General features: G+C 38.4%; 1 protein-coding gene across 1 annotated transcript; it reads right to left on the bottom strand.

Moving 5' to 3' along the window:
- Positions 1 to 27,138: 27,138 nt before the first annotated feature.
- LOC149212373 (uncharacterized) lies at positions 27,139 to 54,462 on the bottom strand. Its single transcript, XM_089388665.1, has 6 exons — positions 54,425 to 54,462; positions 54,040 to 54,172; positions 28,722 to 28,777; positions 28,370 to 28,505; positions 27,448 to 28,227; positions 27,139 to 27,349 (listed from the first exon to the last, which is right to left on the bottom strand). The coding sequence occupies exons 1-6, from the start codon at positions 54,460 to 54,462 to the stop codon at positions 27,140 to 27,142; spliced, it is 1,353 nt and encodes a 450-aa protein (XP_089244791.1). The 3' UTR covers position 27,139.
- Positions 54,463 to 72,089: the final 17,627 nt, after the last annotated feature.

Here is a 72,089-nt window from a genome sequence, read left to right as displayed (position 1 = left end):
GAACAGAAGGGATTTCAAGAGATCAAACCATAGTTTAGAGATTTCCAATATTTCATACCTCAGAGGAGAGATTTCAATGACCGATTACTAATGGTAGAACGCGCATTGACAGACTTAGAGGGAATTCCAGGAAAACCTTGGAATAAGCATCAGATTTATGGGGAAACTAACAAAAATAATTATGGATCCTTGTATTTCCCTACGATCGAATTCCTATATGATGTAGAGCTTGGCAGGGAACAAGACTCGCGTAGATGCCATAATGGTCGCCGATCAAAAATTATACACAGGTGCAGCGTTAAGCACAGCCTTCAGGTCCAGGCCCTAGTCCAACGTCAGAACCATCAGTCCTCTTGCATCAGGGATCTCATACGGCACGGATTTTATCGTGCGTGTTTGTCTGGGGAAGCACCAAAACGAGAAATCAAGATGAGTTTCGATACCACCAATGATGTGTCATGGTTATGGTGAAATTACAGAGGCAAATCCTCTTCTTTCAAGAAGCCAACCTGTGATTCCTGGGACAGTGAGCGGTCATATATCCAAGGACCCAAGCATCTAATACCTTATGCTTGCCATTCAATCTTAAAATTAGCAGACAAATATGCTTCTGCTATTATGTAACTAGTATCACACTCAACTATCCACCAATGCAGTCCCAACGCAAGTTATAAGCTCTCCAGGAACGGCGGATTCGCTTTGCGCTCAAGTGCTGGTAAATCCACTGATTCGGCCCTCTCCAAATGAATATTCTTAAGGAATCACCTTTACGCAGCTCTCATTCAATAGCAGTCAAAGCTATCAAAATTGCGCTTAAAAAACTTGTTTTCCCTCAAACTGAAACTAATTTGCCAATATCATTTTAGCAGACAGTATTATTGAAGGCGATCGATGCACAAATAGTTGTAATTTCCTGCCATTTCTCCCTCAACAGTGTGATGGTTCGCCTTCCACTTTCAACTCTGCTCTGATACCACATGATAAAAATGACATTAATTCAGAAAAATATATAAATCACACATAAAACCAGAGACACAATATGGCGGAAAAAGGCTGAAGCCTCATGCTTTTCTCTCATTACACATTACACAAATAATTGAATATAGTGTTACAAATAAATAGATGAGAGATATTGGTCTCAAGATAGTGTGTGCTATCTTGGACACTTTTTGTTGAGATAATTTCTCCTTTGGTGGAGATAATTTCTCACCAGACACACCAATATAGGAGTTACCTAAACTAACTCCTATCTTAGAGGAACAACCCAAGAGTTAGGCACAAATTCCTAACTTGGAATTTTTAATTAATTAATTTATTTTTGGATTTATTATTGTTTTATGAGAGAGGCTAACAGGTTAAAGGATAGGGATTTTGAACCACTGGTTCATACTACTTGGTTAAAATGATATTAGCATAGGGAGACTTTCTGGATGGATGTGTTGAGTTGTAAATTAATTGATCTAAAGAAGGTGGTTCAGACTTGGGAAAAAGAAAAAAATAGGAACAATATCCAACAATTAATTGACATTAACAATAAACTTTCAACGATTTTGGATTCAGTTTCCTTCTCCAATGTGCAAAAAAAATTGGCTATTAAGTAGTTGATATTGAAACAACAAGAGGATGAATGGCTTCTTAAAATCCATCCCATTTGGATCGCTTAGGGGGGTGTGGGGTAAAACACTAATTTTTTCATAATTTTGCTAAACAAAGGAAAAGAGAAAATACCATTTGGGATCTCAAGGATGTTGAGGGCTCTACATAAAGAGGCTATTTGTTATTTTGGAAGACTATATTGTGCTAGGGAGATGGTGGATATTGATAATCATGTTGAAAATTGTAACTGTAGTCAGCCTTCATAAGTATAAAGATATCATTGATATATTTATGAGATCCATTTATTTGTATTCTTAAAGCATGTTCCTCATTCTTAGAGTCAAAAGAGTCAAAAAGAATTTATTTTGAGTCAAAAGAATATTGATTTGAGTCATGTCCCATTTCGACATTTGCAAAAAAAATAAGTCAAATTTTATTTTTGTGTTGTAAGCCCACAAGATCTTCAAGTTGGCCCTCCTTGGACAAGTCGTCCAAGTGGAACCTATTTGACCCTCCTGGATAGCTATATATAAGAGTCAAGTTCGACCTCTTGGAGACATTCATTCATCATCAGATCATTTATCTATTTTGGCACCTAGACAAGAAGAAGATGGTCAAAGTCAAAGGAGAAAGAAGGAAGTTAAAGGACAGAGAGAAATCAAATTTTTCCTGCCTTAATTCAACTCTCACGTGCGAAAGTTATAAGGAACTTTCTGAGGTATTGTAGGGCTCAAATTCAACCTCTATTTCAAGGACAAAAATCGATGTTTTAACAAGATTTGGAGCTAGGTTGCCAATGTTTAATTTGACTATTGGATGGGACTTGGAGGAGAGTTTAACTTGGAATTCTTATGGAAAACTTGGTCTTGGTCTTGGATATCTCATTTGGATTTATTTCTATAAGAGATGGATTGTTAGGTTTCCCCCCTTTTGGGGTTTTTCCCTGGCTAGTAGCCTAAATTTTGGTGTCTCTTGTCTCTTTGTGATCTTTGTATATTTTACATTGGTATAATTGCTTGATGAAGAAGACACAATAAGTAATAAGAAGGCAACTGAAATTCACAAGTAATTATCAAGAAGAGGAATCAAGCATTGATCTCTACTACACTTGATTTCTCAACAAATCATGTCTTGTTATTTTCAACGAGGAAGACAATGCTATTATTGGTTAGTCGATTACATTAGATGAAATGGTTATTGTTCTTAATTCATTGGCCAGGGACAAGATCCCTGGTTCGGATGGGTGGCTCGTGGAACTATTTCTTCATTTCTTTGATATCATGGGGTTGAATCTACTACTTTTAGCGGAGTTAATTCGAGGACCTCATGTTCAATCTCTAGTGTGTTGAATTCGACCTTTATCACTTTGATTTCTAAAGAATCCATGCCTACAACATTTATGGATTACAAGTCTATTTCACTATGCAATATCATGTATAAAATGATTTCCAGGATTATTGCATCTCGGTTAAAAGATACACTGTCAAAATTTATTACTCCAAAAAAAATAGGGTTCTTAAAAATTATGTAGATATATGATGTAGTGGTTATTGCACAAGAATGTATGAATTCTATTAAGGTTAAAAAGAGGGATGTACTTATGTTAAAATTGGATTTGATCAAAGCATATGATTGTGTGGATAAGTATTATTTAAGGATGATTTTACATAAGATTAGTCTTTCAGTGAGGATATTTTATTGGATTATCACTTTTATCACCTCTGTAGATTTTATTTTTTTTAATTTATAGGGCACTTTCTTTTTTTTGAAGCCATCGAGGGGGTTAAGGTAGGGATATTCATTATCCCCTCCCTTATTGTTAATGGTAATTGACGAGATGAGAAGGATGATAATTACTAAGGTTCAATCCAGGGGGTCATTTTTAGGGTTTTGGGTCTCCAAAAATATTTTCATTACTCACCTTATTTTTGTGGATGATGTTATTTTTACTAGGAAGATCTCCATTGGAAAATGGATATAGTTGCATCAGATTATCTGATCTTTTGGTGATGCTTTGGGGCTATATATGAACAAAACTAAACCTCAACTAATTGCTATGGTACAAGAGAAGGACGTTGTTTTGAAAATTGCTAATATATTTGGTGTGGAAACAGTCTCGATGAATAGAGGTTTCAAATACCTCAAGTTCATCCTCACACCAAATAACTATGGGTTGAGATATTGGTGTTGGTTGATTGATAAATTTGAATGTAAACTGTCAACATGGGCACATAAATGGTTGACTATTGAAAGTAGGTTGGTCCTAGTGTAGTCTGTCTTGTAGAGTATTGTTGTTTATTGGATGCATCTTTATATGATTCCCAAAAAAATCATCAGGTGGATAAACTCTTTTATTTCCAATTTTATCTAGGTGGGTTCTAATGATGTTAAAAAGAATTCATCTTGTTCACTTGGAGGACATTTTCATGACTATTAAGAATGGAGGATGGGGTTTTAAAAATATTGATAAGTTTGAATGGGATTTGTTGGTAAAGTGATTATGTCATGTCATAAATGGAACTGGCATATGGAAGGGGATTATAAAGGTAAATACTTTAAACATCGGTATGGACTGGAGTGGATAAAGGATGGGGCCCGGGCTCCATACTCTATTCCATATATTTGGAACAACTTGATGAAAGTTAAACAAAGGTTGATCGTGAATCTAAGATGAGATTGGAACGGGTACTTTGATGGAGATTTGGATGGATCCCATTAATGGTTTTGATGCTAATCATCATATGCCTATCACACTTATCATGTACAATCATAATTTGGGTATTTATTTCTTAAATCAAATTCAGGTATCACATGATTCCACCTTCCTATATCCATCTTGGATATGCCCTTGGGACTTAGGTTTTTATGGTGATTTGGTACCAACTACAAAGCGCACATAGCGAAAGCGAGAATGCAAAAATGTGGAAATAAACAAAATCCATGACTGATACTTTAACCACAGAGAGGGAAGAGACTCCTCTACTGCACAATCTAGCATCACGAATCTGTTTTTGAATATATTTGAATACGAATTCCAACAAGAGTATTAGTTCATAATAAATACCAGGTCTGCTTAATCGCTCCAATATCTGAGAATTCTTCTGAACAATATCCTCGTGCCAAAACACGAACTCTGGCGCAAGGTTCTACTTCTGCGTCTTTGCGACTTCTTCAACCTTAACAAGGCTCATACAAGTTCGAGAATAGAATCCAAAACAATCTACAAAGGAGACATAGATTTACAGAAATTGAGAAATCTTTATTGATGAACTTCAAAACTCAAGTATTACAAAGTTGCTTCTCAAGCAATAATAAGTTACTTCTCCAGCAGAAAGGCTCTCTAAATTTCTCAAAACCCGAATGCCTCTCTTCCCTCGTCTTCATCTATTTATAGATCCTCCCAATTCTAGGTTTGGTGATAACTCCATATCGGATATGAGAGAATCTAACTTTACATCAAAATCAAATCCTTACATTAGATATGAGAGAATCCTGCTTTCGAGTAACCCGGAGGACATCCGCACAGTATCTTACTTTACATCAAAATCAAATCCTTACATCAGATATGAGAGAATCCTGCTTTCGGGTAACCCAGAGGACATCCGCACAGTAATTCAATCATAAAATATTTTATATTTATTCTTACATCAGATATGAGAGAATCCTGCTTTCGGGTAACCCAGAGGACATCCGCACCGTAATTCAATCATAAAATATTTTATATTTATTCTTACATCAGATATGAGAGAATCTTGCTTTCGGGTAACCCGGAGGACATCCGCACAATAATTCAATCATAAAATATTTTATATTTATTCTTATCCCTTTATTTAATTATATATGTCGGATTGATTACACTGTAAGAGATTCTTTTTCAGGGAACCTTACGAAAAACCTGTCTGCCACCAAAGTCGGACAGAAAGACATTACAAAATGAAAAAATGTTCTATTTGTTCATGAGAATAATGATGTTATCTGAACCTAGTCAAGAAGTCATTATTAAAATACTGTGAGTAAATTTCTTCCTCACATTCCCAAATTGGTACTTCAACATATTCTGGTACTTCGTCCTTAAAAAGTAGTGGGCCAAAAGGATTTAAATCTGGATCTGTCATGGCATGAAATGACTCATAGTCATCTGAAGAGCCATTCATATTTCCCCTGAATCTTCTGAAGAAAAGATTTCGTGTAATAAACCAATGAAAGGATCCATTGGCACAAAGTGTTGCAAGCATGTGATAATTGGTGATATTGTTGATCCTTTTGTATAAAATTCCTGATTGATGTGCCTGTGGTTCTGTAAATCCATGAAGTTGTAATAACCGGAGAGAGAATGGGTAAAAACATAGAGGACTGGTACCATAAATGTTCCATCATTCTTTAAACCATTCAGGTGTGGGGTCTTCTTCTTCGATTTTTGTAACTTGCATCCCATGATATCTAAAAGAAAACTGCACATTATAAAAAAACGAGTTAGTTTTATTTTCAAAACACATACCTATATACCAGGCTTTTTTCTTGGTGTTCATGATTTTCAGAGTTCTGAAGGTTGGGTGGCAATAGGAAGCAATCAATGTAGATTTCATAGCAGATTAGATTTTCATCTGCATCTCTATGTAATGTGAAATCAAGATTTCTCAAATCTTGAAGAAAGCTTAAAGATTCAAAAGCTTCATCATTTCTTTGCATTTGATCATCCCATGAGAAATAATGTTGTCCAGTTCCATGTCGATATTTGATTTCTTTCATTGGAAACCAATCTGCTTGATAATCGAGTAGAGGTTTCTACAGACTCAAAGTGTGCGAACCATCAGCACATTCAATGTGAATCTCATTTTCTAATCTTCTTATGACATTACATCTGAGATTATTTACATCATTTCTCTGTAAAAATTCCCAGCTGAGAAGATCTGCAAAGGAATTCTTAACTCCAGAAATGAACTCTACATCAAAACGATACTGGGCCAATGTCATTATCCATCTAACCATTGCTGCATCTTCAAAGTCACATTTATGGATAGCAAACTTAAGGGCTTGGCAATCTGTTTTGACTGTAAAATGTTTATAGATCACAAAATCTTTGAATTTGGCAATGCCAAGGCAGACAACTCTAAGTTCTTTCTTTAGGCTAGACCAATTTTTTTGTGTAGTTGACCAGATTCCAGAGGCATACTGGCAAATTTCATATTCCATTTTCTTTTTATTAGGATCATGTTGGCAGAAAATTGCACCCCATCCGATATCACTGGCATCTGTAATGATGGTTTTAGGCCATTCTTCATTGATTGTGCTTAAAGGAGAAATATTCCTAATTTTTCCTTTAATTCTTCTGACTGCCTCTGTTAAATCCTCTGTCCATGGAATTGGATCTTTTTGCAATCTTTTATTCAATAAGACTCTATCTTGGGCACAATGTCTGAAAAATTTGGAGATGTAATTCAAACTACCCAAGAATCTTTGTAGTTGAGTTTTATCAGTGATTTTGTCTGGAAATTTATCTATGAAATCAAGACTATGTTGCATAATGTAATATGATCCATATTGAATCACATATCCCAAGAAATCTATCATAGTCTGAAATAACTTCGTTTTTGAATCTGATAAAACTATACCTTTTTCTTTGACTCTCTTGTAGAATATATTAAGATGCTTTATATGGGAGGGAATATCTATAGAATGAATTAAAACATCATCAATATATTTCTTCAATAAATCATCCATACCTTCAAAAGTTTCATCCATAATCCTCTGGAAGACGGATGGAGCATTTACTAGTCCAAAGGGCATAAATTTCCATTCAAAATGTCCTTCTGGTACTGAAAAAGTTGTTTTCCACTTATCTTCTTCTTTTATCCCTACTTTCCAGAAACCAAACTTTAAATCAAACTTGGAAAAGATTTTTGACTGTGATATCTGAGACAAAAGCACTGAGGGCTTTGGCAAGGGATAAGCATCATAATCAAGAATATTATTCAGAGGCTTGTAGTTTACTACCAATCTTGGTTTTCCTCTGATAATCTCTGAATGTTTGTTGACATAAAATCCAAAACAAGCAATAGGGCTATGAGACTTCCTAATCAAACCTTTTTGCAGTAAGGATTTTATTTCTTCTTTACAATACCTGAGTTGTTTAGAATTCATCGGTATTGCCTTTGATCTTCTGAGCTTTCCAAGAAATTCCTTTTTCAAAGGCAATTCTACTTCATGTTTATGAATATGCCAAAAGGCATTTGGATCTTCAGAACAACAAGATTTTAGTTTCTAAGAGATCTCACTTATTTCTTTTTCAAATTTTCCTTTCAGAAGATTTTCATCAATCTTGAGCATTTCTTTCTTCTTCTCCATCTTTGCCAAGGTATTCTGTAACCTGTCAATTCTGCTCAATCTATTAGGAGAATTGGAATGAATAAAAGGATAGAAATAATCTATACCTTTGAAGAGAAGAAAATATCCCCATTTCTGTGATTTTTCATCATAAGTGCTTCCATGTATTCTGAAATTGCTCAAGAAAGGAGTTCCTAAGTACATAGCACAATCAAGCCCTATGACTAATGGAGCATGAACTTGAATTCCTTCATATTGAGAAACAAAGACATCTATTATAGCTTCTTTCGTTGTCTTGATTTCTCCACTTGCAGTGACAACTCCTGGACACTTTGTCTTTTGTCTTTGAGGATAGGGAATTACAGTGCCGCTTACTATGTTCAATATTGAACCTGTATCAATTAGAACCTTCCACCATTCTATGGAAGAACCAATTCTGATTTTCATTTTTACGTAGTACATTACATCTACATTCATTCCATTCATTGCTAATCCAAATCTAGGATCTTCAAATTATTCATCTGGAATTTCAAAGTCTTTAGATTTGAAAATCCCTTTCATTGGATCATGATATGGATCAGGCTATCTTTCTGGTTCTTTCTTTTCTGTCTGTGAATATTCTCATTTTGTGCGTTGTGCATGTAAAGAATGTATATTGTGCCCCTAATGTGCTTCAATGCATAGCCTTCTATTCTCCCTGACTTCTTTTCTGATATCTTTGATAGCTTGACTAATTGCAGGAAGTGTTTGAGGAAGATCATCTTCAATTGTTTGTTGTCTGAATTGTCTTGTTAGACCATCAACTGAAAATAACGTTGCAGAAGGAATATAGCTATGTTGATGATTTATCTGTGACTTTTGTTTTTCTTGATATTGTTGTGACTTGGACTGTTGAAGATGGGTCATCAACAATCCTTTATACATTTCTTTGAGTTTTGGATCATCAGCATTAACCATTTGTGTAAAATAATTTCTAGAAAGCTCATCAAGATCTAACCTTTCATTTGATAGTGGTCTGAACATCCTGACTGCATTGCGTTTGCAAATGTCAGGATCACTACATTCACAAAGTTCTTGAAAACATTCATTACAGTGTGGATCTTTGCAATATTCAACTTCAGAATCTTCTTCTTCATAAACAGCATGTATCTGGTCATTTAGATCATAATAATTTTCTGAATCTGTTAATTCTTCACAACTAGAAGGGAGATCAATAATATTTACCTTGCCAGATTTACTTTTATAGCTAAATTGTTTCTTCTTCCCAAATTGTTGTTTGTGTTTTTTCAGTTTTGGACAATTTAGAGCAATATGTCCTTTTTCATTGCAATGGAAGCAAAATATTTGCTTCTGTTTTGGCCTTTGATGAAGCTGGCATGTTTTTTTTGTATTCTCTGGGAGGCCTTCTATGAATGATTTTTTTTGTTTTTTGCGGATCTAAAAGTTTTCTCAGAGTAATCTTTCTTTTTAGAGCGATGACGATCATATCCCTCTAAACTTTTAGAGCCATGTAAATGCCATTGTTTACATAGTTGTTGATAGCCATGTGGTTTAGTGGAGCTGGTGGCAGCTCGAGAAACTTTCATCTGAGAGCAGAGTTCAACAATGACAGCTTTAATAGCTTGTCTTATAACACCAAATTTATAGGCACCAATCTTTCCAGGAAGCTTATTCAAAATGGTAGTGGTTACCCAATTTGGTAAAGAAGCAATGAAGATTTCTTTCCATTTGGGATCTAGAATCATGTCAGAAGAAAGAGTATGCAGATGATGGAGATATTCCATAAAATATTCATCAAAATGCTGCATATTAGTAAGCTTCATGGATGTAAGTGTGACTGCAGCAAGTTCATTATTGATCTGAGGATAACCACAAAAATTGACAAGAATGTCATGCATTAGGCAACCAATCATGTTATTCACAGGTAATGAAGTCTGTGGATCCATATATGTAGTACTATCTGGGTTCATTACCACAGATGTTTCCCAAGAAGGAATGAGGACAGGATCATAATGAATTTCTGCTTTAAGCCAAGAATCAAGGAGTCCTTCGAATCCACTAATGATTTCCCTGGTTGCATTTATTGGAGAAATGTCATCTGCTAAATATGTGCGGTAGCAAACCAACATGGAACTCAATGTAGACAGTATTTCTGCTTCAGAACAATTGTCAATATTCCATGAATATGTGGAAGAAGCAAACCAATCTTTATGATATTGTGATTTCATGACATCTCTTTTATCAGGAGTAGGTGACCAAGAATAATTCCAAGAACTTCTATCAGTGACTTTATGTATAGTTGTATCTTTGGGTTCTTCTTCATCAGAAAATGAAATCAAATCAGGAATTTCTTTCGCTATCTGAAAAGTTTCTTTATCAGGAGGAGAGAAATTATTCACAAGAAACTCTAAATCTTCTAGAGTAGGAGCAGAGGGCACTGCTTCAAATTTGTTGAGTATTGTATCAGAACTGGAAGGCTTATCAGGATCATCTCTTAATTTCGACCACTCAGAAACTGTCATTTTATGTCCAGGGCTTGAAGAGTTTAGACTGGAAAACATGCCAAGAATAGCCATAGGAGCATAGACAAAGGTAGTTTTTGGTTTAGGAAAAATGATATCACCAGGATTCTTCATTTTTTATTGAAGAGTAGTAGGAACAAACATGGAAAGGCAATTGATCTTGAGGATCTGAGAAATAAGTAGTAGCTTTAAAAGTAGGATCAGGAGTGTTTTTCTTTTTTAGACTTTCAACAGAAGTAGAGACAACCCAAACTTGCTTCTTTACTACTTCAAGTGACGTTTTTAAGCTTGTAATCATATCCTGATTCTTATCTGCTACTGAATGTACTTTGCCAATCCATTTGGAATTAATTAATCCATTTTTCTAAAACATCAATAGTTTTAGCAATATGCAAATCATTTGATCCAAGCGTTTTTATTCCATCTAGTAATTCATCTCTGGTAAAATCTACCTTTTGAAGAATTTTATCAATTATTTCTTGGAGAATTTTATTTTTTGTGGCTGCATATTGATGATTTCTTTCTAGATGTTTAATCAAACTATCTAGAGCAAGATTTGTCCAGTTTGTTGCTGCAACCAATTCCATATCTGAAAGATGAGACTAGTCAGACTGAAGTGGAAGTAACTTAAAAATCTTATCATCTTGTCTGATAACAAGATTTTTCCAAGGAGGAATTGTTGTCTCAGTGCTAAGAATAGTGCCATCTATTAATTCCCATTTGTGTTGTGGCACTTCTGTCTGTAAGGCTGACCCTTGCATCATATTCACTCTAAGGGTTTGACAGATGTGTTCTAACAAAAGTTTCCCTTTCATCTTAACAGACTATAAATGTTTCGAAACATTTGATTTTTGCAACATATTTTTATATTTATCATCTATGTGAGGGATGATAAGAGGTCCAGGAATTTCAACTGGATTTTCCTTAATCTTTGTTTTTATATCTTCACAAGATAGATTCTTGAACTTTTTGACCAAAGCCATTTCTACTTCATTTGTACTTGGATAATAAAATTCATAAAAAGAAATCCATTGGTTATTCTGTTCCATCCAAGCTTTCCAATTTTTATTGTTGACTTTGTTGATTGTTGACCTATCTTTCTTTGAATAGGTTTTCATTTCTTCATAGTATCTATACTCTTGCTGATGAGTATACAGATCCCAGTTAAACATTTTCTTATACCATTCATTTGAGGGATCATAAGGACTTATTCCTTTGTATATCTTAAGAAATTGAATGATTTCTTCATCAGAAGGAAGCTGTACTTTACTAGGAATCTTATTCCTAGGATCCAATCTATAGCTGGGGATTTCTTCTGGATATCCTAAGCCTTTTGTAGCAAATTTTCCTACTGATTGAAGCAAAATTTCTTCATGAGCTGAAAAATGAGTACACTTTGTATATTCCTGTGTTTGATTTCCAGAACTTGGAACAAAACGAATCATGTTTATTCTCCTTTTGTCTTTATCCTGTTCTTCTTTTTCATGGGGTTTTGGAAGACTAGGAGTTTGCTGACAAAAGCTAGGAGAACAATGAGGATGATTACATACAGATGGTTGTGGAAATTGTGGAATTTGGAATGCTGATTGCATATTAATTGTTCTAGGAGGAACAATATTTGAATGCGGAGACTGAAGAGTTTGTGCAATCATATTTGATAACATATGCATGAAGTTTGGATCAGAAGTAAGATTATATGAAGGACTTGGTGATCCTTCAGGAATAGATGCAATAGAGGACATTTGTGGTATTACTGCGACCTCAATTTTTACAGGGTTTTGTATAACAAGAGGAGGAGGAGGTCCACCATGCTCAGACTGTGCATACTCTGATTGGGGAAAGAAACGAGTTCGAACAAGGTCATTATCTTCTCGGACAGGGAGAAGTACGAATAGAAGCCCAATTTGTGACCCATTTTGTTGGTGGTTTAGGATCTCGATGAGATATCATTTGAGGAGCAACAAGATTTAATCCATAGTCATGAGTGATTAGAGTAGTGAACTCAGAGGTTTTAGAAACTTGTTGGACAACAAAAGGAGTGGTCTTCTTATAAAATTTGACGACACATCGCCAATGAATAGCAACATTATTGCTATTATCTTCAAAATCATCATATCCATGTGTTTGGATGCCGAGCATTAGAGCATTGATGGCATTAGGATCATCTAAGGAAATAGAAAAATCAGGAACACAGGACCAAGAAATTGGACCGTAGGCTAATGTTCCTTGACATCCTCCAATTAAAGCTTTATGAAAAGTTTTCCATCGGTGATCAAAAACACAAGAGAAGACAACGACGTCTTGACCTTTTCTATGTAGTGGCTGAATTCCAATTTGGATATGACCAAAATGAGCAAAATTGAGACCAGATTTTAGTGCAGCTGTAAACTCATATTGCTTATAAATTTTCATTGTTTGAAGCAGACGATTATTACTGGAGGTTTGTAGAATTTTTTCTTTACCTTATATCTCTAGTATTGTATAGTGTCTTGTTGGACACCTAATCCTAAATGGGTTAGTGTGGAAGCCGAATAGACCAAAGCAGTCCAAGAGACCTTGGGATCTGAAACCCAAGAGTCACATAATGTACTATAAATGTATATCTTTTGTTAATAAAAAAATGTATTGCATGTTTTATCTTTTATATCTCTTGTTGTCCATGTGAGTTTAACATGGTATCAGAGCCATGATGTGTGGCCTGTGTAGTTTTCTCACGGTTTAGCAACTGGTCTAAGCTGCTTTGAATAATGCTGGCCTAGTCTTCATTACCTGACCATTTATTTTAGTTGAGCGCATCAGATCTGCAACTAAGCATTGTATTCCTACCTGCGGCCTATCACAGTCTGCGCACTGGTATAACAGTGTTGTGATTTACCATGAGTGTTCTCCCTCATATTCGTATATGTCATCTCTGCACCTCATTATAACCTGTTCGTGAGCAGAGCAACGATTATTTCTTAGATTCTGAGTTGCATCACCTGAAATCTCCACTCGAATTGCGCATTCTTTTGTGAAGTACGTTGGAGGTCACAATCAAGGTTCGAATTTGATTCGTTGGGTCAGAGAGAGAGCATGTGTGCTGGTCCAGTAGCTATTTGACGTGTGAATCTGAGTCACAATAGCAGCTGTGATTGCCTCCATTGGAGCTTTTTTGGAATCTCCTCGCTGTTGGAGCTTGATTGTTAATTCTGACATTCCTGCTCCCCGTCAGAACTGTTTTCTCTGTTTAATCCCCTGAAATTCTTCTCTAAAAGGAATTCCTCTTGAAGAGCGATTTATCTAACGATTTGTGTGTTGGTCTCAGAAAACGCTTCTGCGCCACTGTGTAGTAACGCCTATTCTCTTCGGTTTTTTGATACCATTGTGTGCGTTATTCTTTGCTTTTCTCTGATCTCCCATGCGGTGGTAGACTGGTGTATTGTGTGATTATTGAATGTGTGGAGCGCTCCTTTTTGAACGCTGCCTACTCTGTCTGAAGGGTTTGAAGGCTAGTTTCGGCGTTTTGCTAGTCTGCGTTTTCGTAAGCTTTGAAGGCTAGTTTCGGCGATTTCTGGTCTGTGTTTGCGTTAAGCTTTCGAGGAGAAATCATGGCGGAAGCTGGTGAAGTTGAGACCTTTGCGTTCCAGGCTGAGATCAACGAATTGTTTGTCTTGTCTGGGATAATGTGAATAAACAGTTCTGGTTGTGCATCCAGCTTACTCTTGTCCGTGAGACTCTCAAACCGGATCTTGTCCAAAGCTTCTGATGGGTTGCAGTGCTTTTAAAAGAATGCGGAGACATTCAACTTCGATTTGGTATTAGTGAAGGCGTTTCTAAAGATGATGCTATTATTAATGCTGTTCCTCAGGACCACAATGAAACTGCAGTTGACAAAGTGATTTCTGATAGGCTTTTAACATTCAAGGATATTCATGGAATGGTGGAACAAAATTGTCAGCTTCGTAGCTTAGTGCGTACTCTTGCCCATCAGAATGAACAAAGAGAAGAAGAGATCAAGGAGGCATTTGACTTTGAGCTTAAGAAGCGTACCAATGAGGCAGCCTCCAAAGTTGTTGTCATTTTGAAAAAGTCTGAAGAGCAATCGAGTATGATCGAGTCACTCCAGGGCACTATGGGAATGTATAAGAGGCTTTATGAGGAAGAGATCAGAAATCGATCTTTCTTTCAGTATCCTACGGAAGGTGAGGGCAGGAATGATCTTCGGAAGCTTGTGGAAATTTCTCAGGAAACTACTCAGAAGATGCAGGATCAGTCTGCTGAAGAGATTAGGCGTCTAAAAGAAGATTTAAAAGCAGCCAAGCATGAAGCCAATGCCCTACACTCTGAACGTGACCGACTTCATTTGGAAGCAACCTATGCTCGTGAAAGGTTAAATTCATTTATGAAGGATTCAGAAAACCAGCGGAATGAGATGAATGCTATTCTAGCAAGGAATGTAGAGTTTTCCCAAATGATAACAGAGTATCAACGGAGATTGCGTGAAAGCTCTCAGAGTACTCAGGCAGCTGAGGAGCGTGCTCGGAGGTTTCAAATGGAGGTCTCTGTACTAGAACATGAAAAGGAAATTCTATCGAATGCAGAGAAAAGGGCATCAGAGGAAGTGATTCTATTGTCAGATAGAGTAAACCGATTACAGGCTACTGTGGATACAATTCAGAATGTAGGTGAAATTCGTGAGAGTTCAAGGCAAGCAGAAAGAAAAAAAGAGTTTGCACTGGTGGGCACTGACAAAGTACAACAGATGAAGAATGCAACACAATTGCAAAATATGCAAAGCTCTGGTGTCCTTGAGCAGAACTTGAATGGTCAGCAATATTTCCCTACAACTAGGGACAATTCTTTGAGAATTGGCAGTTCAAGTGACTCGACAATGAATGCGAGTCCCCTATCTAGCAAAGGTGTGGAGATGTCTAATAATTTAGGAGATATTGAAGGTGATTTTGACTGTATACCATGCACTGTAGCATCGAATTTGTCCGAATATGAGAATCATGAATCAGTTAGGGAGATATCCATCCACCAAAGTTCTATGGTTACAACTTCTTCGAGTCGTGTTCATCATGTTTTTGATAGTTATGCACAAAATGACATCTCCAACCTTGAGAATTGTAGCATAATGAGGGATAAACTCAAATTTGGTACAGGTCTTGGAGGCCCGCTTACATCAAAGCCATCCTCTAGTTGTGATACCTCTTTTTTGACACAAAAAGATTCAACAACTCGAGTCCCTGAGGACACAGTTATGTCGATAAACATGGAGGACAGAATAGAAGATGATGTTGGGTTTATAGAACGTCTGAGTGAGCATGCATCTTCAACATACCTGGAGGCAGAGAAGTTTTTGACTGCTGAAAGTGAAAAACCAAGCATATCACAAACTAAAATGACCAGACTTGATAATGCATTAGAGTTGTTAAATACTCTGATACATTCCATTGTTGATGAGATGGTTAAGATCAACAAAACCTCTCTATTCAATATTAAAGTATGTCTACAAAATGCACAGGAGAATATTGAGTTTTTGCAGCTTGAGACAAAGCTACAGCAAGAAGAATTACAGCAGTGGAGTCATCATTCTGAACCTATTTCTGTTCAGAAAATTGAAACAGACTCCCATAAACAGCAAGACATTAATGTTGCAAATTCATTGCCTAATACAACAACAGATTTGCATGCAGATGTAAAAATTCAGTCTGCACTTCCCAAGCCCATCATCAGACCTTGGGAATAGCTTGTCCACAACAAGCACAGAACTGGTCTTGGATATGACAAGGACTTGTCCTTTCATATTCCAGACTATGCCAAGCCCATTCAGTTTCAAATTGCTGGATTTATTCATGACATTTCACCTGCTCCTCATGACAATTCACCTCCAGCTGTTCCAGACTCTGCCCCTCTTCCACAGCAACAACAACAACAACAGATCGTGAAATTCCAACACTGTGACCGAGTTGGCCATCTGAAAGATCACTGTTTTGATCTTCATCCATGTGAGCACTGTCATAAAACCAGCCATTCTTCACACAGATGCTTCAGAAACAAACGTCCTGCAAGAACAAAGATTCATCTTGGATGGATCGCTTCTTGGCAATGGGCATCAACAGCCAAGAAGATATTCCAAACACATGTCAGAACTTGTTCTAGAGTATTGAACAGTCTTGCAGTTGAGTTTTCTCCATCATCTCACCTTGTATCTGATAGGGGGGGAAATGATGGTCATCTACAAGCTTCAAAGCCACATCAAGCGAGCCTGAGCCACAACCTGCCACACCAGTTTCAGAGTTGTATCCAGAGACAAAGATGCTCGTGAACATGCCTTCAGTTGGCAATCTGGGACACTTCCTCTAGCAGAAGACTTCAGCTTCTTGCCAGCTTTGGAAGCATTCCAGGAACAAAATTGAGGACACTTCCTCTAGCAGAAGACTCCAGCTTCTTGCCAGTTTTGGAAGAGTTCCAGGAATTGCATTAAGCATTCCAGAGTTGTTGGTCATCCTTAAACCATCACAGGTTGAGACTTCCCTTTTTCAGGCTGAAGTTTCACCTTTTATGCGGGGTGAGACCTCCCTTTCATGGTTGAAGGTTTCCCTCTTTAAAACAATAGGATCACTTCCTCTAGCAGAAGACTTCATCTTCTTGCCAGTTTTGGAAGAGTTCCAGGAACTACACTAAGCGTTCCAGTGTTGGTGGTCATCCTTAAACCACTGCCCTTTATACCAACATTTCATAGAGCACATTCAGCCTAGTGCTGCCATGCATTTTTTTGCACATTTTGTATTACAGCTCTCTTCTTGGACTCATACATAACCCTTCGGATTAAGGGGGGGAATGTTGGACACCTAATCCTAAATGGGTTAGTGTGGAAGCCGAATAGACCAAAGCAGTCCAAGAGACCTTGGGATCTGAAACCCAAGAGTCACATAATGTACTATAAATGTATATCTTCTGTTAATAAAAAAATGTATTGCATGTTTTATCTTTTATATCTCTTGCTGTCCATGTGAGTTTAACATGTCTAATAACCCCAATTTTGTATAGACATCTTTGGGGTCTATTTTTGGTAAAGACCAAGAATCAGATTTACTCTGTTCATTTAATAATTTAATAGATTTATCATGGACGATAGTGTGAAAACCAGATTGTATTTTTTCATTACATTCTCTTTCTTCTTCTTCTCTAAGAATTTCATCAAAACTTTTATCACTAAAATCATGAAGAGAACTTCGTGCTGGAGAAAAATTATCCATAACCAATGCTTTCTAACAACAGGAAGAAAGCGGAAATACTTTCAACCTCGCTCTGATACCAACTACAAAGCGCACACAGCGAAAGCGAGAATGCAGAAATGTCGAAATAAACAAAATCCATGACTGATACTTTAATCACAGAGAGGGAATACATGGGAAAGGTAAGTAAGTAACTTATATTTGGTTGGTATCACTTTGATGGAGAAGGAGGATATCTTTAAGTGGAATGGTAAATTTGTGATGGGTCAGATCATTGTTATAGAGGCTTACATGTATATCACTCATGGTCATCAAAATATTGGGGATAGACAGTGGTTTAGAAAAATTTGGGACTCGAATCCTCCCCTAAAGCGCAAATGATTTAGTTGTTGGCCTAGAAAAATAAAAGGGATAATTTGTGGCAGCAGGGTTTCATCGATCCAAACAGTTGTGCACTATGTAAGGAGGAGCTTGAGGATGTGGTGCACCTTTTTCTTAAGTGTCCTTTTGTGGTCTCCATTTGGTATGGTGTGTTTAACATCCTAACTATATTTGTTGATTGGAATACCACATCTTTGGGAGCTTGTTTATAGGACTAGATGATGGAATACAAGGAATATCGTGCTTTACCCCTTTACATATTTTGGGGAATCTGGAGATGCGGGAATGCAGATATATTTGAAAATACCCCGTTAACATAAAATGTATTTGCATATTTCAATGAACTTAGACCTGTGGTATATAAGGGACCTTCAAGATGCATACACTTAACAAACAGTGGTGTAGTTATCCAGTAGGTTTCTTTGATGGGGCGACTAGTATGAATATGTGTGGTAGTGGGGCTTTTATTGTGATAAAGTGTGGTCATTTCTATCATTTCTATTGGAACAGTGGCATGGGTTCCAATCCTGGGGTGGAAACTATTGTGCTATGGCAAGTCTTATATTGTACTCATTAATTATCCATAGAGTCATTAGATGTTTTCGGTAAATCAAAGGTGGTTATTGATTAGGCAAAGTAGCAATCTTCATTTGATTCTCCTATCCTCATAAATTGGATGAAGAGGATAAGGTTGTTGATTGGTATATTTTGTGGGGCGACATTTTCCCATATACATAAAGAACATAATGGTGTTGCGGATGCTCTTTCAAAGTTAGGACATAAATATCTACTTGGGGAAATTTATATTCTTCCTACTTCAATGACAATCTATAAAGGACTAGGAAAATCAAATATACATAAGTTTTATTTCAGGAATAGGATCTTCCTATTGTCATATTTCATTATATATGTTATAACTTTGTGGGATGTAGGGAACATAATATGTTTTTGTTAACATTAGACTCCTTCGGGGACAGATTTATATGTTGGAGATGTGATACTTTTAATGTGTTTACATCTTAATTGCTAGAATAGTGTTTGGATGAAAATTAGGATATATGTAAACAACCTTATATTAGTATAAAGAGTGTTGGTTTTTTTCTTTCTGATAAAAACATGTAGGATTAAGGGAAGACACCATAGATGAAGCACTAAATGATGAAAATTTCATTGATAAGATCAAGCAAATTCATTTGAAGTCCATGAGATATCAAGAAAGTCACAAGAAAAAAATAAGGCCTAACAAAGCCAATACAAAATTGAGAAGACATTTGAAGTAGGACATTGGGATTGGTTACATATGAATAAAAAAAGCTACAGGGTCCTTGTGAAATATTAAGGTTCTATGGTATGTTCATGTTTAAGTGTTGGAGAAGGTAGGTGATAATTCTTACACACTCTATGTACCTCCATATACTGTAATTATCCTTTGATTTTCTTTTGAGCTAGCTAGATTGAGGGAACAAAAGTGTATCTTGTTCTTACATATAACCCAATAAGGTCAAGACCTCAAATATAAGGGTAAGGTCCTCCCTCTCAATAATGTGGGAAAATTCTAAAACTCTATGAGTCTTCCCTGTTTGAATAGTAAACTAACAAATAAGTCTTACCTACAAAAGAGGATGTACAACTAAAAACTCAAGTATAGTTACCAATGGATACAACTTTGCAAAAGACATCATAGATAACCATATGGGTGTAACATGAACTCTGGTAGGTTCGGTTGAAAGAACAAGTTATAGGCAAGCACAAATGGTATTCTAGGGAGATGTAGAGGAAAATTTCCCCTAATGTTTTAGTAAAATATTTGGGGACCAAAAGATCTCCAAAATGAGGAGGTATGAACCCAAATGGATTACTATATAATTTATGATCATATTTTTTTATGAGAGATATTGGCTTATAAGACCCATTTTAGGGGTAGTTCATATTTTGGTGCTTTCGGGTCCAAAAACTATTAGATAATATTTGAGGCATTAAATGAAATTTTGGGGTAAAAAAATTGCAAACAAAATTTGCAATGTATTAATACTATTCTAAATATTAAGAGCTTTCAAATGGTGCAAAGATCAACTTAATTGGAATTTGTATGAGGAAGTTGTTAAACAATAAAATAATTTACACCAAAAGTAAGATAATTGTTGAATGATTTATATTTTCAAGGATATACATATTAATACATTTTCGATGACCATTGGATTTATCTTTCAAAGTCTCTTGTACCGTAATGACTCTTCATATTCCACACCCAAAACTCTTAGCAGATTAGGTGTCCAACATTCCCCCCCTTAATTCGAAGGGGTATATATGAGTCCAAGAAAAGAGTTGTAATAAAAATGCAAAAGATGCATGGTAGAAATTAGTTGAATATGCTCTCTAAAATAATGGTACAAGGTGGGAGAAATCAAGGTCTCAACTGATGATGGTTTAAGGATGGCCACGAACACTAAAACGCTTAGTAAAGTTCCTGGAGCTCTTCCAAATCTAGCTAGAGACTGAAGTATTTCACTAGAGGAAGTGCTCACTAATGCTTTGAAAAGAGATACCATTGAGGTCTAAACCTGGAATGCTTAGTGTAGTTTCCGGAGCAGTTCCAAATCTTGCAAGAATTTTTTAGACTTCTACTAGAGGAAGTGTCTCGAATGTTCTGAAAAGGGAGACCATCAACCTGGAAAAGGTAGGTATCGACTTACGGAAAAAAGGGAGAACCTCAACCTGAAAAGGGAGATCTCAACATGCGGTGGTTTAAGGAAGGCCACTAAACAAAGGCATGCTCATGGGGAATTGCTCTATCTCTGGCTACAACTCTAAATCTAGGTATGGTTGTCTTTGGTTGTAGGCTCAAGCAGCAGGGTCAAGTTGTGGATTAGGCTCACTTAATTTATCTTTGAAGCTTGTAGATAACCGCAAATTCCTCTTTGTTAGATGCAAGGTGAGAAGATGAAGAGATCTCAACTACAAGTCTTTTCAATAGTGGAGAATGAATCTTGTAGTATAAGTAAAATATTTTCTTAGTTGTTGAAGCCCATTACCAAGAAGCGATCCGCCCAAGGTGAATCTTCGCTCTTGCATGAGGCTTGTTTTTGAAGCATATTTTTTAATGATGAGTGTGCTTATGAAAATTCTCACATGAGTGAATATTGAAACAATAATATTTCACATGGCCAACTCAATTACAACGTTGTCATTTAGCAATCTGTTGTTACGCAGGAGGAGTGAGAATAGGTGAAGATGAATCTTCCTGAAGAAATACAACACTCTGAAATTGGATTAGCTTGGTATAGTCTGGAATATGAAAGGACACATTCTTGTCATATCCAAGAATTATTATGTGCTTATCGCTAAAAAGCTCTTCTGTAAGTTCTGATCATGGGCTTAGGAAGTGCAACTTGAACTTCTACGTATGCCTGCAAATCTGTTGTTGAAATGGGCACTGGGTCTAAATTAACGTCAATCTCATTGATTGGATTACTTTCTGACAATTGATGGGAATCTATTTCAAACTAAAATAGAGGATTATTCTAAAAAAAAAAACAAGTTCAAAATGTTGATTGTGTTGTAACTCATCTTGTTGTAACGGTGACTCAAGCTACAAAAACTCAATCTTCTCTTGTGCATTTTGTAGACAAGTTTGAATGTTTGAGGGATTGTCATTTCCAATTTCGACTATATCATGAACAGTTGAGTGTATTAAATTATTTAGCAACTTTAATAACTCAGTAATTCCGGTCATTTTTCTAACAGCTTAACTTCAACAAATGAAAGGTGTTCACAAGCAAAGGGTTGTTGTGATGAGATCTATAATGCTTGAATGACATAAAATCTGAACTACTTTCAATGCAACTATAGAAAATTCGATAATCCAACATGACAGAAAACAACCTCCAAGTGCACATTTAATACAAAATCAAAGGAAATAATAACTCAGATTCCACTCCCATTTAAGTGCACTAGTCTAGAATAGTATGCTTCTAGTAAAATGTTTTTCCTAGTTTTGCCCAGGGAACAGTGGGCTTTCTTATTACTAGAAAAAGAGGAAACATGTGCACAGAGCTAGGGTAGACATTTAGGAAACCATTGAGATAAAGTTGGAATTGAGTGATGAGGACAAGTTGTTTACTAACAACCTCTAATATTTAGTGAGATTCAAGTTAAAATCATGATTTTAAGGAGAGGGTTGTCAAACAATGATCGTGTTCATGGAGGAAGTCACAAAAATGAGTCACTTCGTCAATGAATATAAGACCACATGTAGGGATGAATGCTACACATACTAGAACCAGTAACTTCTCACTCAATTCAACAATGGAGGATCAAATAATCTCCAGGAAAAGAACAAAAATTTTGTGCAATATCCATCTCTCAATATTGTGTAGCAATTTATCGCAACAACATTATTATCTAAGTCTATGGTCACATAGTTACAATTGAAACAATGTCATGCAAATGCTTTACAATAAAGCAACATCGTAGATGTCAACACGCTCACCTTAAGATAGGAACAAACAAAGGTGGTAGTCAGCGACACGATGGAATAATGCCCCTTTGTCGTTTCAGACTTTTGGTGTTACTCTTTTGGTTTGCGGTTTTTCTAAACATGACCTCCTTCCCTCGGGCTCTTGATACCAATGGTTGAACTAACAAACATTACACTAATGTGTGCACATATAAACCAACACACATGATGAATCAACACACTCGAACATAACCTGTCCTGAGAATGCACCATAGATCATTGGAGTGTGTTTCACGAGTTTTGACCATAAAAACTTCAATGTGCAATGAAGACTTTAATCTTCAATAAACATGCAAAGAAACCAAGTTTAATACTTGAACCTTGTTATTACAAAATTGACACACAAAATTTTCTTGTCTGGATGGTTATTCAATGCTTTGGGTATCTAAAAACGTTGTTGAAACTAAATTGATTTTTGAATAGAGTGACAAGAGCCTTCTAATAAAAATTATGCCACAAACACTACCTCCTTATCACGAGGCCTTATGAAACCTCAATGGTAGAATTGTTGGGTGTGGAACCTAATTATCTTCTTTATTCAGAAGTATCTCCGCGTTAAACCCCAATTCCTAATGGGGCAACAATGTCGCTCGTTTAATCATTGTCAAGGGAGTCTACCGGGGGCGAAGGCGATTTTATGATCCCGCCGGCAAGGGTTCGGAGGCAGTGCCCCCGAAGCTAAAAATAGATGTAAATTTTCCTTGTAAAATATTGTAATTTCATAGTCAATCTGAGTCGTTCATTAGGTGGATGATCTGACGGTAGAAGTTATAAGCATGTCTTTCATATTAATCACATCAATATTATTTGGTTGATATTTCAAACCAACTAATGTGTTTCATCCTCGGGACAAGGGTGAAAAAATCCATAGATCCTAATGAATAAATAGCAAAGATGCATCAAAGTCTAGAATTAGCCGTTAGAAACACCCAATCAAGTGCATCGAAATTAATGTGCCATTGAGTACTCTCAAGAGTGATTAATGAAACCAACATTCGAAATGATAGTTTCAATGTCTTCAAAGAATATATGGATGAACTGAGTGACTCTAATCTACATAATGAACCAACATTCACAATGATAATGTCAATGTTTTTGAAGAATGTGTGAGTGAGAGAGAGAGAAATGTCTTCAAACAACATATGGATGCATAGGACTAATGGCTTGGGCAATAATATTCAATTTATCTATTTTTGCTATTTTTAAAATTTTACGCTATCATCTCTATTTTGTTATTGTTTGAATTTCCTATTAGGAATTGTGATAGATTTTTACTATTAAGAGTTGGTCACTTATCACTAAATCTTCGAGTCACTATTCACTATTTATCAATAGTATTATTAACATTTAATATCATTTGTATTTTAATTTATCATATTTATCAATAGTAGTATTATTAACATTTAGTATTATTTGTATTTTAATTTATCATTTGTATCTTTGATTAATTTCTTTTAATCTTTGCATCAAGCCTGGAGAGTCATTTTAACACAACTATTAAATTTGTTAATAATATGGAGAGTCATTTTAACACAACTATTAAATTTGTTAATAATATTATTAACATTTAGTCTCATTTGTATTTTAATTTATCATTTGACACAATTTTCATGTAACTTTTGCATCAAGAGGGGAATTCATTTTAACTTTATATTAATACTATTAAATAAAATAAATTTATTATAAAATACTTAAAAACTTTGCATCAACATACATTTTAACTTTATATTAAAATAGTATTTAAGTTTTTTTTTTTAATAACTAAATTTATTATAAAATACTTAAAAACTTTGTATCAACATACATTTTAACTTTATAAGTTTTTTTTTTAATAACTAAAGGAAGGAAAAAATCTAAATATATTATGGAATAACATCTTTAAAAAAAATACACTCCCCTAAATCTATCGTAAAATCCATCTTAAACCTTGATTGTGTAAAAATATCGTAAAATCCATCTTAAACCTTGATTTATTAGAGGTCCAGCAGAATAAAACTTCTTAATACATCATTAAAACAATTACCTATTAAATAATCCAATACTTAATAAATCCAAATTTAAAAGGTTAAATAAGCCTAAATTTTTAAAAGGTTAAATAAGCCTAAATTATCAATATAAACGTACATTCCAAGCTTTCATTGTTTATGTTTGTGACTTTCAAATAATTTTCTATGGATTTCGAACAAAATCCACTTTATCGAAGTCCACAACGTCTCTCATAAAAGTTCTCAAAATCAAGGGAGTGTCGCAACAGCACACAAAAGACAAGTCTCTCTCGCTTTCCCTGGTCCTTGTGATGTTTCTTAAAATTAGGGCAAGTGTCACAACGCATCACTCAAAGACAATTCATCACTCTCGCTTTCCCTTAGTGGCACGTTCATTTTTACTTGTCAAACATGCTTCCCCGATATATTTATTTTCATTAAAATGGGATTTTAATAATTGATGTAACTAATTCTTTCATGCCAGAGTTTACTTAATCTTGCGCTCACCTACTAATGCCTACTCTTTATATTCAAGCTGGTGAAGCAGCAAACATGACCAACTTCCACACACACAACCTATGCTCTGTCCTCTAAAGTTTTATATATAGCCATTAGTGGGTTCCAAGCTTCACTAGGAGTGAGTGTGTGTCCAGAATATTAAAAATTGGACCTGCATTCGTTACAGACATGATAATAATGGCTAAGGCCATTCTATCCCTTCCATGAAGCAACTTATGTATCTAGCTGACTTAAATCTTTTATCAACTACGCGTATAATCTCCCATTTTCTAGTAGAAATGCATTTTTTTTTTTAAATTTCCATACATCAGAACATCTTACTATCCAATCTGTGTGAATCATGGAAGCGCGTGTTTTTTATTTGTCCGGCCATTTTCCTCAGAGATTGTTCTCTGTCTACAGCCATTCTTCCATTACCCTCTCGTCATAGAACTCTTTCATTTTTTTTTCTCTTACTCGTTATTTTCTTCTATTGTTCTTGGTGAGCAACCTTTCTCATAAACCGACACCGAGCTCCTCCGCCCTAGCCTGGCCCTGTTGCTCCCACCATTTACCGTAGTTATTGTTCTCGATCCACAACCTTCCTCTGAAAACTTCAACAGAGTTCAGCGACCCTCTTGTTGTCCAACTCTTTGATGCAAAGCTAGAAAGAAATATACATGAATCAACTGTAATTATAAAAAAATCTGACATCAAAATTTGCAGTCTCAGTTCCTGCAACAACTCGTGGCCACATTATAACCATCTCTGCATTTATCACACTTCTTTATCAGTATGCGACTCCTCTTGGCCAAGATGCAACACTTCTTAACTGCATGCGAGACTTTTACGTCTACATCAACAGCTATCACCTTGGTAGGAGATACTAAAGTCACGGATAGGTCACGTTCCCTCTCAACCAATTCTTGGTTGGCTTCCATTGACTAAACAGAATTAAAGGATAGAGCACAATATTTTGGAGAAGGAAAACGATATCCTAACAAAGTCTTACCAAAAAGCTGAAGACTGAACAAGGTGAATGTGTTCTCCAGCTTTGTTTGCACCCTCCCTCTAGGCTTATTGTTTTATGAGAAACGTAATGAATATTAATATTTCAACTTTCAAGTGAGTTAAAATTCCAGTAGTATTAATTGATGCAAATGCCATCAATATTTGAACTTTAAGCAGAGCTCCATGGATGTAGCAGACACCATTATTACTGTTGCAGACAGCTTAACAATCTTATCATATAAAAATGTAGTAAAATGTGCCATGTTTTAATAGTGTCCATCTTTATATTGTTATAAATAATAGTAATTCAGCTGCAAGCGAACTGTAAACCTGTGGCCACCCCCTTACTAGGTCTCAGGAATTGTGCCCTATCTTGTTACATAGGGTTCCCATCTACCACCCATATTTCATAACAAAATTGAACGAGTCATAGAAAGTCCCTAAGTTTATTTAGAAAACCACATAAAATTTTCAGTACACAAAAGATGCTTACAAAATAATTTCTACATTCAGCGTGATTTATCAATGCTTACATTTTCGGTACTACTATAACCGAAACCAAACAGCCAACACAAATTTTATATTTTCGGTACTACTACAACTGAAACCAAACAGCCAACACAAATTTTATCACAAATTTTATTACCTTTCTGCATGCTTAAGGTACAAACAACTTCAATGTTGGAATAGTGTGCCCTGTGAAAACTAACATGTATAAAGTTTTAAACACATTTGCTTCGACTTCGAAAAGATGCACCATATATACGTATCTCATGGTACAAACTGTGAGTAACTAAAAAGTGCAAAATCACATACATTGCTCACGGGGCCAAACATACGGCAAGCCTAAAACCGAACGGTCAGAAGTTGAAACGCAGACCATATTTGCAAATTTAACTGTAATATCTTCTTTAACAAGATGAATGAAATTTGACATCACCTGTTCTCTCGTTAGAATGGACTCTCCTTTGATTGCTTGATATGTTCCAAAGGAAAATAATAAAGAAAAAGGAGAAAATTCCAAAGATCAAGTCGAAATTTTCCAAAGGTGACAAAGGAGAGGGCATCCCGGGATACAATATGTCACTCTTTTCCTGTTGATGACTGACTGCTTTTGGTTTTCACCGAATCCTCATTTCCATGGCTGCTAGAAGAGGCATCGTGAACACAATGACAAAGCGACAGCCCCCTAGCACAAACCTTCTCCAAAAGTTTGTGACCCACACGAACAGAGCTATCATCACTTGGTGAGCTCTTTCCTTTTCTGACTTCAGATGACACCTCCTGGAAGTTCTAGAAAAAGTGAATTCATAAAAAAATCAGGTTCAAGCTGAAATCTTTGATTAGTTAAAAAACTTCAATAATACATCCATATAGTCCTATTATTTCACCTGCATCTGCTCCTGCTCCTCGGAAGCATAAGAGGAGTGATTAGATTGACGATGAGACGCTTCTGGCATTGAACCCGGAGTCTTTAGTTGCAAAACAATATGGTTAGCATCCATGTGATCAGTTCTGCTACCAGAATGATTTGAAGATGACCTGGGCCCATTGTTTATTGGATGACCATTTGATATATCACTTGCCGTTGACTTGCCTTCTTGCTGAGATTCAAGATTTTCGCCAGAAGCTTGAGCTGATATTGTTGCACCAATAGACTGAGATGTACCAGTTGTGCTCTGAGGTCGATTCCCTGGATGTTGCTGTAATTGTACTAGGTAGCCTGGCAGAGGTTGTACAGATGAAGGATACTGTGGTGATGGTCTTTCAACGTGAGTGTGTGAATTTATTGGAGAAGAATATGGTGGAAATGCTAGATATGGATTACTTCCATCAGTGCTCCTATTTCCAAAGAATGGATATGTCTGAAAAGAGGGGTGCATGGGAATAGTTCCTGGAGGAACGGGAACATGAACAAAAGGAGGTGCCATGAGAGGAGTCTGTGCATGACCTTGCAGTGGGGTAGGGTGTGAATCAGGTACTGTAGTTGATCCTGGATGGGGAACTGGCACAGAGTATGGGAAAGGGGGTGCCCCCATCATCATTGTCGGATCCATAGCTGTCCATGAGAACATTGCTCGTACACGTTGTTCATATTGACTTTGCAACTGATCAATTTCTGCCTTCAATGTAGCTTTCTCTTCTCTGAGTTCATTCTTCTCCTGTGCAAGCTGCTTGTTGAGTCAATGCAAAACACACGCCAAACAGATTAACACCAGACACAAAGAATAACACTTATCTGGAAAAACTGACTTGACCATGTAAATGCTCTCAGCCACAAGATTAAGTTAGGTATAAAGACATGAAAGTTACATCACGAGATTCTTCTGCCAGAGACGTTTGATCTTTCTCCAAGCGTTTTACTTCAGCAGTCAACTCCTTCAACATCTGAATGGTATCTCCAAGAATCGTTGCCTTGTCATTTTTAGGCCGATCAGGATGACAGGATCTGAATATTGAAAAATAGACTATTCAGAACAAAATCCTAATAGGACTAAAAAGGAGAATACTTAAAAAACCACTCATTTATTTTCCATGAATATTTAAATGCTTATGCATTATATGTAATCAAATGGTGAGAGGCTTAAGCATGGCTGGCATTGCATAAAAAACTTATAAGATCTTAAATATAGGATACAACTTTTCCTATTTCAGCCATACCTACTTAAAAAGTTCTTCAGGAGATGTCGTTACAGAAAATAAGCATTCTACAATAACCCCCTATACAATTAACCAAAACCATTTCTTTTCACTGTAATGACTTGTTTTCATACAACGATAGATATATACTATAGCGTTCAGCTTCAATTTGTAAACATCTCAGAGATTAAATGATAGGAAGCTTCTCTGGCTCACAACAGATATACTCAAAACAAAGGAAGAAAAAAATGAAAGATGAGGACCAACACTGATCATTCAGCTTAGAAATCTAAACTTTCTATTATAACAAGGGAGTACATGAGGCATCTCCAATCTACTATAATCTCAATCAAAACAAATCCAAATTCAACATAAAAGTGTAAATCAGAGATGTCCTAAACAATACAATTGAGGAGCCGATAACTGTTAGTGCTCTCCAATTATAAAATATGAAAGAGGTCACCTAGAGGTTCTAAATTCATAGGGGTCTTCCTGCCATTTGGGTTTTCCTCCTCTAACAGCTAGTTGACTTGACCATTAATAAATAATAAACTTGACTTCACCACCTTTTGGCTTCATCTCCAATGCCTTCTTGAATTTGATGATTCTGCCACCTAGTTTTGTTGTAAGCTGCCTTGATTTCACCTAGATCTTGCACCAGTTTTCCATATCATGTCCTGTGTTGCCACATCATCAATACATCTGCCACATCATCATGCCTCTGTGCTAGATTTCTAACCCCCTGAGGAACCTGGAAAATATGATACATGGGTTTTGTTCCTCTTTTCATATAGACCACTTTTCACATAATGCATCTCTAAAACTATTCAACGTTGACCCTATTTTGCCACAAGGAAACCTGTAGTACCTATTGACCAACTTTGACCAGTTGTAACTTGACAATGCCTTCACTATTTCGAAAATTTTCTGCATGGCATGTCATCTTCTCATCAAGCCGAAAATTTAACATGAGTTGTCTCAAAAACATGAAAAATAACTCTGTGACACTGCAATGTTGAGAAACATCTGAGGGATATTGCACCAAGGCCAAGGCCACATGCAGACTCAATAGACATATAACCATGCAATAAGACATACATGCACCCTGCCGCAGGCTGGACTGGCCTATACATTAGTGATCATCCCTATATAAGTAGATTCCTCTAAAACCATGAGTCCTCAAGTACGCCCATCCAAGGACTTCTGATCATTTCTAAGACGAATGGAGTCGGATATGAACCCAAAGGGACCGGCCATGGTCCGACCAAACATAAGCTCTAGGATACTGCCTCACATGGTTGTTAAAAGGCTTTTGACTTGTGAATTTGGGCTTACAGTGCGGCGAAATGTGCTGCAAAAATATGTGTACCCTTACTGACATGGCGGGTAACAGATCACTTATCATTGATAGTACTAAACTTGAAAAAGAAAACTGAGATATCAGGCTTGCAAGAGCCCATCTAGCCCCATGTTTTTAATCATTTACTCTAAAATGATTAAAAGTAACCTGCAATAGCTCTTTCATTCCATTCTTCAAATTTCATAGAGGAATGTGTGGATAACTTGTCAAATTTCAGTCATGTCTTATACAACACATAATCATTCAAATGATCCCTAAACCTTCTTCAACTAGTCTTCAGAATTGTTGGGTATTTTTGAATGGAGAAATACCAAAACCAGCAAAATAACTACCACAGAGACAATGCTCTGTTTCCTCTGTCCAGGATCTTTTGCAGAGAACCTCTTTAAAATCAAAATGACTCAGATGACACCATTACACAGTCACAAAGCATTTCTATTAATTAAAAACAAACATTCTGTTACATATTTCTTCCTCTATGCAAAGAGGGAATAAAAAAAAAAAACTCTGCTGCTCTCACAGATTTTCCACTGCTGTGGAAATTACATAAACTTCAGTTTTACAATGGGGAACAAAAGCTTTACATCCCCTGTAGTATTCCAAATTATCGCACTGCTGTGCACAAAAAAAAACTCTTACCACTCTGCGCAGCCACCACACCATTACATACAAAAAAAAACTACAGCACGTAAACTATATTTATGTCAACGTATAAAAAAAAATATAAAAAAATATATGGGACGTGTGCCCATCACCATATTAAACATATGCCCATAACATATTAAAAGTCCTCCACCTAAAAACTACAACAAACATTAAACTCCATTGAATTCCTCCTACGGCGGTCAACGTATAAGTTTTTTTTACTCCACGCAGAAACTTGATTTGACGTGGGCGGAGGGCAACTTCGGAAATCGACGGCTGAGATTGAGCGCCCTGATCACTTGGCTGATCCAACGAGGTTCGCACACCAACCTCGGGCAAAACAAACGGACTTTAGCGTCCGGGGAAAGTGGTTTCGTCGTTCGTACTGGGGACGCGTGGCGGAGTGTGATTGCGGCGGCTCCCTTCATACGGAAACAGCCATTTGCAAATGGCGGTGCGGGGAAGACCGGGCGGTTTTCCAAAACCACCGCGCTGTTGAAATTACAATTTAACACTACCCTTTAATTTTAACAGCCACGCGTTCGGTCATTCCCAAACACTTTCTCAAAAATTCGAAACTCTTCTGAACCAGTGGCTTTGTCAAGATGTCTGCAACCTGTTCCTGGGTCCTGCAACGTTCGAGGACAATTTCTCCATTGTTCACCAATTCTCTGATGTAGTGAAACCTTGTATCAATGTGTTTCGTTCTCTTATGAAACACTGAATTCTTTGACAAAGCAATAGCTGAGCTATTGTCACAAAAGACCACTGTTGCTTTTGCCTGCTCTTGGCCTAAGCTTCTCAACATCCTTCTCATCCAAACTGCCTGACATGCTGCTGCTGTCGCTGCCACATATTCAGCCTCTGCTGTAGATAATGCTACAATGGACTGCTTCTTAGAAGCCCATGAAATGGCTCCTGAACCCATGTTAAAAACATAACCGGAAGTGCTCTTCCGATCATCTACACTTCCAGCCCAATCGCTATCTGTGTACCCAACCAAATTTGAATGTTCTGAGGCATGATATAGAATTCCAAACATTTTGGTACCTTTGACATACCTCAAAATTCTCTTTGCTGCCTGCCAATGTGCCTCCTTTGGCCTCTCCATGAACCTGGAAATTAAACTAACAGCATACATTAAATCAGGCCTAGTTGCTGTTAAATACATAAGGCTGCCCACAATGCTTTTATACAAGCTAGGATCAAAATCCTTGCTGCTGTCCTCTCTGCTGAGTTTTAATCCCATCACTGTGGGAGTGATTGCTGCCTTGCATTCTTCCATCTTAAATCTGCTCAAAACTTGATTTACATATCTTGCTTGAGATATAAAAATTCCTTTTTCATTTTGATCTACTTCTATGCCTAAGAAGTATCTCAACAAACCCATGTCAGTCATTTCAAATTCATCCTTCATGACTGATTTAAAATTCTCAATAAGATAAATATCATTTCCAGTGAAAATAACATCATCTACATACAAGACAACAATTAAAATTTTACCATCCTTTTCCTTGATGTAGACTGTGGGTTCTCCTTCACATTTGTCAAATTCATTCTCCAATAGATATGAATCTATCCTGCTGTACCATGCTCTTGGCGCTTGCTTCAGCCCATAAAGAGCTTTCTTCAATTTGCACACTTTGTGCTCTTCACCTTTCTTCTCATATCCGAGAGGCTGTTCCACATAGACCTCTTCCATTAACACTCCATTTAGGAATGCTGATTTCACATCCATTTGGTAGACTTTCCATTTGTTTTGAGCTGCTATGGACAGCACTGCTCTCACGGTTTCCATTCTTGCAACCGGGGCGAAAGTCTCCTCATAATCTCTCCCATACTGCTGCTTGTAGCCTTTGACAACCAGCCTTGCTTTATGCCTTTCAATCTTGCCTTCAGCATTGCTCTTGGTCTTGTAGACCCATTTCACACCAATGACTTCTTTGCCTTTTGGTAATTCAACCAAATCCCATGTTTTGTTTCTCTCTATGGCATTCATCTCCTCATCCATAGCTTCTATCCATTTCCTATCTTTAATTGCATCTTCAAAATGAATAGGATCATCAACATGACAAAACAAGGCAAATAAGGAATTCATTCCTTCTTCATAAATATCACTTAGATTTCTAAACTTCTTACCTCTTTCACTTGGTGTGCAAGTGCTTGAAGATGCACTTGAGTTTCCTCCTTGTGGTGTGCTTGGAGAAGCACTCTCATTGATCCTCAATGGTGTTCCTTGCTGTCCTTGTGTTGGTGCTGCTGTTTGGGGATTCATTTCAGCCACCTCCTCTTCATCCTCATCATGAGACAAACAATTTTTAATGTTCACTGTTTTCTCTATGCTTCCATCCCAAGCTTCCTCTTCAATGAATTGAACATCCCTGCTGACAAAGAACTTCTTGGTAGATGGAATGTACAGCTTGTAGGCTTTGGATTCATCACTGTATCCAACAAGGATACACTTCTCCCCTTTGCTGTCCAACTTCCTCCTTAGCTGATCTGGAATGTGTGCATAGGCCACACACCCAAAAACTCTCATGTGGGTGACTCCTTGCTTTCTCCCACTCCATGCCTCTTCTGGCACTTTGTTCATGACTGCTTTTGTAGGACACCTGTTCAAAATATAAACTGCACAATGTACAGCTTCAGCCCAATACTCATTTGGCAAATGCTTTGCCTTCAACATGCTCCTTGCCATCTCCATGATGGTTCTGTTTTTCCTTTCAGCAACTCCATTTTGCTGTGGGGTGTACCGAGTTGTAAACTGTTTATGAATTCCATTTTCTCTACAGAACTTTAGGAATTCATTGGAGATATACTCACCTCCTCTATCAGTTCTTAATACTTTTATGTGCAGCCCGCTTTGGTTCTCCACAAGTGCTTTGAAGTTTTGGAATTTCCCAAAGACTTCACTTTTGTTCTTGAGGAAATATATCCAAGTCTTTCTTGTAAAATCATCAATGAATGTCAAGAAATATAGGCTGCCAGCTAATGATGGAGCTTGCATTGGTCCACACAAATATGAGTGGATAATCTCTAAGGGTGCCTTTGCCCTTATACTTTTCCCTGATGAAAAACTCTCTCTATGTTGTTTGCCCAATATACAACCTTCACAAAGGCTGTCCGGCTTCTCTATCAATGGTAATCCCTTTACCATTCCTTTTCTGCTCAACAAATTTAGACCTCCAAAATTTAGATGCCCGAATCTCAAGTGCCATAACCAGTTCTCATCCTTTGGCACGCTTTGGAAGGCCTCTTGGGTGACTGCTGCCATTTCCCTTTTGTTCTTCATGTCTGCCCTGATCCGGAGAGGGAACATCCTGTTCCTTGTCATCTTCACTTCAGCAATGCATCTTTTGCTGGGTGGTATGTCCATGATGGTGCACACATCATTTACAAAGTAAACATTGTAACCCTTTTGGATAAGCTGTCCAACACTCAATAGGTTACATCTCATTCCGGGGACATAGTAGACATCTGCTATGGTTTTCCTTTCTCCTTGTTTTGTAAATATTTTTACCTCCCCTTTTCCCATAACAGACACTTTACTATCAGTTCCTAGTGTGACCTCTGACTTCAAGTTTTGATTTAAGGCTGAGAAGAGGGCAATGTTTCCTGTCATATGGTTGCTGCAACCTGAGTCTAAAAACCATATGTCCTCACTATGTGTTTCAGCCATGTTACAAGCTAACAGGACATTTTCTTGACTGCTGTTTTCTCTTGTAACATTTGCATTTTGTCTGCTGTTCATATCATGCTGTTTCTTTCTACAATCACTAGCATAATGTCCATACTTTTTGCAATAATAGCATTGAACATTAGATTTATCATACCTTTGTCCTTGAACCTGATACTGATCTCTTTGTTGGCTGCTGCCTTGACCTTGGTTCTGATTTGGATTGCTGCCTCTTCCTTGTGCATTTGATGGGCTGTTCCTTCCACCTCTGTTCTGGCTTCTGCCTCTTCCTCTTCGGTTTCCTCTTCCTTGACCCCTTCCTCTTCCAAAGGACATCTGGGTCTTGAAGGCTTGCTCAAGGGATGAGTTTTCATTACTACTCAACCTCTGCTCATGAGTTATCAGTGATGCATGTAGCTCATCAACTGAATAGTTTGAGAGATCCTTTGTCTCTTCAATGGTGGTGACTATGGCATCAAACCTTGAGGGTAAGACCCTCAATATTTTCTCCACTATTCTTCTATCTTCAATTGTTTCTCCATGAGTTCTCATTTGTGTGATTACACCAATCACATGAGTGAAGAATGATTCAATGTTGTCTGACTCCTTCATGTTCAAATTTTCAAAATCCTTTCTCAGCATTTGCAATTTTGCTGTCTTCACTCTCTCCATGCCTTGATAGGCAGTTTTTAGGGTTTGCCATGCATTGTGTGATGTTGTAGCTGCTGCTATCCTTGGGAATATACTCTGGTCCACTGCTTGATACAACAAGACAATGGCCTTTGCATCCTTCTTCCTATTGAGCTTCAATAGGTCCTTCTCTCCCTGAGTTAGGTTATTAAATGTTGTTTCATCTGCTGGTTCCTCAAACCCATATTCTACTAGTTCCCATATATCTTGAGAGATGAACAAAGCTCTCATGGTTATAGACCAGTAGTCATAGTTCTTCCCATTAAAGTGTGGGAGCTCGGTGTTGAACATACCCATGCTTGTGCTTGCCATTCCTTGCATCTTGAACTATGGTTTTAAATCCTTGACTGTGATTTTTAAAAAAAAACAACTGACTGTCTTCAGCAATAACAAGAGAAATGCTTTTGGGGAATACCTGAATCCTTCGTTGTCTGAGTCTTCTGTCTGCCTGAGAAGTTTTGCTGCAGCAACAACCTTCTCCCTTCAGCTTCTTTAACTTCTTTAAAGAGCCTGAGCCAGCTCTGATACCACTGTTGGGTATTTTTGAATGGAGAAATACCAAAACCAGCAAAATAACTACCACAGAGACAATGCTCTGTTTCCTCTGTCCAGGATCTTTTGCAGAGAACCTCTTTAAAATCAAAATGACTCAGATGACACCATTACACAGTCACAAAGCATTTCTATTAATTAAAAACAAACATTCTGTTACATATTTCTTCCTCTATGCAAAGAGGGAATAAAAAAAAAAAACTTTGCTGCTCTCACAGATTTTCCACTGCTGTGGAAATTACATAAACTTCAGTTTTACAATGGGGAACAAAAGCTTTACATCCCCTGTGGTATTCCAAATTATCGCACTGCTGTGCACAAAAAAAAAACTCTTACCGCTCTGCGCAGCCACCACACCATTACATACAAAAAAAAACTACAGCATGTAAACTATATTTATGTCAACGTATAAAAAAAAAATATAAAAAAATATATGGGATGTGTGCCCATCACCATATTAAACATATGCCCATAACATATTAAAAGTCCTCCACCTAAAAACTACGACAAACATTAAACTCCATTGAATTCCTCCTACGGCGGTCAACGTATAAGTTTTTTTTACTCCACGCAGAAACTTGATTTGACGTGGGCAGAGGGCAACTTCGGAAATCGACGGCTGAGATCGACTGCCCTGATCACTTGGCTGATCCAACGAGGTTCGCACACCAACCTTGGGCAAAACAAACGGACTTTAGCATCCGGGGAAAGTGGTTTCGTCGTTCGTACTGGGGACGCGTGGCGGAGTGTGATTGCGGCGGCTCCCTTCATACGGAAATAGCCATTTGCAAATGGCGGTGCGGGGAAGACCGGGCGGTTTTCCAAAACCACCGCGCTGTTGAAATTACAATTTAACAAGAATCAAATGTATATCATGGCAGACCCATGAAAGATGATAAAGATAAAAGACTTTATTTCATCGAACAGCCACTTCATTAAAAAAACACTAAGCCAAAGACAGACTCCAACTATAAATTGTACCCTCTTCCATAAGTAGTTAGAGATAGAGCACCACCCCAATAGGGAGGTTAAGTAATCATTGATCACAAGTTAAATTATAGCACAATAGAGAAGCCCATCTGGCAAATGCCGAAGAAGGTTCACCAATTCTGCCATCACAAACACCTCAAACAACTACAGAAATTTTTTTCCTTAAATATAATAGTTACTCAGTACGAGAAAGATATTTTTCAACCTGATTCATAACCCTCTATTACCTTTGGCAAATCATGATATCACATGAGAACCAGAATGTTGATATATTGCCATCTGAGTTGTGTCCAATGCTCTCCTATGCTTTAATCAAAGGGAAATTTATCCTCGACCGTCTTCATTTATATGTTATCATCCATAGAGCACCAAGTTAGCTGATTTCTTTGGCATTTAAACATTGGGCTTTAACTTAAAGGAGTTCTTTCTACAGCATTTGTTCCTCACTCCCCAATTTCCTAACCTTCTTTCAATCACAAGAAGCCATCGAGAGCTTTCTCTACAATCTGCCAAAATACTAGAGTTCTCTAAATCAATTACACTCAGAATGTACACATGCACTTGTATTCCTAATTTTCAAATGAAGCTTTAAACAAGACACTTCAGCCAACAGTAACTTAAAGAATTGCGAGTTTAAATGGCCTGTCAAATCATTCGCAAACCCAGATTGTGCATGCCACTCATTTTGTATGGTTTGTAGTCCTGCAAATTATTGCACGCCAAGAGAAACTGACCATATAAATAATCACTTAGGTGGCTTGGTCCAAATTACAATAAAAATTTGGCAAATTTCCAAAACTGTGTAATTCCCTGAGTTCCATAATTCTTATTATATAAAGAGAACATAAAAGGAAATGATCATTTCTAGCAGAAAAAATAAATCAATGTCTGTTCATATTGAATATGGCATTTACCGAACAACATAACTCCAAATAGAGAACACAAGCAGAGTAAAACTTGTACACAATGACCAGCCTCTGCATCTTCTGCTCGTCTATTATACAAGATCACAATGTTTTGTTGACGAGCCTTGTTCCCCTCTGCCAATGGGGGTACATAGATTTTTTCCAATGCATCATTCACCAGCATTGTAAGTGCAAGGTCACAAGTCAAAGCAATGTAAAAACCATGTGAGGCTCTGTATTAGTTCTCCTAGACCCGTGTCTTGTCAGTTTGAGTCTGTACCTATCTTGTTTGGTTAGACCATGCCCTATACCTTGAAAGCTTCAACTAGGAGATCTCGTCCCTGATTAGAATGGAGGACCTGGGTAGGCTTCTCATGAGGACTCATGGTTTTATGTGACCCTGCATTTGTACAGCTGACCATCGATGTATGGACTAGTCCAACCGACATCAAGGTGCACCTATGTCATTCCATATGGTTAGTGTCTATAGATTCTATATGTGACCTTTGCTTTGGTGCGATATTACTCATGAAATATATGATTTTTGGTGCAATATAGTAGTCTCTTGTGACAACATTAAAATTTCTCGAGGTAGTTCAAGATTCCCAATGCAAAATGGTCCAAGTGGTCAAAAATTCAGCCTAGTCTCATATTATAGAGCATGATGAGAGGATTCCATGTCACGAAGTTTTATCAATCTAAGCATATGGTGGCTAGTTATAGCTCGATCAAGCTTGGTCAACAATACAGGAAAATTTTCCAATGGGGGTTTTCAAGTAGACCATTTGATTGTTTGTGACATGCGTGACATTAAAAGTGGTCTACTCAATGAGAGGAACAAAACCCCATCTTTCAGATTTTGCAAATCCTCAAAGGCAATAAAGATCATCCATTCGGAGTGATGATGTGGCAGAATTTCAAGGATGCTTAACACGGGCAAAACTTGACAGAATTTGATGTATATTATGTCAAAATTGGTCTATAGAATAAGAGGAACAAAACCCATGTCTCAATTTCTCCAAATTTCCAAGGTTGTTAGAGCTTTAGCAGGGCATGATGACATGGTAGGCATGTGATGACATGGCAATGTTGGGCAAGATATGAAGATTTCGAGAGATACCTAGTTCCAATCCTAGCCAGTTTCAACATACCCAAGTTCTGGAATAGTCAAAAAGTCAAGGACGTTGGAGATACAACTTCCATGTGGCTAAGTCAAAATATTAGAAGGAAAAGTCAAGTCAAAAATAGTGGTTGGTGAAGTCAACTAGCCATTGGAGACCCAATTGACCAATCAGTTGAGTAATGAACCATGAGCAAAGGGAATTTTGAGCTAAATTGTGAAAAATTGTCCAAGTTGACCCCTTAGTGGCTGAAGTAAAAAATAAATTATAGTATTTTATGAATTCATTTATTAAGTCTCCAACATGTAAATTACTAGTAAATTTATTATCGAGGAAGAGTCAAACTAGCCATTATAATTTTTTCTATAAAAATCTAGCCTCTCTTCATTTGTAAATTGTTGTTGTTCACTTGATACAAATGCTATACAACAAAAAGAACTCATCTATTTTTCAAACCCTTGTACACTTGTATAATTGTGGAGTGGTTTCCTTTAATGTTATTTTTCTTGCTATTACTATTGGACATTATTTTTATCTAATTCCATCTTGCTAATAATTAAATATATCGCAAGATTAATGTCCTTTTCCATTCAAGAGCTAATATGCTACATGGAAGCAAGCAACTAAGGTTCCCCACTTGTTTGTTTTGGTTTTGTAGGTGAATCAATCTGTAGGTTTTAAACTACTTCAGAAAGGGGCTTTACTAAATCAAAGATTTCGGCTTTTTCCACACATAGAACAGAAAGGTTGGAGATGCCACAAAGAGGGGGTCACTCCTAAGGAAGATTGAAAGCTGCAGGGTCAGTTGAGGTACAATGGGGGCTATTTCTGAAAGGACCAGAAGCAGGCATGGTGACTTAAGAGGGGCATCTACTTCACACTTTACCAAAGGGTGAGTCTCCAAGGCACAGGTATAACTTCAACAACCAAAAATCTCAAATTCTCTTTTTTACTTTCTACAATTAAGGTAGGATTTACTTGCCAGCTTTTACTTTCATCAATTTACTGCAAATTATTTATTGGGAAAAATTAGTTTAATTGTTAGACCTAACCCCCATTTTGATACGAGTTCCTAGTTCTTTCATTTTACACTTGTATCTAGCCTTATGGTTTCAGACCTGCAGGCTCAGAGGTCTTTTTTCCTATTGAACCTACATTTTCAGCCACCAAAAACAAGTTCTACAAACATGTAGGTGAGTTTACTACATTGCAACTTGATGTTTTCGGATCTAAATTAATTTATAGTCACATTTTTCATGTTAGAGTTGAATTTCCTTCATTTCCCAGCTATTTAAATCAAAAAATTAATTTTCTGGAAATTTTTGAGTTAATAAACATAACCCAAAAATCTGAAAATCAATTCCCAACTAGTTGGAAATTGCATTTTTGGGGAGGCCCCATAGCCTCTGAAATCACCCTCAATCCATTCCATACTTTTGGGAACTCCCTAGAGGTGTTTTTCACATAGTGGATTGGCTAATTAAACAATATAGGTTGTTGTCCCTATGTTTTTAGGGAGGTATCACAGTCTGACAAGAAGTTATTTCACCCGTAGATCCTTAACCGAGCATTAGAACTGATAAATAATTGTATATTTGGTTAGAATAAATTTAATAGACCAAAATCCATAGGTAGTATTCCATATCTTTGAGTTGTTTTGGCTACTAACATCTGTTGTTGGAAATATGCATTGTTTTTAGCAATGTTTTTATGCATGACAACAAACAAATAAAGAACACCTACATCTAATTGACTCCATATAACGTACTAGGCATAAACCAGAGTTGCTAGGGTATATTTAGGGACTTCTCCCTTGGTTGTTTAGGGGGTGTTGAACCTAAATAACAGGGGTTTGAGCTGAGGTGACAGTGGGTCCTTAACCTATGTGTGCCCATTTAACAAGGCTGCCAAGACCTTAGCGACCCTGCTAAGATCAGTAATAAGCTTGTTATAACAAAATCTAGCACCTTGGTGCAAAGCATTGATAGGTGATTAAGAGAATATGTGCAACCATGGAACTGTCATCACAGTCACCTTAATTCACCTTATTTTAGTGATGGGCACACTCCAACAAAAGGGAGGCTTCCCTAGTAGATCTTGGGAATCAAATAACCTTGTCAAACTAAGCTAAGTGTCCCCTAAGGGTTCTACAACTATTTTCCACCAAAGAATAAGATTTGGAAATTAGGGTTTGAGGTGGATTTGAATTTCCTTTGATTTCAAAGAGTCCTATTCTCCTAAAGGTTTAGGTCAACTAATGAAAGTTTAAAGGAGGTCCCACAAGACACATAATCAAGAAATCACACTTTGCTTAAGAAAATTGACATGAAAAATTAGAAAATACCATATTAAAATAAAAATTGAGGGCGAACAATAAGAGTAAACAAAAGAAATAATTTCAGTAATTTTATGTGGTTTAAATAACATATAATAGTACTTAAACCCCTAGACATCAGCCTTAGTTTATGGCTAGAAAATACAATTAAAATTATACTTTTACCTTTCCAACATATTCTAAACAGTTTCTAACCATAGGACATTAATATCTAAGTCAGTAAACACAATTTTGCCATAACTAAACCCTAATTTACCCTAGAACAAAAGAAAAATGAATTATAGAGAGTTAAATGATTAACACGAAAGATAAATAGTGCCTTTCCCAATCTAGTGCTAATGGAATTTAAGACTATAGGGGTAACAACCCCTAGAACAAAAAAATGGATCTGGGTTCAAAGAAACCAAGGGAGACTAACTTGTGTCTCTTAATCCTCTAACCCTAGCATCATTCTATTTTCTTGGATAAGGGAGGGAACTTAACTTAGGTCACCTCAAGAAAACTTCATGAAAAACCTTGTTCAAGGAGAACTTAGAGATAAAAAAAAATACCAACAAAACTATGATGAATATCTAATAACCTTTATCCATCAACAATAAACAAGATTAGAAGAGATAACTCACATTGAATAACACATGTCATCAAAGTTCATCAATAATCATCCATGAAAAGAAAAACCATCCACATCACAAGACCTCCCAAGAGAAAAGTCACTCAACTAGTGCTCCATAGCAAATTCTGAGAGAAAAGAGAAGCATGAGAGAAGAGGTATCTCCATGTGTGCAATGATCCAAATGAAGGGTAGCACTTCCCTATTTATACTAGTGAAACCAAGTGCTTTACCCTTTTAAGGCTAAACATTCATTAAAGCCCCTGAAATAATGAAAATCCATGATACAAGGTGGATAGGTCATTAAGCCAACCCCTATAATAGCCTCTAAGATAATAATACAATTATAAAACATAAAAAATTCCCTAAGAGAGTCACATGTGTGAGTGTAGACACTTCAAGAGGGTGACATCATCTCCAAAAGGCATGTCTCTCCCCAAAAGGTGAAATGAATCATCATAGAGGCATGTTTCCCCACCATAAGTTCATGCTTCATCAACAAAAGGTGCATCCTCGAGGCTAATTTCATCCATCCAAGCCATCACATCATGCATAAGGTGCTACATAAAGCTCATGTGTAACACCCTAACCCCAAGTGGCAACATCCAAGGTCCAAGGGATGGAGGAGAATCTCCAGAGGTGTGTCGGGTCACCATCAAGCCCAACATTTGTTAGATTATGTAGCATCGGAGGTGTTATAGTCTTGAAACTTTGTTGAAAGGCTAAAACATATGAGCTCTCCATAACCCAAAAATTGTTTATGGAAATTCCACCTAGAAGTACCTCAATTAGATTATTAGCCTATTTTTAATTATTTCCTAAGTCTAAGCTTAGGAAAAGGGGTTAATTAATCAGTATTAATTGAGATAAGGAGTGAGTCATCTAGAAATTCACATAGATCAACTCTAATATGACCTTGGTGTTGTTGGGAAAAGTATCCAATTCGGAATGCCTCTATCCCACTCTAAGGTGTGATAGTGCCTTAGCAACAAACAAGGAAAACTATCTGAGTATTCTTCTTTATGAGATGCAAATAGAGAAAGAAGGATGTAACTAACCGGTGTCTTCCGCTAGTTTGTCGATCCAATCACTCTCTCTTTTGTTTGCTTCCCGCTGCCTGCTCTTTCACTGGTCCAGCTTCACCCAGTTCCTACAAGATCACAAGAGAGGAAAACTACACAAAAGACATAGATTCACATTCATAACTAGTTTAGGATCAGATATAAACTAAATATGCAAATACAACAAAACATCATTGATATACAAGCATATAGGAGAAACTCAAATAGCTTTATTGATATGATAATAAAGTTCAAGAGGAGATACAACCAAGTGAGTCCCGATCCAGCATCTACCTCCCAGCAAAGGAATCCCTTCCTCTCCTCCAACAAAGCATAAATCACCCAATGTACTAATCTCAATCTCAAACCAACAACAATTCTCTGCAAAGTACAAAATTCCAGCCTCCTGAACCTCTGGGTGAGAGATCCATATATAGATGTAAGCAAAGAGGATGAGTCAGCTTATGTTTTGACTTGTGGCTTCTCTCTGTCAGTTCTTGGTTCCACTTGGAGGTTGAGAACCTCTTACTCATCACTAGTCGAATTCATTGAGGCAAGTGTCATTGGAGAAGATTCTGGAAGCTTCCAGGGTCTTTCCACCTCGTTGAATGAGCTTACCATTTGTCATTTCCAGCTCAGCGTACCCTGGTAGTGCTTCCACCTGCGTTGCAACGCACCTAGCCAATGTAGCCTCTGCATTTCAACGCAGGCAGCTAGTGGAGCCTCTGAATTGATCCTGATTTGACTAGTTTTGGGCAGTTTTTGGTGGAGAACGTCTGGGAGAAGCTGTCATTTGTTGACCTTGTTCCTTTAGGGGTAGGAACAACTCTTTTAGGGACTTTGGATCCCTTGGATTATGGACATTTCATGCTCAATGATGTAAGGCACAAAAATGTCTATAACAGTTGCCCCCTAAAGTATGAGGCCGTTTATCGTGTGAAGTGCTTTATTAGGAGGATCCGAAGTTCTTCCAATGCTGGGAGGAGACCTGTAATAAGATACAATACAATACATTATTTTTCATACTGCTTTCATGATCTAGCTGAGGCGGGCATTCCCATGCTCAACTTTATAAATTCATTTTTCTGTACATAGAACAGACAATCGTCTGATGGTAGACTGATGATTTTGATGAAATCATCATCCTTTTGGTAGGATGATTATTTGCTGCAATGCTGTACATGTCAATGTCTTTATTTTTCCTGAATATATATCGCAGCCCGGATGGATGAAACTAGATCCGGGGTCTTCAATCTCGTCCGATCTTCACTCTAAGTACAAGTCGATCCATGTGAGAAATGTTCTGAAGTCGAACATGGAAAGACATCGCTTGATTACCAGTCAATGATGTAAACTGTTAACAAGCGCGAGAGGAATCACCGATAATGATAATGACCCTCAAGGTACTGCAGTACAGTTCATGTGGTGTGAATAAAGGACTTGGCGTCGAACACCACGCAAAATCTTTCGGTCGAAGGTAATTGATGTATACCTGTCACCGGAAGTGAGAAACTTGCCATTGAGGCATGCAAGCTTCAAAGTACTGAAGGGGGTGTTCCTAGATCAACTTCTTGGATAATGAGCTGATGTCAACAAGAAGCGATCCGTCAAAGGAGGGCCTTAATGTATCCCACATCAATGACACGGAACGGAGCAAATGATTTTGATGGAGGTGAAAAAGATCTGATGATATATGGTTCAGGGTGGCGGTCATGAAAGGATGAAGGATAATGTATGGTAGTGGATGGGACACGGTTGACTTCTCTGGATGACTTCTCTTGAACATATCGGCGACACTTGTGTGATGGATCGGTAGCATTTACCCCAAAGGTGGATGGTATGGCGAGACCATGGCGATGTGACCGGTGAATGAAACAACCCAACCCGACTCAGGCACGGAGTGGAAGTGTCATGTTCAAGAGCGACTTGCTACCAATAAAAGTTCTTTGAGTTTCTTCCCAATTTTCCCCAGTCATTTCTGACCAGTACCTCTTTATTTTTGTCAAGCTTGAGGAGGATAACGTATGCTTGTTCTATAATTTTCCCTTCGGGCAAACCCATCGCTATGTTTTAACGAGCCTAGCGATAGTGAAACTCGTTCTCGTCTAAAGACAAGTTTGTCGCTATTTAATGTTTTTAACGAGTCTAACGACAAAGATAACTCGGTCCTTTTCATTTTTAGAGAGTCTGAAAAGGTACGTAAAGATAACTCCGGAAGTCCTTTTTCGTCATCTAATCCCTTAAGTCCGAAAAAGTATAAAACAATACAGAAGGGATGAATTTTCGATAGTTTTAACGAGCCGAACAAAACAAGTGCTCGATCATTTTGTGCAATAATCCCTCAGGTCCAAAAAGATTAAAATCTAGAGGATGGATAGCACTTCCGGTCGCTTTAACGAGCTGGAAGGCCAAAACTCGGCAATCTTTTCATATTTTACGAGTCAGATGAAAAGAGCTTAAAGAAGACTCGTCTTTTGAGGAACGAGTGATAAAACAGGTAGCAACTGATTCCAGGTAAGGGTTGGAATTTTCCAATCACGGCAGTGTCACAAGGATGGCTAGTGAAATCACTCTTCGCAGCTGTTCCTCAAAATGGGTAAACAATCAAATGGAGGTGAATGATTGGCCAATGGAAAAGTGGAGGTGACGGTGCAAACACGACCAAGGATTTAATGGCTGATAATGTTACATTCACAGTGGTTATTTACCAGAGGCTAGTTCATTTTTTAACGAGCTTAAACGCGGATTGAAACACTTGCTCGATCTTATGTTTATTTCTTAACGAGCATGAAATATGTGCTAAAACTGCTTGATCTTATGTTTATTTTTTAACGAGCATGAACTATGTGCTAAAACTGCTCGATGATAAGTTTGCATGCCCCCAGCATAATAACGCAACTAGAGGTGCATGCCCCCCAAGCTTCATTGCATTCAACTCGGTGGTTGGACTGAAGGTTTACCTTTGAGATTTGAAAAGGGGATTTGTTTCATTTTTTAATGAGGTTGACACAGTAAAAGAACTATCCTCATGACTCCTAGTTTCATTTTTTAACGAGGTTGACACGAGGTAAGAACCGTCCTCGGAATCCACCGTATTTACAGTATTTGATAGGAATTCAAAAACTGAAGGGTGATAAAGGTCATTTTGAGTATCTTCTTCATAATATGGAAGAAGGGAATGATGGTGGCAATCATTCCATGGTGCCCCCTCCATCAACATTGATTGTACAATTCCTTCGTCGGTTCCATGCACTCGCGACCAAGGATCTGAAGGGGTACCATATTCTCTAGACCTATCTACCCAAACGCTTGATGAGCGTTGATTTGGGTTTGCCTCCCATGCTAGAAACATTGATTGCTACAATACTTCTATTGGGCTTGGGGGCAAAACCATTGCATGATCCATGTTGATATCGTTTTCTGAGATCTTTGTGGAAGATATCATATTGCAGGTTCTTATCGACGCTACTTCCGCCAAGTTGATTGGAGGTGGAAGAGCGAAAGTTCCCATTAGTATAGGATCTTTTAGTAGGCCTACTCCGATATTCTGAAGCGAATGGGGTCTTCCATGGATCATGGGAATGCTTCCTGTAACTTGTGAACCATTGGGGAGGAAGTTTTGTTGGTCGACGATCGTAATCCCCCCTTGAAAGGGGAATGCAATCTTTCTAAAATAGGTCGACACAACAGCTGCCATGGCGTAGATCCATGGTCTTCCTAGCAGTATGTTGTAATCAAGATTCCCATCGATGACTTCAACATCTATTTCTATTGTTTTTCCCCCTAGTTCAACCTTCAAGCTATTTAGGATACCATATGGGGTATATGTCCTACCGTCGAATGCTTTTAATGTCGTCAAAGATCGCGACAAGGTTGGAGATCCTAAAGTTTTCCAGCAACTCATCGACATAATACATGTAGATGCCCCCTCATCAATAATTGTTCGATGAACAGTTTTTTTGAGGGCTTTCACTTGAATAAGGAAAGCTAGTTGAGCTGGTAACTGAGGATCGTATCCTTTGTGGTCAAAGGATACAAGATTGGAATCCTTAGGATCAACCCCACCAATGGCTGATAACAAAGCCTGCCTTTGGGATGGACAATTTTGTAGTACTTCAAGAGTCGACATAGCGGATGGCGATTGGGCCAAATCTTCCACTATGTTATAATGTTGCGCTGCTCTGGCGTGAGGATTAAATGTCAACTTGTGTACTACTCCCTTTGGCGGTTTTATTGTTAATTTAGGAATGATGGTTGGTACAACTTTTGTCGAAGTTGTTGTCGAACTACTTGGTTGATCTTTACCTTTGTCGTTCGACAGCTGCGGATTCCCGTAATCTTTGTTCCTTGTCGAAATCAAAGCATCATTTTGTTGCTTGGAAATCGACAACATTAGCACTTGCGACGTGAAAGCATTTCCACTATCAACCAGATTTGTGCCTGGATTTGGAAACGGGTCAGTTAACACAGCCGAGGTTTGCGAACTCTTAAAGAATATTTTAAGCTCAGCTTTGTATGGACATTCTTTTGTCCAGTGATTCTCGTCACATATCTGACACCCGAAGGGGGGGGGGGGGTTCCTATCTCCAGGAGGGTTTGAAGAAGTTTTTTCAGGAGATGACTCTCCTTGTTTCTTCTTCTTCCCTTTGCTTTGTTTCTTCTTGCTTCCTGGTTGTTTGGTTTCTTTGCCTTTATCTGCTGATACGACATTTAATTCTGAAGCAAGAATTTCGTCTTTTGCATTTTGATCTGAAATCTTACGGGCTTTCTTAGACGAAGCCTTTGTCGATTTCCCATTTGTCGTGCCAATCACGCCATCGCCGGCATGAGAGTCATTGTTTGATTTAGGAGGAGGAGGGATTGGAAATTCTGGTCTAGGGGCGTCAGGTATTTTGTCGTAGAGCGTGCTAGACTAAGTATAGACCAAGTCTAGATATTGCGCACGAGCGATAACTTGCTCTTCCGTTACGACTCCCCCGTTCGCCACATCTTCCGTTATGGCAGGAAGTAACGACTTGATAAACCATTCAGCTAATAGCTGATCGAGAACATACGTTTTTACCATCCTACGACGATGTCGCCACTCATGTATATGATCAGATATGTAAGTGGTCGTTGTCTGTTTGAAGTTGGTTAAGATTTCCGTTCCTGTCTCATACCTTATCGGTAATTGAAAATGGGTTAAGAAAGTCGTGGCTAAGGTGCTGAAATTGTCGAACGACGCTCTAGGCAATTCAATATACCATTTTGCCGCTGGACCCGTTAACGTCCTCTGAAAAAGGCGAAGCCTTATCGAATCATCGTTTAGGGTGTTTGATGAACACCATAGATGAAATGTCATCACGTGATTCGATGGGTCCTCACCTGGATTTCCATTAAATTTAGGAATATCCGATGGAAGTTTGTGAGGAATCGCTGGCCACCAAGGGGCGTAAGCAATTGGATCGTTTGTTAACCGGTGTAAATCGGGTAACTCTAAAGTTTCCACGAATGGTAACTGTTGATTTAGGTTAGGTGAAGCATACCCAGGATACGATGGAATTGCCTGAGCAGTTGGCCTTTGCATACCAGCATAATGTAGTTGATGCTGGTACGAATGATACGGTTGGTGGACATGACCACTGTAAATTGGTTGATTTTGACCGTTTTGAATGTACGGCTGTCCACTGTTCGCAAAGATCTGCTGCTCAGAACCTTGGTACACTTTCTAGAATTGTGGTTGTTGGTATTGCACCAGCCACGGTTGTGAAGCCATGCTCTGTTGCGCTATACTAACCGTTGGACCAAGATGTGGGGTGATTGTACCCGTTTGGACCTGTGTCGCCCCACCAGTTGGAGATTGTGGTTGAGTCACAGGGTCAAGGGGTTGTTGCATCACAACCTGAGAAATCTGAGGTTGACATACGACAGGCAACGTTTGAACTTGTGACATTGTTACAATAGCTGGTGTTGTCGGAATGTTCGACATAGGTACACATTGTTGCATAGAATACACAACTCTTGGTTGTTGGGGTAGTATAGGTACCCAACCACTTGTCGTAACTCCAGTATAACCTGAATACTGTTGAGAACTCCCATATGGATATCCTCCCGGAGGGGGTAATGAAAGGGCATACTGCCCCCCATACGGTGGTAACCCGGAACTCAAGGGGATTGTCTGCCCTTGGGAACTAGATTGCCCAAATTGACCACCAAATGGATCAATTTGTCGAGTCTCAACATAAGAGTTGTCGGATATTATTCCGGAGGAACAAACAGGAACGGACCACACTGTCGAAATAGTCCCTGGATGGACTCCTTCTAGCGGTCGTGAGCTAGTCGGGACAGATGGTACGCCGGCAAACATTGTCGGAGTGACGGCAGGGAGTTCTGCTGTCGCTGTGTCATTCGACACAGTCCTATATGTTGACGGTTGTTCAGACATTTTGAGTCTATCAAAAAGATTACCTAGCGATTCTACAGGAACTTCCACTGGTGGTAGACTAACTTCTGATGTCGAAGGAAATAGAGTGACCCCGACTCCAAAATGTGTTGGAGTACTTGCTTGCGGATCTTCTACAATTTCCTCTATCACAATCAAACCAGGTGGAAGGGGAAGACCATCAGGTCCGTAAAATATTTCTGGTGCCGAAGAAGGGGTTGAATCGACATCGACAGATGTTTGAGGAGCAAGATTCTCCGAACCGGTTGCTGATGGAACTGGTTCAGTAACACAAGTGTTTGCTCTCAGACTAGGATCAGTATCACTGTCCCTCTGTGGCTGTTGAACTTCTTCTGTAGAGGCAGGGTTTCCAGAAATGTTTGGAGTAACCGGAATCTCGGATGTTGTTGGAACACTTGTTCTAACTTTGATAGGAGATTTCGAACCGGTTAAACGAGTTCTCTTTGTCCGTACTGTTTTCGATTCCGGAGACAAAGACGGTTGACTCGTAAGCCTCCGCAAACGGCGGGGTTTCAATTGACTTTCTTCCACGATTGCGGATTACTCGATCAACCAAAATACAAAAAGGGGAAAGTGTGTTTCCGAATTAAATGAATTTTAGACGCTTTAGACACAACATGCTTTTTCAATTTTAAAGAGTCGAGAAAAAGCTAAAGATGACTCTAGTCTCCTTCGATTTTTAATGAGCCTGAAGTGACAAGTGCTCAGATGGACCTTTTCCGTTAAGGAGTCTGAAAAGGAACGAAAGGGACTGCTCTGGAGTTCTAGGTAGAGGGTGTGCCAAACTTTTCGCAAAACCGCAGAATACTTTTTAGGGTACGGGCGGTCAATCTTCCCGAATGCTGTGTTCAGTGCATTGCGATCAGTAGGGCGGCCGACACGGCTTCCTATGGATAAAGGTTTTATTCCTATAGGGGTCTCCCAATATATACTCGACGGTACGTGGGAGCACAATTCGTACTAGCACTTATCGTCTCTCAGGAGGAATCACCCAACCATCAGTGAGGCGACCAGTGACCAGGTTTTACGACGCCGGAACACGTCTCTAGCTTAGACCTCTATGTTGTGCGTTAAGTTACAAAGCGTTGTTAAGTTCATTCAATTTATTTTAGGTTGATCTTTCTTAGAAGTTTGCCTTTTTGGATCACCACGAGATGTATGATACAATTCCTAAATGCATTCTAAAGATGATAAGCAAGCTTTTATATCTTTTCAACAATGAAAATCCGAGCTACAAGGGGAAAAGAAAGACACCATCTTTTCTCAAAGAGCATAGAGCACACAGTAATGCACTTTTCCCTAAATCAACATACAAACTGTCAAAAGGAAAATGCACATATGCATGTATTTGTTTTCACTTTCTTAATATTGATGCCTAAAAAGAAAGCTGTTGTACAAATTTGAATTCGATTTCAAGTGAAAAACACAAACAAGTTCCTTTTTCAAAATCAAAAAGACGATTACGACACTTTATGATTTACTTGTTTCGACACTTGAAATGCATGAATTCAAAACAAAAGACAAAAGTAAAAGCGTAATCAACTGTGAACAACAACCAACTCACTCCTAAGATCAAAACGACACTTACGACAGGTCTAGATCTAAGGGCGACAGTATGATTAGTTTACTTTTGTAATGGGAAACTGCAAATGATGTAACAAATACACAAAGAACAAATACAGTTTCTTTATACAACTGAGGCAGAATTGAGGAAAGGAAAAGGGGTTTCAGATAGGTACACTGACTGATAACAGGCTGCAAAAAACAGAGATAAAACTGAGCAAAAGGAAGCAGGGAACCACAACTGCACAAGGCAAAGGTTGATCAGCGCACCCTCAGCACAGAGAAACTGAACTTCAGCGCAGGTAGCCTTCACGGGACCTGCGTTGAAATGCAGAACCTCTTCACAGAGTCTACGCTGAAGCAGAAACGAGAATTGTTTCTGGGTTCTGGGTCACAGTTTGCAGTTTAATCTATGGTTTTTGGCCGGATAAAAGCTATCAATTAGGTACAATTAGAAGGATGATTTATAGGAGGACTAAGATCTATCACAAAGGGCTGTTAGAACACTTGTGGATCAGGTGTTCAGATCATAAACAGGCCCAACGAATGGACTAGAGTAGCAGATCTCTACTTTGCATTTGTAAATGGCAAATGCAGTTCGATTCGGCACTCTTGAGTTTATGAGATGAACAACAATAGAAACACAAATAAACTAACAAGATACTCTCCCCAGCGGAGTCGCCAATTTGTTGTTGGGAAAAGTATCCAATTCGGAATGCCCCTATCCCACTCTAAGGTCTGATAGTGCCTTAGCAACAAACAAGGAAAACTATCTGAGTATTCTTCTTTATGAGATGCAAATAGAGAAAGAAGGATGTAACTAACCGGTGTCTTCCGCTAGTTTGTCGATCCAATCACTCTCTCTTTTGTTCGCTTCCCGCTGCCTGCTCTTTCACTGGTCCAGCTTCACCCAGTTCCTGCAATATCACAAGAGAGGAAAACTACACAAAAGACATAGATTCACATTCATAACTAGTTTAGGATCAGATATAAACTAAATATGCAAATACAACAAAACATCATTGATATACAAGCATATAGGAGAAACTCAAATAGCTTTATTGATATGATAATAAAGTTCAAGAGGAGATACAACCAAGTGAGTCCCGATCTAGCATCTACCTCCCAGCAAAGGAATCCCTTCCTCTCCTCCAACAAAGCATAAATCACCCAATGTACTAATCTCAATCTCAAACCAACAACAATTCTCTGCAAAGTACAAAATTCCAGCCTCCTGAACCTCTGGGTGAGAGATCCATATATAGATGTAAGCAGAGAGGATGAGTCAGCTTATGTTTTGACTTGTGGCTTCTCTCTGTCAGTTCTTGGTTCCACTTGGAGGTTGAGAACCTCTTACTCATCACTAGTCGAATTCATTGAGGCAAGTGTCATTGGAGAAGATTCTGGAAGCTTCCAGGGTCTTTCCACCTCGTTGAATGAGCTTGCCATTTGTCATTTCCCGCTCAGCGCACCCTGGTAGTGCTTCCACCTACGTTGCAACACACCTAACCAGTGTAGCCTCTGCATTTCAACGCAGGCAGCTAGTGGAGCCTCTGAATTGATCCTGATTTGACTAGTTTTGGGCAGTTTTTGGTGGAGAACTTCTGGGAGAAGCTGTCATTTGTTGACCTTGTTCCTTTAGGGGTAGGAACAACTCTTTTAGGGACTTTGGATCCCTTGGATTATGGACATTTCATGCTCAATGCTGTAAGGCACAAAAATGTCTATAACACTTGGACCTTGATTAAGTTTTAATCTTGGTCATTGGAGATCTAACAAAGGATTATATGAAGAAGTCAATGGATAGATGGAGAACACACTTGTGAGAACCATAGAGAGTTTGATTTCCTTGGAGAGTTCGATTTTCCAGAGAAACAACAATGTTGGAAGAGTTCGAGCTTCAGTAGGGAAGCAAAGACTTAGAGGGGCAAGGACAATGAGGTCGGAGGAAGCTTTCCAGATTAGGTGAAGTACATGGTAGAGAGGTAGAAGAATGATAGTGATGCTGACACAGGGGCTGTGCAGAAGCCTCTTAGAGGCAATTCGATTTTGTTGGGGAGAAGCCGAGTTTTAGTTCCAAAGGCCGGAAATACGTTCCAGAGGCAAAGAGAGACGTTTTCTTGGTGAGCAACAAACTAGATGGCTTAAGGAGCAACTCATTTAGGCCGAGCGTAGAAAGGACTGCGTGTTGGAATTTCTAAGTCTAACCTATTAGAAACCCTTCATGTACTTTTTGGTTTATTCCTACCTACTTGTTCTATTAATTAACAGGTTATTTACCATGTAAATACTGGAAATAAATACAAGTACATGCTCAACACATTACAGATCATCAACTGAAGGAAACAAAACAAGCACACAAGTGACACCATTGTTTTTGGACCAATGTCCCCGAAAAAAACCAATACGGGAAAACCGGTGCAGCTATCTGAGGGTTTTATTATTATGCAGTTTCTGAATACAATCTAGTTCCAAAACCGACTCACCCAACAGAGAATAATCTCGGCAGTAGTACTTCTCCATCAGCGATAGATGCTCTGGCTGAAACCCTGGATAAACACTTCAGCAGCTCCTTAGCTCCAAACTGCCCCACGAAAAACCCCAACGTCAGCCCTTAGGGACGGTGTTAGCCTCTTTTGCTCTCTGGGTTAGCTTTCCCGACAGTTCCAACTTTTGCCATCTATGTCAGCTTTATCGACTGTTCTGGCAATTTCGGCTATTCCCGGCAGTTCTGGCTTCTACCCTTTACGTCAGCTTTCCCAACAGTTCCGGTAGTTCCCAACAATTCCAATTGTTCCCTGCAGTTCCTGCTTTTTCCCTCTGCATTAGCTTTCATGGTTGTTCTGGTTGTTCCCGGTAGTTTCGGCTTCTACCCTCTACGTCAGCTTTCCCGGTTGTTCCTGCAATTCCAGATGTTCCCACCAATTTCAGCTTTTGCCCTCTCCTTCTTGTTCTCCAAGTGACCCTCAAGCCTCCTCTTATACTTTTCTCGTTGACAAATCAACGATCGAGATTAAGTCCCTAGTCAACGACTAAGATCAGATCTAGCTTGATCCATGACTTTTGGACCATTCTAACATAGTTTTATATTAATTCACATTAATATTTTTATTTTCCCTACGTTTAGACTTAGGGACTCCATTAAAAATATTAATTATTTTAATATCTCCCAAACTATTTAGAATCTTCCCAAACCCTTTCTAGGTATTGGAGCCTTAGCCTCTCCACCAAATTTCGTGGCTAGAGCACATCCGATGCTACCCCAAATAAACACTCCCTCTTAGCAAGGATTGTGCTCTAGCAATACTCCTCACGTAGAATTACTCTAATCATCCAGGATCGATCCCTGATGCTAGGCATGTTGCCCATCATTTACACTATTGTATCTTATACTGCCACCCATGGCTTTGCCACTGCCATTATTGCATTTGTACGTGCTGCTGCCCATGGCCCTGCCACTGCCACTACCTCGTCTACACTGCATCCCCTCTCATCATGTTTCATTGTGCTGCCCATAACACCACCACTGCTAATTGACTACAACTTAGTTACTGAGAAGTAAGTAAATGATCTCCCAACTCTGACATCTTTGTTAAGCTAGAGACATTCTCGATGCTGAAGCTCCCTCTGTCATTGACAAGTGGTCCCTCTTTGACCTCTGTGCTACTGCAACAACTCCCTACATCTCACACCGTTGCACACCTCTCTGTTCCATCCTGCACTAGTGCAACACTCCCATGCCTCTTGCACTGTTGTAGCCTACTAGTGTTGCGTTCACCTGGGAATCCTGCATTGTCGCTCCCTCTGCTGCTCCATTGTCATGCGTCTCTATCGACATCTGCCACTATTGCTACTCCTCATCGGGGCTCCCATAGTAAGGTATAATCCAAGAGGTTGGGTACCTTGAGGATGCTGCCCCTCATCGCTTGTAGTCCTACTGACTATAGCTCAATGTATCCCCACTTCTTCTCAAGTGGCACATGAGTACTCATGGCACAATCGTCATCCTTCAAGGTGAAGGCCTTGAACGATGTTTATCCAGAATGGATAGGATCTTGGCCTTCCAGACTACAAAGTTGGATGCTCCATCTAGCGTATCCTGATCCCTCATCCCATCCATGACCATCTCTATACTCTTCCCTGTCGACTCCTTCGAGTCTCTCTACTTCCCGCTTGGAAGTTCTTGGTTCAGCTCCTGTTAAGTCTCTCTACTTCCCATATGGAAGTCCTCTATTTGACTCCTCTGAGTCTCTCTACTTCCTGTCTGCAAGTTCTCTTCTGGACTCCCTTTGAGTCCCGATTTCCCTCCTAGAAATCCTTCTGCCAACTGTCAAGCTGCTCCTCTCTGATCATTTTTACAACTACACCACTAATCTGGATTCCTTGGCTAGAAATCTTCCTTGGCAGCAACTCCCTCCCCTTGGTCTTACCATGTTAGGTACTTTTCTGACTACAGTACCACACCAGCTTCACTCTGCAACTTACCCACAACCTTCTATACCCCAACAACTGAAGGATTGAGCCACTTAGCTCTGCGCAATCTTGACACTGGAAAATTAGCTCCCCCATCCAACTGCGTCAACCCTCCTGGCCTCTACGTAAGCCTGATTTTGCCTCCCTTAGCCTCTGTGTTGTCTTTCTTTGGCCCAGAATGATGACACAGTCCCTCTGCATCACTCCTTCCTCTGTCGCCTTCTGCAAGGATCAACTCTGTCACTCAGGACAACTGATTTCCATTGTTGCTTCTCTACTCAGTTGATGTCCTTAGTTCTCCTATGATCTACAACCACACTTTGATAGCATGTTGGAATTTCTAAGTCTAAACCATTAGAAACCCTCCATGTACTTTCTGATTTATTCCTACCTACTTTTTTTGTTAATTAACAAGTTATTTACCATGTAAATACTGGAAATAAATACAAGTACATGCTCAACACATTACAGATCATCAACTGAAGGAAATAAAACAAGCAACCAAGTGACACCGTTGTTTTTAGACCAATTTTCCCAGAAAAACCCAATGCGGGAAAACAGGTGCAACTATCTAAGGGTTTTATTATTATGCAGTTTTTGAATACAATTTGGGTGCCAAAACCGGCTCACTCAACAGAGAATAATCTCAGCAGTAGTACCTCTCCTTCAGAGACAAATGCTCTGGCTGAAACCCTAGATAAACACTCTGGTAGCTCCTCAGTGTTGGGTTGTGTTATATTCTTTCCACATAGTTAATAGGGGGTTTGAAGGGCACCCGTAACCCCACTTTATGGGGTCCGGGGCAGCGCCCCGGAAAATTTTGGTTTTGGACCCTATGTTAGGTTGGGCAGACCCACCTATGGTTCTGTGCATGATTTTCGCACATGATTTTTGGACGTGATGGTTTTTTGTCCATGGTATTGGACATGATGGTTTTCGGTCCATGGTATTGGACACAATGGATTTCGGTCCATGGTATTGGATGCTTCGGCATGTATAAATATGTATTGTAACATTGAAAGGAATATAATGAAAAATCAAGCTGGTAGTCCCAGTTTTGGGATCCATGGGAAAATCTCTGTGCATATGTGTTATGCTCTCGCATTGTTTATTTTCTTTGTTTAAGAATTCGTATGCAGGTAATTTCTGTACAGGGTTAAAACCTACATTTGGTATCAGAGTTGTTTTGGCTTCAAGGGGACACCTTTGTTGCTTAGGGGTTTCGCTCGGGCCTGTGGTAGACCCTGTTCAGTGGGAGATCTGCGAGATCGATTATGGTGGTGAAAGAAGATGGCGAGCAGTGGAAAGATAGAGATTAAGAAGTTCAATGGTCAGAGTTTTGAGTTGTGGAAACTCAAGATGGAGGATCTGTTGGTGGATAAAGATTAGTGGATTGCGGTAGATCCGAGTACTAAACCAACGAGAGTAACCGATGAAGAATGGAAGAAGTTGGATTGGAAGGCAAAGAGCACAATACGATTGTGTGTCTCAGATTCAGTATTGCTGAATGTATCAAGGGAAGCTACGACGAAGGCTTTGTGGGACAAGTTAGGGACTTTGTACCAATCTAAGTCTCTGGTGAATAAATTGTTCCTGCGGAAAAAGATGTATAACCTGAGGATGAAAGATGGAGACTCGGTGAAAGAGCATCTGAATGCATTTAATACTATGGTAAGTCAGTTATCATCTGTTGAGATTAAAATTTCAGATGAAGATAAGTGCATCAGTTTGTTGTGTTCTCTACCAGATTCGTGGGATAGTCTAGTTATTGCAATAGGTAGCAATGTAACTGCTTTGCAGTTTGATGAAATAGTCTCAGCCTTGCTGACGGAGGAGATGAGACGGAAAAATATGGACAACCAGAATGGTGATGCCTTGTCTGTACAAGGACGGTCCCAGAACAGAAACAAAAATAAGTCATCGAGTGGGAGATCTAAATCTAGATGGAGATCTAAATCTCCAGGAAAACCTATAAAGGTGGTGTGCTGGAAATGCGGAAAGGAAGGGCACTTCAGAAGGGATTGTAAATCTAAAGCTTCTGATAAAGGAAAGGGATCTGATGATGCTCCTTCTGCAGAGGCGAAAACCACCTCAGATGAAGGTGGGGATGTGTACTTGGCTTCTTCAAGTACACATGTAGATCATGAGGCATGGTTGATTGACTCAGGTGCATCCTTTCACTTCACTCCCCATAGAGAGTGGTTCTGAGAGTATGAGAAATACGATGGTGGTGATGTCTTCTTAGGAGATGATAGGAAGGCTAGAATCATTGGTCGCGGAAAAGTAAAGTTGAAGTTGCAAGGTGGAAGGGTTAGAACACTTCCGGGTGTTCTGCATATTCCTGCATTGGCCAGAAATCTGATTTCTATAAGCAAGTTGGATGATGCAGGTGTAAAGACAATGTTCGAGAAAGATACCTGCAAGATGGTTCGAGGAGCACTGATATTGATGCGGGGAGTTTGGATTGGAACTCTGTACAAGCTGTAAGGTAGCACTGTTGTTTATGGGTGCAATAGTTCTATGCTTCTTGAATATGGAGTAGAAAATCTAGTGGTCTCAGGAGCGAAGACCATGTTGTGGCATCAAAGGCTTGGACATATTGGAGAGAAGGGCCTTCGAATACTTCATGGTAAAGGTATGGTAGAAGGCATGAATAATAGCTCTCTGGATTTTGATTTCTGTGAAAATTGTGTATATGGGAAGCAGAATCGGGTGAGTTTCCCCTCTGGTGGTAAGAGGAAGAAACATATATTAGAGCTTGTGCACAGTGATGTATTTGGACCTGTGAAGGTTCCATCACTGGGTAAGTCTGTGTACTATGTATCATTTATAGATGACTTCTCAAGGAATACATGGATATATTTCCTTAAGAAGAAATTTGAAGTCTTTGACAGTTTTAAAGAATTTAAGGCTTTGGTGGAAAATCAGACAGAGAAGAAGATAAAGGTGCTGAGGATAGATAATGGTGGAGAGTTTTGTAGCAAGGAATTTGAAGAATTCTGTAAGAAGTGTGGTATAGCATGGCAGAAGACTGCTCCATATACACATCAACAAAATGGAGTCGCAGAAAGAATGAACAAGACGTTGATGGAAAGGGCAAGAAGCATGCTCAGTGGTGCCGGGTTAGGACAGGAATTCTGGGCAGAGGCGGTGGATACTGCATGTTACCTGGTCAACAGGTCACCTTCATCAGCGTTGGAGGATAAGACTCCACAAGAAGTATGGACTGGTAAGAAACCCTCTCTTTCACATTTGAGGGTCTTTGGATGTGATGCATATGTATATGTTCCAAAGGAGAAACAAACAAAGTTGGATATTAAATCTGAAAAGTGCATCTTTATTGGGTATAAAGATGGTTTAAAGGGTTATAAGCTTTGGAACCCAGTCACACGGAAGGTTGTGTACAGTCGAGATGTGGTGTTCAGAGAGGTGAAAGATGTTATTAAACATGAAGTCCAACCAAAGGAACCTGTGAAGATAGAGTTTGAACTAAAGGAGGAAGAATCAGACTCTGTAGCAGAGGAGGAATCAGAAGATGAAGAGCCACAAACTCCGGCTATGAGAAGATCAGTTCGAGAAAGAAGGTAGCCGGAAAGGTATAGACCATCTGCTTTCTATTCAAATTTTGCTTTGTCTGTTACTGATGATGATCCCAGAACTGTGAAGGAAGCAGTGGATTCAGAGGATGGAAAACTCCGGAAAGAGGCCATGGTTGATGAAATGGCATCTTTGCACAAAAATGAGGCTTGGGATATGGTGGAGTTGTCGGCTGGAAGGAAACCCATTGGCAGCAAATGGGTGTTGAAGAAGAAGACAAATGCAGAAGGAAAGGTGGAGAAGTACAAAGCTCGGTTGGTAGCAAAAGGTTATTCCTAGGTGCCGGGAATTGATTTTGGTAATATTTTTTCTCCTGTTGCCAAGGTAACTTCTATTAGATTACTTTTATCTATTGCTGCTACTTTTGATTTTGAGGTAGAACAGATGGATGTGAAGACAACATTTCTTCATGGGGATTTGGAAGAGGAAATCTACATTAAGCAACCTGAAGGCTTTGCGGTGAAGGGTAAGAAAGAACTGGTATGCAAGTTAAAGAAGTCTCTGTATGGGTTAAAACAGTCACCAAGGATGTGGTATCAGAAATTTGATACATTTATACGGGGACTTGGCTTCACCAGAAGCAAAGCAGATCATTGTGTGTATTTTAAATTTATTGGTGACCGTGTTATTTATCTGGTCTTGTGATATGTTGCTGGTTGGAAATGACAAAGAAATTATCCAGGATTTGAAGACCCAATTGTCCTCCAAATTCGACATGAAAGATCTTGGTGCTGCAAACTATATTTTGGGCATGGAAATTAAAAGAGATTGGGCAAAGAGGAAGCTCTGGTTAAACCAGAGGAAGTATGTCGAGACAATACTGTAGAGGTTTAATATGCAGGATAGTAAACCGATGAAGGTTCCTATTCCTGTAGGTGTGAGGTTATCTGCTGAACAGTGTCCCAAGACACAAGAAGAGGAAGAGGACATGCCCCGTGTTCCATATGCAAGTGCAGTGGGTAGCCTGATGTATGCAATGGTCTGTACTAGACCAGACATTGCACATGCAGTGGGAGTATTGAGTAGGTTTATGTCAAAACCTGGGAAGGAGCACTGGACAACAGTGAAGCGGGTTTACAGGTATTTGCGTGGCACTAGTGCTTATGGTTTGTGCTACCAAGGAAAACCAGGATTGGACAGAGTGTTGAATATTCATGGCTTTGTTGATGCAGACTGGGCTGGAGATCTGGATCAGAGAAGATCTACAAGTGGGTATGTGTTTAACCTACTTGGAGGTGCACTCAGTTGGATGAGTAAGAAACAATCTGTAGTGGCACTATCAACTATAGAGGCAGAATACATGGCAGCGACTCATGCAAGCAAGGAAGTAGTTTGGTTGCAGAGATTGTGTTCAAGTATGGGGTTAGTACAGGGAGCTATAAGAATAGACTGTGACAGCCAAAGTGCAATTTTCTTGGCAAAGAACCCTGCTTATCATTCAAAGACAAAGCACATTGATGTTCAGTATCACTTTGTGAGGGATATGATAGAAGACAGAAAGGTGTTGCTGGTAAAGGTGGACACTTTGAAGAATACTGCAGATGCATTGACAAAATCTGTGAGCTCTGAGAAGTTCTCTTGGTGTAGAGAAGCAATGGGCATCTCAGGGCTGGAAAAATGACTAAGCTCTCCTGTGGCCCCCTGTGGAAAGAAAGCAACAAGTGGAAGATTGTTGGGTTGTGTTATATTCTTTCCACATAGTTAATAGGGGGTTTGAAGGGCACCTGTAACCCCACTTTATGGGGTCTGGGGTAGCGCCCCAGAAAATTTTGGTTTTGGACCCTATGTTAGGTTGGACGGACCCACCTATGGTTCTGTGCATGATTTTCGCACATGATTTTTGGACGTGATGGTTTTCTGTCCATGGTATTGGACGCGATGGTTTTCGGTCCATGGTATTAGACGCGATGGATTTTGGTCCATGGTATTGGATGCTTCGACATGTATAAATATGTATTGTAACATTGAAAGGAATATAATGAAAAATAAAGCTAGTAGTCCCGGTTTTGGGATCCAGGGGAAAATCTCTGTGCATATGTGTTTTATGTGTTATGCTCTCGCATTGTTTATTTTCTTTGTTTAAGAATTCGTATGTAGGTAATTTCTGTACAGGGTTAAAACCTACACTTAGCTCCAATCTTCCCCATGAGAAACCCCACCGTCAGCCTCTTCTGCGCTCTACATTAGCTTTCCCAGTAGTTTTGGGTAGTTCGAACTTCTGTCCTCTCTATCAGCTTTCTCGGCAGTTCTTGATAGTTCCGGCTTCTGCCCTCTATGTCAGCTTTCCTGGCAGTTCCGGTAGTTCCTGGCAGTTTTGACTGTTCCTGATAGTTCCAGCTTTTGCCCTCTATGTCAGCTTTCCCAACAGTTTCCGCAGTTCCAACTTTTCTTGGTAGTTCGGCTTCTGCCATCTGCGTCAGCTTTCCTGGTTGTTCCGATAGTTCCCAACAGTTCCGGTAGTTCTGACTTCTGCTCTCTGCTTCTATATTCACTGCCCCTCAGCTGGAACTCTGATCACTCTCTCGACTTCCTCAGCAAACCCTTTCCCAAAAAGTCGAAATCTTGATCAACTCAGTGTGTTCTCCAAGTGACCCTCAAGCCTCCTCTTATACTTTTCTCGTTGACAAAACAATGACCAAGATTAAGTCCTTAATCAATGGCTAAGATTCGATCTGGCTTTGATCCATGACTTTTGGACCATTCTAACACAGTTTTATATTAATTCACATTAATATTTTTATTTTCCCTAAGTTTAGACTTAAGGACTCCATTAAAAATATTAATTATTTTAATATCTCCCAAACTGTTTAGAATCTGTCCAAACTCTTTCTGGGTATTGGAGATCTCATGTGCCTTAGCCTCTCCACCAAATTTTGTGGCTAGAGTACATCCGATGCTACCCCAAATCAACACTGCACTAGGGTGATGGAGGCTTGCACAGAAGAAATTTGGATGACTCACTTGGAGCTGCAGTCAGAGGCCTTATTGCGAATGGGGTGAGGAAAATTCCTCACAATATTTTTGCCAATAATTTCTTTACAGGATTACCAGTTTTCGACATCCAGATTGTACTCATAATTTCTCACTAATGCATAATAATAAAAACCCTCAGCTACTGTACTGGTTTTCCCAAGTTGGGTTTTTTCGGGGACAGTTGTCCAAAAATAACTGGGTTAATTTTGATGTGTGCGCTACGATTTCTATGTTTCCAGTGCTATTATTTTCCACAGTTTTATTTGTGAAGGTTGTAGTGTGAATTATTTGGTATTTTCCATAGTAGATAAATTGTTAAATTAATTAACAATTAGAAGAATAGTTTCTAGTTGCTGCAATAGGATTTCAATATTAAAATTTTCACATGGTATCAGAGCATGATTGATCAGCTAGGAAGCTCAGAAGCAATCGGGTCTCAGGAGACAGATGCATCATACTGAACAAAGTTGATTCAATATTTTGGATGCTTCTCAGTTGCAGTAGTTGCAATTGCAGCAGCAACAAATGAGAGGGAGTTGCAGTGACAGAGGGTGGTATAGAGATAGGGTGTTGTGACAGAGTGTGCAACACTAGAGAGGACACCTTCCTCTCTAAGAGGAAGTATAAGTTTTTATAGCATTGGAGGTGTTATAGTCTTGAAACTTTGAGGAGAGGCTAAAACACATGAGCTCTCCATAACCCAGAAATCATTTTTGGAAATTCCACCTAGAAGTACCTCAATTAGATTATTATCCTATTTTAAATAATTTCCAAAGTCTAAAATTAAGAAAAGAAGTTAATTAATCAGTATTAATTGATATAAGGTGTGAATCATCTGGAAACTCACATGGATCGACTCCAATATGATCTTGGCCCTTGATTAAGTTTTGATCTTGGTCGTTGGAGCTCTAATAGAGGATGATAAGAAGAAGTCAATGGGTAGATAGAGAACACACATTATGCACTTCCTTGAGAGCCTTTCAACCTTACATTCCAAAGCAAGAAGGACACATATTTTAGCCTCTCTTGTGAATAGGTTTCCAGGATCACCCCTCACCCAACCATTCATCCATCCATTTCATGATCCTTATCATAACAGTTTCCTCCCATCTGTGAAAGTCCATAAAAATTAAGGAGCCTTAACCAAGGGCTATTGCTCCATTGTTGCCCTTAACCTAGTAGTAGCCCTTCAAGGATCCTATTTTAGGACAGTGCTTCGAAGATTACTTAGAATCCAATTCTTCACAAGAATTAAAGGCTTAGGAACCTCCATTATAAGATACATACCTTGTCAACCTAAACCTTGAAATTATCCTTAAGCCCTTCCTTGAGAGCCTTTCAACCTTGCATTCCAAAGCAAGAAAGCTGCATATTTGAGCCTCTCTTGTGAATAGGCTTCTAGGATCATCCCTCACCCTATCATCGATCCATCCATTTCGTGATCCTTATCATAACGGGTCTCCTCCCATCGGTGAAAGTCCATAAAAATTTGGGAGCCTTAGCCTAGGTGACAGTGAGCTATTGCTCCATTGTTGCCCTTAAACTAGTAGTAGCCCTTCAAGGATCCCCTTTTAGGACCCTTACTAGTTTGAGCAGTAACAGGTTTCATGCTCAAAGGAAATTTATTTTAGGTCAAGCTCCCATTGAGACTTTTAAGATTTTTCATGGAGTCTATAAAATCAAAAAGAGTCATTGTCATGTATGAATAACACTTCTTAGGCATGTTACATATTGCAAGAAAAAATATTTGAGTCAAAGACAAAGTCAAATACCCCTCCAAGACCTTGTCAAATACAAAGGATCAAGTCGGCCTACAAAAGTGCAGTTCGCCTCTCTAAAAGGTAAAGTCAACATATTTAAGGGCTCAAGAATAGTTATATAAAGAGGAACTCAGCCTCACTCAAGACACATTCACTCAAGCATACAAGAGTTCGATCAAGGAAGAAAAAGAAGCTTAATCAAGGAGAAGCAAGAGAAAGGAAGATCTAAGCAATTATAGGCATGTTTTGGGTCACTCTACTCCACACGTGCGAAGTGTTAGGGCATTGTTTCTACAGTAGTAAACATGAAGTTTTAGTCGTCTTCAAAAGCTATATTTTGGACTAAGAAAAGTCTCTCTAGCAATCCAAGTTGAAAAAGAAGGGAAGCCAAGTAAAGCGATGAATATAAAAGGGAAATTCATCCATTTTCAAGTCTCTTATGAAACTTAAGGTTTCTATAGAAGAAGCCATAATTATAGATCTGCAACAGCTAGTCGAGATTCTAAGTTAAGGGGTCAAAATTTGAAGTAGTAGGTAACTTTTACCAACGTTGGCCTCAAGAATGAGAAACCTCATCAAGGAGAAACTTTGACTTGGTCTTGGAGGGGGTTTTGGTCAAGGGTCTAGGTCTTGGAATTCATCAATTGAAAATATTATAAGAAGAAGAATTTTGTGGGTTTTCCTCTCAAGATCGAAGAGGTTTTGGCCTTGGATAATTGCCTATATCTTGTGTCCTTTGTGTTATTGTTCTTTATGTTTTGATTGTTTTTTGATGAAGTGAACACTATAATAATCAAGCTAAAAGAAGAACCTAATCAACAAAACTAAAAAGCATTCACAAGCAATTATCACAAGCTAGAGAAATCGCCCTCTCTTTCTGCCCTAGATTTCTCAACACAACTGTCCCTCAAGAACTGACTGCTCCATGTTGACATTGATCCATATTCTACTGAATATTGTGGATCCGTATAGCAAGGGTAATGATCCATGAGGAAGCATCTGTCTAATGCTATCTTCTTTGGACCCTACCCAAAAATCTTCAACTTCGATGACTAAAATTAAATGTCACCCCACTTCTCTCATGGAGGTATAGCTGCATATAATGTGAATTCATCCTCCAATCTAGAAGACAAATTTTCGATCTCTGTCGAAGCCTACTCTTGCTTCTCCTTCTTTTCCTTCTTCCTTTGACGACACTGAGTGTTGTAGTGACCAAATTCACCACACTTGAAGCATTTGATCTTCAAAAGATCCATTTTCTTCTTCTCTCCTCCCTGTGAACCTTGTCCCTGGCTAGGACCTTTATTTTCATTTCCCTTTGATGCAAGGGCTAAATTCTCCTCTTCCTTCACCCCCTTTGGTCCTTTGCTATTTTTAGAGTGCTATGTTATAGTAGTCAAATTCAAGTTTAGTCTTTTCATCATTTTGGTCAATTTTTTAAAAGTGTTGCTATGATCTCATAGAGAACAAGTCCTTAGTTTTTGTGAAGAGTGTGAGATCGAGTCTTTAGAGTCAATTTAGGACATGATATATTAAAGTTTTTGAGTGGTGAAAGAAAAGTCAATACAAGATAAGAAAAATACTGAGTTGGATGAGGGACAACAAACTTTCAATACACTAAGGAGGCATTATAGGAAATGCAGAACAAAAGAAGAGGAACATTGGAGTTGTTAGCTGAGGCAGTTAAGGTTTGATTTTTGACAAGTAATCAAGATACCTTTGCATTTTTCCCTTTCTTTAGAAGTGCACCAATTTATATCAATCATATCCTCCGATTTCTTGGAACTTTTTGCAAAGAAGATAAGTTATACAACAATGCAGCAAATTTGTTGCATTACTGTCAAAGGCATTGGGATTTGGTAGAAGATCAAAGTTTCGCACTCCTTTTGATCTATGGATAGGTTCAAAGAATGTATTTGATATTGTCAACATCATCAATCAATGATCTTTCTCAGTCAAAGGCTTCAACACCTGGTCAAACCCATGCAAGTGAAGTTTCAGTGCGCTCAATTGCCACATTTTTCTGTAGGTGATGATTTTCAAGGATGGAGGTTTGCAGTTTGAAGAGATGTCTTATAATAGGTGTCTTATGTTTTAGGGGTTTTCTTCCACCTATCTGAGATATTTAAAAATCCAGGAGATGATCAAAAGTAAGAGAATGGTGAATTCACTATGTTTTTTGCTGAGTTTTTTATGAAGGAAGAAGTAATGCAACAAATTTGTTGCGTTTCTACACAGTCAGCAATTTAACCTTTCAATCCAACTCCATACCTCTTGAAGTCAGTTTATATGGTTATGACAAGTGTCCTTAAGTATCTTGGAGATTCAAGCCTCATCCTTATGAAGGCATTCAATGTATTTTGTTAAAGATTCCTCTAGTCAAACAGTTTCCTAATTTGTAGAAGGTGGTTCTATATTCGTTGCTACAAGCAGTAAACCAAGTCTTTTTAGGGAATTCAATTCCTAAAGGGAGGAACTAATATTTTGATGTATATATGATGTAATTTTGATTGAGAAAAGGGTTAGTTGGTGTGTGATAGAGAAAAGACATTGTGCATTGTGCAGTTCTATTTAAAAAATATTAGTGAATGATGAAGGTCGAAGTCTACTTGTTTAGGGATTCTTGTGTCAATCATTTATGGTGATGTTTATCTCTTGTTTGTGTTTTTTATCTTCTATTATGGTCGTGCTTAAATTTTATGTCTTCAGTATTTAGTTAAACGAATTTATTTCAGAATTCACTTTCAGGTGCTCTGTTATAAGTAACTAAACATTTCAGTGTTTTTCCTCCACCTTAATATCTAAAATTCATCCTCAACTAGATGCTTTAGATATTATCAATTCCATTATTCCTCTACTCACCTCTCTACAATGAAATTTGATAAAGACACCATAAAGGATTTCCTTCCATTCCCCTATCTAAGGATTCTTCATTTTCCCATCATAGCACTGAAAATATTTAGCTTAACTTGACTCCATGCCCAATGGATTTTCCCTCCTCCCTACCATCAAGATATTAAAATTATTGTACCTTGATCTATAGACCTACGCTAAGATCCAGAAGATTTCATAAGAGAGAGCCCTCTCTAGGTTTGTAAGGGCTAGCTTCCAACCCTAAAGATTGGTTTGTGGTTACCTTTGGGTTCCTCTCCTCAACCTGGAGGAATCACGAAGTGCTAATAGGTGTTGTTTCCATCGAGATTACTCTTGGCTAGAGAAAGTCTCATCTCCTACTACATGAAATTTTACCCACAATCTATCCAATTTGACTCCATGCCCAATGGATTTTCCCTTCCCCCTAACATCAAACTATTAAAATTATTCTACCTTGATCTATAGACCTAGCCTAAGATCCAAAAGATTTCATAAGATAGAGCACCCTCTGGGTTTGGAAGGGCTGTCTTCCAACCCTAAAGATTGGTTTGTGGTTACCTTTGGGTTCCTCTCCTCAGCTTGGAGGAATTACGAAGTGGTAACAACTGTTTCTGCTACCAAGGTTAGTCTTGACTAGAGCTAGTCTCATCTCCTACTGCATGAAATATGCCCACAATCTATCCCACCCTAGTAATCGATCTCGTCCACTGATTCCTTGGATGAAACTAGCCCACTCCTTAGAAAAACTATTGATAGCTACACACAAAAATTCACTATCTGAAGGTGTTTCTCCAACCACGGAAAGCTCATTACGGGTGTCCTAAATGCTAGTAAGGTATGGAGTAACCCCTTCACCTTTCTGCATCCTAGTGGTCCTCAACTTCTTTTGCAAGAACATCTTTTGATTCCCCAAAGAATTCTGGTAGAGAGCATCCCACATTTCCTTGGTCATATTCTTGACTGTTGTTTGTGAGACTATATGATCTCGAACTCCATCAATGATCAATCAATTTACCTTTCCCATCTCCTTATTTTAGTTTTCTATTTGATTTGTGATGAGCCCCGATATTGCAACAAGAATGTTGCAACTCCCAACGCTACCGAATTTAATTATCAACCCGGGGTTCTACAAACTTACGAGGCATCAACACTATATGTGTAGCATACAATGTGTCCTTCCTTTGATGTGATGATGTAATGGAGTGCATGTACTAAAGTCAAATCCTAAATGAATTGCAGAAAATGAAATGTTTGAAATGGAACCTTAACCTATTGCTAGAAAAAAAGTATAAGAAAAGAGACAGAAATTCAATGCTAAATCACACCATGTCCTAATTAACTACCAAGAAACTATGCTTTGCAATAACACTAAATTATCATGAAAAAAATGCTACTATCTAAGAATGGAAGTGAGAATCATCAAACGTCACTAATGTGCAAGTAAAGGGACTAAAATAAATCTGTTTTTGTCTTTTTGTTTTTTTCATGCACCATCAAGTATGCAAACTAATGTATTTTGGTGATGTGGAAGGTGAATTAAGGATATTGGAGGTTGGATGAAAGGGTTAGGAGATGGTTGGATGGTATGGGAGATACTTAGGAGGCGTTTGGTGACTTCCTAGAGGTTTTCCATCAATCGGCCTCAAAACAGGCCGTTTCAGGAAAACCTACATGATGTATTAGAAACCTACAAGATGATCCTGTAGGAATTACAAGAAACCTACAGGATACAGCCGAGAGGAAAATGTGAGGTGTTGGAGGTGACGGGAGGCCTAGGAAAGGTGTGTGATGGCTGGAATGGAGTGGGAAAATTCCTAGGATCACTAGAACTCAAAACCAAAGTCGGAAGATGGATGGATTCACGCAAAAATCTTGGAGAAGTTTCCTTGTGAAATGATGAAATTGGTGAGGGTTTAATGACCAAGCAAATCAAATCCAAATCGGATTGGAAAAATTTTATTATTAAATAGTATGTCCTAGGTCCCTATTTCAAGTAGAATCACTCAAAAAGACCTTTGTTAACCCATTCTTAAAAAAATAAAAAATAAAAACATTACTAGTCGAAAATCTAGAAATTCGAGAACTAGTAAGCTAGTAAATCTAAAACATTCCTAACCAAATCAAGTGGAAATGTACTGGGGTGATTTTTGTTGTGAACTAGAATTTTTTTTTTATCTAATGCAAGTGGAATCAAGTCGATTGAAGCTCGTTATAATGCTTTAAAAAATAGCAGAAATTTACAGTTCTATGATAAAAAGGAGGTCCATTAATCTAGATTTGGGAATAAGAAGACTAATCCAAGAAACTCAATGATTATTATGAACTTCCAAATATTTTCCAAGGATTAAATAATTCTTGTGATCCTACAAAAGAACTTACATCAACCATTTAACTCAATCCTACAACAAGAAATCATTAATACTAAATGCAGAAGTAGAAAGAAATAAAAACTAGAGATGCATGTGAACAAGCAATGAAAATAAGGAAAGAAAATGATACAAAAGGGCTATGAGGCGCCTAGGATGGCCAAGCCTGAGGAAACTTAGAGACGTATGGAGGAGAACAGGATTTAGAAGCTAAACATGACACCAATCTTCATTATTTTCATCAAAAGAATTACATCCCTACAAGAAAATACAATGGAGCTGCAAAAATACAAGCTCTTTCCACAATAACACTAATGAAAATCTATATCCCTAGAGGAAAATTAGACTTGGTACTTATACAAAATGATTAGGAAGCATTCCCCATGAATGGAGGAAGCCTTCCCCACTGAAATCCCTTGATTAGTGGATTTGCTCCCTTGATTAGTGATCTGCTCCCTTGATTAATGGAACACATTCCTAGATTTTCTCAATCATTGGAGTTCCACAATTTGTGCCATAATTCCATAATATCTTGTTGATTTATTATTTATTATTGATCTTCCAGTAGTATGGAACAAGTCCCTAAATTATCTCCTCCTCCAACTCTTCATAATATGCCCAATATTCTCATAATATTCCACCAAAAAAAAAATTATTAGGCACAAATATTCAATTATTCATAAACCTTCCTAATGAATATACTAAAGTTAAAAATTATTTATCTAATGAAAAAAAAGAGGTTTAATGTGCTAAAGGATGGTCATAGTGCTTAATTTATGTTTTAATTTATAGGCATGGGCCTTAATTTATGTCTAATTTAGAGGCCCATCAATTTGCATCTATAGGCACAACAAGAACTCTATCTATGTACATCTTCAATTCAAAGTCATCTAGTAGGAAGGAAATTCTAGCCTTCCAGATACAATAGTTCGATGCCCCATCTAACTTGTCTTCATTCCCAAGTCCCGCTAAAGCCATTTTCTACAAAACTCACAACTAGGAAATAAACAAGAATCTCCTCCTTCTCCTACTTGGTTGTCTGCTTAGCTACAAGCACATCCTTCGGAAAATGCACAGATTTTCTCTATTGTTTCCATCTGCTACTAGAAATTTTGGATTTCCTTCAGGACTGAAACTGGAAACCCTTTGACAAAGAATCCCTGAGTGTGTGTTTTCCTCTTCCACCTAGCACTCATCTGCTACTGCAAAAACTGTTGTAAACCAACTATGCTCAGATTTTCCCTATGGATTCATTGATTTTCTTAATGGAACTGCTTCCCAACTTCACCATTGCTTGCTAGAACTGCTACTAGGCTTTATGAATTTTTCTTGCCCCCTGCACTAGAAAATCGAACCCTCTGCCCGGGAGTTTGAACTACCTTGCTGTGTTTGTGCAAATCTGGAGAAAATATGTTGTGAACTCCCTCTAAACTGTGAATTTCTCTCTCTCTCGCTTTTAAGGTTTTGATATGATCAACTTCTCTTTAATACCATGTGAAAATTCGTTAGAATGTAGCAACTGGAAATTATTCTTCTAACTGGTTAATTATTGAGCAATTTATTTCCAATGGAAAACAATGAATAATTCACACCACAATTTCTTCACTATAAAATTACTGTGGAAAATAAAATGTTTGTAAACTGAGAAAATGCTAGCACACAAACAATAAAATTGACACAATTATTTTTGGACAATTGTCCTCGGAAAAAACTGAATGTGGGAAAATCAATGCAGCAAATGAGGGTTTTATTATTATTATGCAGCCGCAGGAATTTGAGTACAATTTGGATTCTTAATCTAGCAATCCAATTTGAAAGAAATACTAGCAAAATTATCAAGGGGAATTTTCCCTTCTCCACAAGCAATCTCATAACAATCTACTCTCTGAATTATGGCTTTAGAAAACCCTTGCGCAGTGCTTATGCAATCCCTTATGTGCACTACCTGAATCTTCTCCTAAATTAGTCATCTAGCTTGCTACTGCCTCTAAAATAATTTCTCCTAACCTCTACAACATAATCCTAGCCTCTGAAACCTAAAACAACCTCTTTCCCAGTTGAATCGAATTTCCCTCTTGAGGCACATGTGCAGTCTTTTCATAGCCTCGTGGGAAAATAATTCAGCATCCCCTCCTCACTTTTCTGGATTTGGAATCCTCCTTTGGAAATTTGATCTCCCTCTTGCTCTTGCTTCCTTCTAGCTCGAATTCTTTCGACTGAATATTACTCTCTGGAAAATCGATCTACGAAGGAAACTTTCTCTTCCTGTGTGTTTTTCTCCAAACCCATCAACCTCCTCTTATAATCTCTCGTTGGCTCACCAACAGCCATGATTAAATCCTCATCAATAGCCAAGATCATCTCTGAGTTGATCCATCTGAGTTTCTAACTTTCAATAGAAATCTCACTTTTCTCATTTAATTCATGAGTTTCTAGAGAAATCTCACCTTTCTTAATTAATTCTTGTTAATTAATCACTTTTCCTAAGTTAGACTTAGGAAAATTTTAATTTAGAAGAAAGTCTTCAAGATCCATCACATGAAAATATTATTTGTTAACGCGTTTCGAACCAACTAATGTGGTTCATCATCAGGATGATAAAAACCAAATTTTAATTATTGATCAATTAACTTAATTGAGTCATCTCTAGGTGTTTTCTCCTTAAACATTTTTTAGGTTCAGGATTTCTTGTGTTACTTAACCTCTTTGAAAAAAATTCAAGACTAGAACACATGTCTGATGCTACAAAATTAACATACAATCTAAAAATTTCTTAATTAACAATGGAAAAGGAGCAAACTCAAGACACGAGGAAAAACATACACTGAGTTGGCCTTAACGCCATCCTTATGTAGGAGGATATGTAATAATTCCAAATATGCTTTGGCCATCTAGGCTTCCTTCCAAGAATTGAAGGATCATTGTTAAGTGGTCATGATAATGAAAAAGATAGAAGCACTCACTTGGCACTAGTGACTATGAAGTACTGGTGTGAAAACCAATATAAAATGCCTAAATTCCCATAACAAGGTGACCAATGTTCACATGATTGTCGTTCTCCCTTTGAGCATTTCTCTTGAAGTATATTGAGGACTTCTCATGGGGTATATATCACACTTGCACAAATTTGTGTTGTGGATAACAGTGGTGAATAATCTTCTCTTCTTCAACCTCTCCTCCTTGTTGTCCCATTAGGCATCATCCTCCCATCCTCTCAAACAATTTGAATTTTTTGAATGTTTGTTTCCTTCCTACAAATAATTCCAAATGTGATTTGGTTGTTTGGGCTTCCTTCCAAGGACTAAAGGATCATAGTTAAGTGATCATAATCATGGAAAAGAGAGACAAACTCATACTTAGCACTAAATACTCTGCCAACGAAGTACAAAGGGTGCAAACA

The sequence above is a fragment of the Pinus tabuliformis genome, chromosome 1_1 (assembly GCF_031772625.1).
Source record: "Pinus tabuliformis cultivar Carrire ecotype Pingquan chromosome 1_1, CPIR1, whole genome shotgun sequence".
Classification (NCBI taxonomy): Eukaryota; Viridiplantae; Streptophyta; class Pinopsida; order Pinales; family Pinaceae; genus Pinus; species Pinus tabuliformis.
This window is presented reverse-complemented; position numbering and strand designations above follow the sequence as displayed.

Coding starts and splice junctions, on each gene's coding strand:
- LOC149212373 (XM_089388665.1), bottom strand. CDS start 54,462: ATGGAGCAGCAGAGGGAGCGACAATGCAGGATTCCCAG. Junction 54,173..54,424: donor CGACAATGCAGGATTCCCAG/GTGAACGCAACA, acceptor GTCAATTAGCAG/TGGTGGTGTTATGGGCAGCA. Junction 28,506..28,721: donor TCTCCTGAAGAACTTTTTAA/GTAGGTATGGCT, acceptor TTCAATATTCAG/ATCCTGTCATCCTGATCGGC.